The sequence below is a fragment of the Lepisma saccharinum genome, assembly GCF_977018435.1.
Source record: "Lepisma saccharinum chromosome 12 unlocalized genomic scaffold, izLepSacc3.1 SUPER_12_unloc_1, whole genome shotgun sequence".
NCBI lineage: Eukaryota > Metazoa > Arthropoda > Insecta > Zygentoma > Lepismatidae > Lepisma > Lepisma saccharinum.
Genome location: NW_028142891.1, coordinates 10558395 through 10630483, shown reverse-complemented (window position 1 = coordinate 10630483; position 72089 = coordinate 10558395).

Here is a 72089-nt window from a genome sequence, read left to right as displayed (position 1 = left end):
GAAAGCCGCGCCCATTCTTTCCTTTAACTGTATGACGTAATCCATCTGTCTCTCCGCCGTGACGTCCTCCCCGGTTCCATCTTCCCTCTGAAGCTCCATTTTCCGAGTGTCATGCGGCGTGTACAAATCACGTCCAAAGAACAAGAATGACGGCTTCAATCCAGTCATCGAATTCGTTGCATTATTAATGGCAAAACTTATCGCGTCCAAATTTTCAGCCCACGACGAGTGTTCCTTGCAGAACTTTCCAAGTGCTTGCTTGATTATCTTAATCGCTGCTTCTGATTTGTTTCCCTTCGGTCTGTACGGCGTAATATAGACAGGCTTGCAATTCACAGAACGCAACGTCTGTGAATACAGTTTGCTTCGAAATACACTCTGGTTGTCACTGACAACGTATTTCGGAAATCCTGATTGAAAACAGTACTTCAAGAATGCTTGCGAGATCGTCCTCGCCGTTGTAGTTCTAAGCGGTGTCAAACTAATGTGCCTTGAGAACTCATCTTGAATGACTAAACAGTACTTGTATCTCCCCTTCGTACTTGTAGCCAGTGGTCCAAAAATGTCCAGAAACACTTTGTATCCAGGCGCAGTAGCTTTCCTCGAGTTCATAAAGCCCATCTTTCTGCTGTTGTCAGGATTATACTGAAGACAAGTGATACAACTTTTGCAATAGTTACTGACATCTTTGACTACTCCGTCCCAAGTATAATTCTCTAGGACCTTAAACAATGTCTTTCCATGTCCTAAGTGCGCAGATAATAAATCATCATGCGAAGATTTAAGTACTTCACTCTTCAACTTCTCTGGTACCCACAGCTTCAATCTGGAGCTAAACGGTGGATAAAGTCCAGTGTTTTCGTCAACGAAACGGTAAAGCAGTCCATCATCGTCGAGACAGGAATGTTGCAGGTAAAAGTCAAATTTTCTCTTCTCTCGAGCATCCTTTATTTCAACTTCTTCCCCATTTAAACATCCAATTAATTTCGACAAATAAGGATCACTCTGTTGTTCTCCTTTCCACATATCTTTATCATTAAGATCTACGGGTGGCGAAGTTTCTTTCTGTCCGTCCGTCTGTCCTCCGTTTACAGTGTTGCCAGCTGCATCTGTAAACATCGCTTCCGTTTTCCTTTTATGCTTCCGGTCGAATTTCTGACACACTTTGCCTTCGACTTTAGGAATATCATGATGTTCCATTATCGTCCCATCAGGCATCTCTAATCTGAAATATCCTTCAGGCTTGATATCCTCTATCGGATAATTCTCTTCTGCATCCGAAGATCCAATGTAAGTCTCCCTCTCAGAGAATCCCGCTTCGATCCTCGACAAGTAGTCAACCGCTGTGTTATTTCTACCGGCAATGTATTTTACGGTAACTGGAAACCTGGTCACCCTGTTTATCATTCTGTTTATGTGGCTCGGAATCTGAGAAGATTTCAAGATATCCACGAGCGCAGAATGGTCAGTGTAAGCTATCACTTCCGTTGCTTGCAGAAAGTAATATTCAAATTTCTCCAGACCCATGGTCAACGCAAATAACTCTTTCGCTGTGACAGAATAAGAACGCTGAGTGTCAGACAGCTTCTTACTCCCAAATGCAACAGTCTGCAATTTTCTCGTTTTGTCGTCCTCCTGAGCGACGATATAGCCAAGCGCTATGTCAGAGCAGTCTACAAACAAGTGAAACGGTTTCGAAACGTCAGGAATCTTGAGATCAGGACTATTTACAATTGCATCCTTCAACTTCTGCAAACTCTCTTCTTGTTCTTTTCCCCAAGAAAATTTCCTATTTCCTTGTAACAAGTCCGTGATCGGTTTGGATATCTTTGCTTGGTCCTTTATGAAATCTGACAGAAAATTTAAGAAGCCTACTAGTCTCCTAACTTGCTTCATATTTCTCGGGCGCTGTAATTGCTCTGCTTGTTTCCTCTTACTTTCCGCACAAGATATCGTATTTTCTGAAATTGTAAACCCAAGAAATTCGATTTTCTTTCTGAAGAGACGCGACTTTCGATAACTAATCGTCAGTCCTTTGTCTTTCATCTTTCCCAGGACAGAATCCAACACTCTCAGTTGTTCTTCCTCGGTAGCGTTTGCAATCACTACGTCATCATAATAACATATTGCATCAGTTTGATAATGCTCTCCTACCGTCTTCTGCATCAGTTCCGCAAGGTGAAAAGGTCCACTACGACAGCCATAAAATAACCTTTTGTATTTAAACGTCCCCATTTCTGTCAAGAAACCTGCATATTTTCTTGTATCTTCAGAAATCTGCATATTTGCAAATGCAAACGGAATATCCAGAACTGTAAATATAGTTCCCCCAGAAAGCTTACATATTGTCGACCTAATATCAGGTATTTCTCTACGTCTAGCCTCCAATCTCTTATTCAAGCCTTTGCTGTCGATGATCACTTTACATGTGTTATCTCTCTTCACATGAAGGATAGGCGGTGAAAGGTAATCTGTGTCACCCCTTTCAATGATCCCGTCTTCAAGCATCTGCTCAACAGCCTGATTCATTAATTTCCTCTTTTGCTCAGAAAGTGGCCTAGGTTTCGCTCGGAACGGCTTCTCGTTATTCACATCCAAACGAACCTCGTAATCCTTTGCTAATCCCGGTTTATCTTGAAAAACATCAATATGCCGTCTCAGTATGGCAATCAATTTCGGCTTGTTTTCCTCTGAGATATCGGTACCCTCCATCAACATGGCAATCCTTCTCTCTTCGTCAATCCCCTCCTCTTTGATGTCGCTGCTACGTGTCTCCGCTCCGCAAGCAGAAACGTTCTCTCGGACCCCTTCGACTCCATCCGTGGTCGAACACAGTCCCCTTGAACCAACAGCATCAACGCTGTCACGTGTCGGCGGCGAATCAAAAGGCACGATTTTCGAAAGATCAGGCTCAATTGCCCACCCGTTACGATGAATCATGGGTATAAGTCCCAGCTTAGCCATTAATGTCCTTCCCATTAACATTTCATGATTAGCATTAGATAACACAAATATCTGATCCCGAGCCTTGTGTCCGTGAAACTTAATATTCACGTAAGCGCTCCCCAAAGATTCCACATTTCCTTCCGCAAGTATTACTTTTGTTTTGTAACCCTTCAATTTTACTCCATTTGTCTTCATTTTCTCGAAAACCTCCAAAGACACAAAGTTATTGGACGACGCCGTATCAATACATGCGTGTACTTCCACATTAGCCACGTTGCATAAAACGATAGGTTCCCTTACGTCTTTTACATTTACGTTGTGAGGTGAAAAATTTTCCTTCCGCGTAAAATTTGCAGTTTCCACGCCACGAACTTGACAAATTCGTGGCGACTCTACGAGTTTTTTGTTACTCCATTCCCACGTTCATTAATCTTGTTTTCCCTATGGTGATTTGAAGCTCTGCAACCTTTCTGTCCACAAGTGTAGCATAATTTATTTCTCTGGCAATCTTCCATCGAAAAGCGGTTCTGTTTGTTTTCATCCCTCACCGCAAGCCGCGAGGGTGGAGGGCGTGAAACCACATGTTCAGCCCTCAAGCGCTCGACTTTCGGGCGGTCAAAACCAATGCTCACAGGGTCCAAGAAAATATCAGATTTCTTTCTCCCCCTCTCCTCTTCGCATTCCTGGTTAAATGACTTTCTCAAAGACCAGCTGTAAATTTCGTCTTCCGAAACGAAAGATTTGAATCTCTGCCTTTCCAAAAACTCCGCTTGTAGCTCTAGGGCGTACTCGCTCAATTCTCTCATAGAAGTGAATGTCTTGTTGTACAAATAATCCCTAAATACCGGATTGCAGTGCGACTTCACAAAGTCAATTCTCTCCTGCGCAGAAGCCGAATTCCTTATCCTACTAAAATGCCTGTCAACTTTGCGAACGTATTCCGCCAATCCCTCGTTAGCAAGTTGAAACCTTTCAGACAAAAATAACTCTGCTTCTCTCTGATAATCCAATCCATGAAAAGTCTGCAAGAATTTATGCCTGAATTGTGAAAAATCACCGAACGGTTCCGTGAACAAAAACCACTCCCTCGCTTCATTTCGCAACGAAAGAGGAATAAACTGCTTCAGAAGATCATCTTCAGCAATTTTCAGCGTTCTCGCGTAATCTTGAATCCTATCCAGATACGAGAAAGCATCTTCCTTCCCTACATTTCCCTCAAATGTCGGAAGCGGCAAACGAATTTCCTCCATTGTCACTCTTGGAACGCACCTCTGTTCCTCAACAACAGAAAGCTCTGACTCGGTCGGGCTGGACCTGCTCGAGTTACCAAGCGACATTCTTGTAACTTCCCCTTTTCTGTTTCGCAAGATCATCGGTTCGATCCTCGTCCGTTTCTCTCCTTAACTTTCAAAGCAAAAATCTCGTTCAATATCCTGCGACAAGACCTCAATTAACTAAGTTCAATCCCGGACGAGCCCCCAAATAAATATGTTACTCGCCTCCCCCCCACACTTTACCTCCGCACTCTAGGTTCGGTGCACTTCGTACTCGGCTCAGATTTGTCTAGGGGTATCTTTCTTTGTACGACAATGCACGTGGGTTGCTACAAGTCAACATAATTATATAATTAACTACAAGAGACAACGGATAACTTTTGCGAAACCTTTTTTTGATCAGGGGGATAAATTACCTTGTCCAGCATGTGTGAAATTAAAAACGGAAATTTTGGATAATTTCTATAGTTTAATTAACGTAAAATTTGATGTATATACAAGTCGTATCCGAACGTTCATTTCTCTAATTATCGGGCCAAAACTCTAATTTTGATGTTGGAATCTCTATTGTTTGTACCTGGATGCTTTACATTTCATGAATTACATCTGAAGTACGCTTGTCACAAGGTAGACTCGCGTTACTCCAAGAAACGTCTTAACAGGCGCTAGGCCGCCCGACGTGTACATTTCTCAACATCCACGGTGACAAGGCACTAGGCTGCCCGGCGCACCGTAATTACTTCAAAATAACATCCAGTACAAACTACCTTTTTACCTGTAAATCGGACACCAAGGCACTAGCCTGCCCGGCAATCCAATCTCTTACAGCATCCGTTTCGGGAGATCTGTCATCCGGTCCTAGCTAACCGAAGCAAAAACAGCCTCTCCCTTCCAAGTCTCAGTTCCAACAGCCGACTTCCCCTACTCTCATCTGGGAGTTTATATACGTTTGGTTGGCGTCTGTTGCCAACCGCCCTTCTTTCAAAATTTTTAATCTTTAACAGCTAAACTGCCCGCCTTTCTTCTGAACGTTCGAAACACCAAGAAAGAACAGAGAGCTACATGGTATTTATACATGGAATAGTACGAACCTAAAAATGCATAATAAATTGAGGTACACTTATCACATATACATAATTTTTATACACGTAATTACCCAATTAATTAACATATTAATAAATATTTCAATAAGAGAAAAAAAACACTGTTGCCCTGACACGGGGGCAGGGTAACATAGTGCAGTTTGAATCCATCAGCACGCGCTTTGTCTGCAGACGATTCTCACGGAACAAACCAGCCTCCTGGCCCGTGCGTTTGGTGAATCTCGTTCTTGCACGAAACGCACGGAATGCGACTTTTGGGACAGCATAATGAAACTCACGAAACGCACGGAAGCACTTATGGGACAGCCAGTTACCATAACTCGTTTAACGCGTTAAACTCGTGCGACTTTCGGAACGGGTCAACTGTCACTTGCACCCCTCTGTTTTGGCACTCGATCATCGCCACTGGTTGGGGGAAACTGTACCTTTACCTTAGGTGAATTAAGGGGGTGGGGTTATCGTACCACTTGAAGTACATATTCATAATAAAATGTGTATTAACATAACAGTATTATCTTTTGACATCTAAAATTAATAATTAACGTTCAATAATGATAGTGGAAAGCTTTTCCCACTCAATCCCCCCAGAAAACAAAGATAATACGCTATTATTAGTTCTTCTGATTTTTTAAGCAGATCTGATTTTTCAGGGGACGATCTCCCGATGTTTGAAAATATGACCTGGCAACGCTGGTTGCGTTGTGTTGGGAATGTAATATTGGAATTCAGGTCAACTGCAGTGTTGCCACATGAAGGGAAATTTGGAGCTAATTTTAAGTGAAAAGGGAAAAGGGAAATTCGATTAAAAATAGCGAATTTTCAGGGAAATTTTAAGACAGACTAAACATTAATTATATTAAACATTATAACAGATTCCAGTTTTGAAAATGAGAAATTATTTTTATTTTATTTTGTCGTATACTTTGTTCTGAGAGAAAGGGTGGAATTTGGGTTGACCCACATCTGTCTACCGTTTGGGGCCGGAGGTCTTTGGCCATTCACCCTTATGGGAGTGGGAGTCCGAGGGTATTGTTTATTTAAGCTTTCCCCGGTTCTCTGAATTTTGCCACAAACACTACACGTGCAAACCATAAAGTTATCTTTGTCGCAAACCTTCATTGGACGCTGGGTGGGTTATTCGTCGTGTACGAGTGTTTGGTGGAAGGCTGTGCCCGTCTTGGACGACGCGAGAATAAGGGAAGCAAAGGAGACTATCTGCAACTCCAGAATATTTTAGAAAACGTTGTGGAGAATTATCGGATTAAAAAATTCCGTGCAGAGTGGCAAGAAGTGACCAACAATGGATTAAATTTTAATAAAAAACTTGCTGTGTTTTAGAAGTTTCCACCTAATATGTGAAATTTACCAGAATAGAACATTTGCTCAGGTATGTACTATATATATCATTTTTTAATAAAACGCGTATATCCATGCGCCGAACTTAACATTTTTATGGGGAGGCAAAAATGTGATTGGCCTTCCTAAATCCAACCTCTGTTTGTGTGTTTTGATTTTTACTGATGAAAATCTTCAGTTGCCAACTATAACATAGTTTTAGCTTTCATCTCAAAACAAAAAAATTAGCTTGGTTTAGAAATAAAATCTAAATCTTCCAAAAAAACATTTAAAGGTTATTGATTTTATTGTTTATTGATTTGGTTTATTTTACTTCGCTTTTCTGCCACTTTTGACTAATTGCAAAGATGGGGATGAGTAATGATATGATTAAATTTATGAATGGACACTCACAAACAGACATGCCCAGGCCGGGATTCGAACCCGGTACCCCTGGCGTCGTAGCATTTAAAAGTTAAATTGATTAACATTTTATACATACATACGAACATGGGTCAACGATAGTATTTAATTAATATTAATAATAATAATAATAATTCTTTAGATGAAGGGAAAAAATGGGCGAAAAAGGGAAATTTTACCCCTTGGAAAGGGAAATTGTGCTTACAGATTGTGGCAACACTGGTCAACTGTGAATAATTATTACTACAAAGAAATACCAAGAACTGTGGGAATTTGAAGTTGCATCTGCATTCTTCATAGTACATTAATTGTTTCATTCGGCCATATATTTTACATGATAAATGTTCATGTCAGATCAAAACAAATTTATATCCACCACTTATTGCAGTATCGTGTAGGGGGTGTTTGCACTCGTATTAACATCCTTTCAACTATACAAAATGTGGAAGCAGAACTACATGCTAGAGATGTGTCGTTCGTGAACGACCCGTTCGAAATGAACGAATCAGTCGCGTGAACGAAAAGATCCGGTTCAGTGTTTTCAAGCGAAGTCGTTCACGGATCCCAAGCGGGTCACTCCAAACACAAAGCCAGACACAACCCTGCCTCCACTACTCTGGCCTTGAACATTGGTCGAAGTAGCCTTGGGCGAAATTAAAAGAAAGCAGACGGGAGCGTTTTTGGAGGGAAGTTGAAAGCCAGCAGAAGGTCGGAAAGGGGGGGGGGTGAAATGGAAGAGAAGCTAAATATCACAAGACCACTCTCTCGAGTCTGGACCTCGACCTTTAATTCCGCGCATCAACCAAATTCATTCACTGCGCAGTGCAGATCTTTCGTTCACGGATCCCAGATGTCTGGCAGACCCGTTTTCTTTCACGGCTAATTCGTTCAAAGCGACCGGGAGAAAATCTCGGGATCCGGATCCTTGGGTCTCGGCGTCGGCTCGCCCACCCTCCTTGTGGCATGCAGAAATCGGACAAAATAGCATGCAGCCAAAGGAAAGGAAGTTGACCACTAGCACGTAGTGACAGGCTGCCTGGCGTTAGGATGGTGGCGGTGCATTATGTGGAGACGCCCCGCTAAGCTAGCCTCAACTATCTCACAGATTTATTTTTGTTTCTTTGAAGTCCACTTTATGCACATTAAGACTAATCGGGATTGGACCTACAGTTAAACGTGGGATCCGAACCACTATATGCGTCCACCGGGTATCGAACCCGGGACCCCTTTATTACATGGCGACGATGCTACCCCTGACATTTATTTATTTTATTCTCGCTGCAGATATATATGTAATATATATATTCACTTTGGAATTCTAATTTTGGAACGAAAATATTGATAGGTACATATCACAGGAATACATTAAATCTGAGCAAAATGAAGTTTTACTTAATTTACGTCAGTTTCCTGACTGTTTAAGCAGCATTATTAACTGGACACAACATTAAAAACTGTAGTGCAAATATATATGTTGATTCTCGCTGGCTGAATAAACTATTTCAAGACAATATGTGAATCTGTGTCGGGAAATGTAGTAGCGAACCGTCTATGTTGGAATAAAGCGCAAGCAAGACAAGGGAACAGGTGGGGAGGGGGGATTTGGGGAAAGGACGAGGGAGGTAGGGAAAAAATGGAAAACAAAAAAAGGGGGACAGAGAGAGAGAGAGAAGGGGGGAAAGAGGGGGGGACGAATTTGATTGTTGTAAAATATATATTATTATTATTATTCCTGACAGGTTGAAATCGCATATCACTTTAAAATATACATTAATTACTATAAATTGTGCTTATAGTATCTAAACAAAGTTTATGTAATATCTATATCAGATTATCCGTGACGGAAAAAGGCGAAAGCAGCTTTATTATATACCACACACGCAGTAGCGTGCCCAGGATTTTGAAAAAGGGGGATTACGTACACTTTTCTTGGGTAGTCGGTCCTCATTTTGCCATATTTTACTATTTTTGACGTTCTTGTTTTTAGGAATTCTGGGCCAAAGGGGGTTTATAACCCCCACCAACCCCCGACTTGGGCACGCCACTGCACACACGCTTGTTGAACATGTTTTTGAGAAGAAAGATGGAAACTTATTTTCAAAATACAGACTACCGTTTAATGCAGCATAATGAGTGTCATTCATAATTAACCAACACCAACGAAAGCACGTAAACTAACAAGCTGGTGTTTTCTCGTGCTACGGAATCCTCTCTCTCTCTCTTTCTCCCCCTCCCTCCCTCTACCCCTCTCCCAGTCTCAGCCCCATATACAAATAACCTCACCACGCGAATCAGCCAAACTGTGCGCAGTGAACGATGCGCGAGCGATATTTCGTTCACGATGACCGACTCGTTCACGGGTCCGAGATGACTGACAGATCCGTTTTGTTCCACGGGTCACTCGTTCAAAGCGACCGGCAGAATATCTTGGGGTCCGGATCTTTAAGATTCGGATCACTGCGCGCGCACCCTCCTCTCTGTGGAATGGAACGGGTCGACATAGCCCGCAGCCAAAAGGAAAGGAAGTTGTAGCGTAGCGACGAGAAGCTGAAACCAATTACAGGGGTGGGGGTGGGACTAACAGGCTGCCTGGCATTCAGAGGCAAAAAGAAAAGGGGATGGAAAAAGCAAACTATGACCTGACGGAGAACCAAGGCAAACCTGTTAACGTTATTCCACAAAAAAACTAATGTTTATGCTTGTCCGTGTTATTTGTTTTGGAAGAAAAGTTTTATTTTGTGCATGCCATTGGAATAAATTAAATTCGCGTAAAATAATGTTTTACCTACTTTACATCGGTTTTCTTGGCAATTGTGTTAATCATGACGTATATAGAATTTCAAACAATATGTGATTTTGATTGTTGTAGATTGTTGTGCACCACCAATTTCTACATTTCTCGCTTTTGCATAAACTGTGTATTGTTGGTTACCGGTGCTTCTTTAAATTCGTTTCAAAAAAGCCATTATTTTTCCATTAAAATTGTAAAAGTTTTCAGTTTATAAATTACTCTTAGATTGTACTGTACTCGTAGTCATTACAGAAAGGAAACAGAGTTCAGAAACTTTTAAGATGACGTTCAGCTGCTTTAAAACATTGTGAATCTTGAAGAAAATTAAGCCAAAAGGTGGATCTTGACTCGTTTTTTTTAATCTATATTATTATTTGTTTAGAATTTCAAGAACCTTGTTAATTACCAAAGAGAGAGCGAGAGAGGTTGTCAAACATATCATTAAGATGTGGGCAAGATATTTTGTTCTTTCCCATCTACAAAAAAGGACAATTTGCCGACCGAAAGTTTTAAAAATTCATTCACAAATAATAGCTCTTTATTGTAAACTATGAACGCACCGAAACACTGTCCCTTCTGCCCTTGAAAACAGCCAGCAGCTCATATTTACATTTAGTTTATAACAGTTCGTACCTTTTTGTGTTGGGATTACGAAAACCGAAGGTATAATATGACACGCGGGAGAGCCGGGCTCGATTCTCGGGAAAGGTGATATAACGGCTTAGATTTTTTCCCCGGCCACGTCCCTGCATAAAGTTGGGGCTCACCTAACCTCTGATATGCCTTGGGATAAGCGTGGAGCATAATGCTGATCACTTCACCTCACCGAGATCGAGAATGTGTGTGTGTGTGGGGGGGGGGGACGTCCACACCCTCTATATGAGTTCGTGGCACGGGAGTAGGTTCACGTTTTTATTTATAACAGAGGCCAAAAAATATTATTAACATGTTATAACTCTCGATTAAAGGCAAAAGGATGAATGTATTTCCATTGTAGTCACATCCACCAAAGCTGTTCCTTCATGTACTACTGCCTCGCCTCTTCTTTCCGAGAAACAAGCGAAGTGCGCGTGAAAGGTTTCTTTCGTTCGTTTTGCATTGCGGATCCTTCGTTCACGCTGACCGAGAGATCCGCTAAGCTCCAAAAACACACTCGTTCACGGATCTCTATGGCTCAGTCGTTCACAAGGGAACCGTGGGTCATTGAGACCCGTGAACGAAATGAACGAGTCGAATGAACGAATCAGTTTGGTGACCCGATCTGCGTGATCCGGATCAACTTACTGAACGATTCTGCCCATCACTACTACATGCAGCATACATGTATCGAGTTGCATACATATCACACACAATGCAAACGGAACAGGATGAAGAATAATTATAGGGTTAATGCTCTTTTTTTATTTTCTTTCATTAGTAATAGGCTGCGACTATTTTCACCAGCAAAAGTAATTGGTAACAGTTTCATACATCGGAGACACATTTTTTCAATTTTACACAAGAAACTACTTAAGGAATTTTTTCTTTCATTTTCTTTCATCGTGGAATGTATTTGACCGGGAAATCATGTATTTTTCAAGAGAAATATCTCACCGACGCACAATTGCCGTCGCTTTCATTTGCTTGCCCTACGACAACCAGAGGTACTACTTTACTATACCTGAGACACCTGGGAATCATTTCTTTCGCACTTTTTTACATTGCTAACGTACTATTCTGCATTCCGGAACACTTATTTAGGTGAAATAATTGAATTTATTAGGAAAGTAATGTATTTCTTACATTTACGAGTACTTACTGTTCTTGTTTATTTCCACACACAACATGGCGATAGCTTACCGTTGGTCGTTCCTTGAGCCAGAAAAACATTGACGTTAGCCCAAAAATTCACGAAAGCTCCACAAACCATCACGGGGACGAGGTATGCCTGTTAGGTTTGGTTCCATTAGCATAAATACAATGAAAGATTATTATTTAGGAATGTGGACTTATTCGATTAGGTACGTTTGGCAAAGGTGTAGTGCACGCTGATTTTTTCATTTTGGGAAAATGGCATCTTCGTGGACCTGCTGTTCTTCTGGTACGGTTACGTTAACGTTAGGAGAACATAGTTTATTTCGTTTTTCTCTACATTTTTATACTTGACTGCCAATTATTACATGCAGATTCGTGATTAGGAGGTATCAAATAATTAATAAGCGAAATGTCATAGCAATTTGAGAGTGGTCCGGTATTGTAAACTCGTTCCGTTTTTGGAATGGAAACCATTGATTTTTGTGAAGTTGTTTGTTTCACAAGGATACTACCACGACACCAGATTTTCACTATGTTTGCCTAACCTAACCGAAACTAACTTAACCACACGTCAATGGTTCGTGGGGCTAGTGTCAATGGTTTGCAATTATTTTGCAATTTCTAGATCCTGATACTACCACGACACCAAATTTTGGTAAATATGTAGTATCGCCTGAACGAATTTCTTCATTTTTACATAAAAACTACTTACTTTAATCAATTTCTCTGACGTTGTGGAAGTTCGTGACGGTGTTTTCTTTGATCGTTTAAGCTTTCTGACCCGGAATTCCTTTTCCTTTCCTGAGAAATATTTCCAACACGCAGAGGCGATTGCTGCCATTTCCATGCTATTTGCCTGCATTCGATGACGCAATCCCGTGTCAGTGTTTCCAAACACGCTTTTTGTTTCCTGAAATCGAAAACCATCTGTTCGACACGTAGTGGCTGTTTATGTTGTAAACCCTTTTTAATTTTTTTTAACTGTTTGCCTAATCTAACCTAACCTTATTGTGCATGGTTCGTGGAGGTAATCATACAAGAATCATGGAAACATGTCAAAAAAATTGCAATATTACGTAATTTTGGCTGTTTGTCATAAACTCTTTTTAATTTTGATAACAGTATGGTAGAGTGAAAACACATTTCTTCAAATTTACAGGAGAATCTACTTATGGAATTGAGTTTCTGTAGACTTTTGGAAGCTCGTGTAAGTGTTTTCACCCTTCGTTCAACTTATTCAGCCGGAAAATCATGTATCTATTTTTCGACATTAATGTATCTCCAATGCACGATAGCTCTTGCCACCATTATCGTCCACTATGTGAATGAAATGTTCCGTGCAGTCGATTATGTAACCCCTGTTAGTGTAGCAACCACGTGGTAGTTTTACAAGATGACGTGTGAGCAATTTTTTTTTTTTTTCAAATTTAATTTTCTATGTTTACCTAACCTGGTAAAACTGTCAAAGCCGGGAATCGGCTGTAACTCGTTTAATCTGTAATTGTTGACATTCGTACTTACTTATTCTGCATTCCGAAAGATTGTTTAACAAGGGATTTCGCTTTTATTTTTTTAAACAATATTAGTATATATTGTCGATATATCAAGTAATTATTGTTCGTTCTCTTCTCGCTTCCTGAACATGCAAAATGGCGGGCAAATCTTGACTAGCATTGTGTTTCAGATGGCAAAGCAATGTTTCAACCTTCAAGGTTAGGTTAGGTTGCTTTAGGTTAAGCAATATAGTGAAAAACCTGTGTGTTTGGAAACACTTACCGGGGATTACGTCATCAGATGCTTGCAACATCCGGTTCAAGTACATGGATGGAAATGCAAGCAACAGCTTTCATGCATCGGACGGACATTATTACAGAAAAGTACATGAATTAGCGGCCAAATACATTGAAAAATGCGAGAAAACACTTGTACGACCTTCTGAAATTACACAACTCAGTTCCATAAGTACTTTCTCCTGTAAATTTGAAGAAATCCGATTCCCGACAGTTTTACCCCTAACCTAACCTTCCATGAATGGTTTGTGGATCAATTTTCGCTTAAAACCTTCTGTGAATAGTTTGTGCGGCATTTTTTCGATTTATTAATCGAAAACACTGCATATCAGCTGATGATAGACAACGTGAGTCAAGATTTGCCCACGAATTAGCAACGAACAATAAATACTTGTAATGTGAAAAATTACGCTTTTTTCAGTGAAAAAAGCAAAATCCCATGTTCAAAAATGTTCCGCTATACATAACAGATAAGTACAAATGTAAATAATTAGGAAATAAACTAGTGAAATGTATTTTCACTATACCATACTGTTACCTTATTTTTTTTTAACTGTGTGTACCTAACATTATCGTTCATGGTTCCTGGAGGTAATCATGGAAGAATCATGGAAACATGTAAAAAAAATTGTAATATTATGTAATTTTGGCTGTTTATGTTTTAAACCCTTTAAATTATTTTTTAACTCTGTTTGCCTAACCTAACCTAACCTTAACGTGCATGGTTCGTGGAGGTAATCATGGAAGAATGATGGAAACATGTAAAAAAAATCGTAATAGTATGCAATTTTCGGTCATTAAGGTTTGAAACACTGCTTGCGCTCTGCAAATCGACAAAACAAGCATGACGCGCGATGATCCTTGACGAGTGCACACCATATTGTCTGTTACACAAGCGAAACAAGGATGATAAATAATGACTCATAATATGAAGAGTTGACACTATTTTATAGAAAAAGGCATAACTTCACCTTAAAGAATCTTCCGCATTGCAGAATAGGTGAGTATCAATGCTAAAATTAACAAAATTAATGAGTGAGAGGTGTTCGGGCAATACTACATAATTAATAAGAATCTATGTTTGCCTAACCTAACCATACGTCAGAGGTTCGTGGGGCTAGCGTCAATGGTTCGCAATTATTTTGCAATTTCTAGACGTTTCCGACAAATTAAATTAAGTTAAAATTTGCCGGAAGTGTTCCCTGGAGCATTACCCCCACACCCCCTATATGCCTTCATGGCGTAGTGCTAAGCACAGGGGATCACTTCCGAGAAATTTTAACTCTAGATTTGTCATTAGCAAGCCTCAATTAGTAAGTATGCCAAATATGAAAATCAGAGAGGGGTCCTGTCATCCTAAGTCATACCTGCTAAACTTACTACTAAGAAGTTATGGTACCAGTTTCATAGATCGGAGACACATTAAAATCGGATATTTTGTGTTTCGCATGGTTTGTACTTACCAATTGTGGGTATGACTGAAGATGACCGGACCCCTCTCCGATTTTCTTCATATTTGGTATACTTACTAATTGAGGCCTGCTAATGACAAATCTGAAGTTAAAATTTATCGGAAACATCTAGAAATTGCAAGATAATTGCAAACCATTGATGCTAGCCCCACGAACCATTGGTGTGTGGTTAGGTTAGGCAAACATAGTTAAAATTTGGTGTCGTGGTAGTATCACGATCTAGAAATTGCAAAATCATTGTGAACCATTGGCACTGGCCCCACGAATCATTGACGTTTGGTTAGGTTAGGGAAACATAGTTAAAATTTGGTGTCGTGGTAGTATCAGGAATATATATATATTTGCTTGTGAAACAAAAAATATCACGAAAATTGACTGTTTCCATTCCGAAAACTAACACCTTATTTTAGCTTATTTTGCAATTTCTAGGCGTTTCCGACAACTTTTAACTTAAGATTCATGATTAGGATACCTCAATTAGTGAGTATGCCAAATATGAAGAAAATCTGAGAGGGGTCCGGTCATCTTCAGTCATTCCCCAATTGTGTATTGCGGAACATAGTTCAAGGTGCCATTATGCTTTTTACACGAAAACAAACGTACACATTCTGAGTCCTTTTTTTTATTCTTCTCTTCGCTTCCGGAACAGACAATATGGTGGGCACATCTTGACTCATGTTGTGGGTATGCAGTGTTTCAACCTTCTTCACTGAAAAATACCTACTATCGTGTTCGTCACTGGTGTAAATTGTACATGATGCACAGGTTAACTGGTAGCCTGGGTAACTGACTGATAGCTCCACGAACCATTATGCACGGTAGCAGACCGATAGCCCCACGAAACATTTTCGATAAGGTTAGGTTAGGTTAAGTTAGGCAAGCATAATTAAAAAAGGGGGTTTGAAACACTGACAGGGTCTTACGTCGTCAAACATACACAGCATCCCATTGTCATAGGGCAAGCAAATGAAAGCAATGTCAATTGTGCGTTGGTGAGATATTTCTCTTGAAAAATACATGATTTCCCGGTCAAATATATTCCACGATGAAAGAAAATACCTCAACGAACGTTGTAAACCTTGCAGAAACTCATTTCCATAAGTAGTTTCTTGTGTAAAATTGAAGAAAAGTGTCTCCGATGTATAAAACTGTTACCGAAGTTATTTTAAACTAAAACTTCTACTGTCACCAGGCAGTGAGAATATCAGAAAATTCTTGGTTCTAGTTTACTATCCACAAACAGATTTCTTAATTTTTACAGAAGAAACTACTTACAGAAATAAGTTCCTGTAGCATTGTTGAACATCTGGAAGGTGTTTTCTGTCATGTGGAAATGTATCATAGCGGAAATTCATTATTTTTGTTGAAAATTAATTCTCCGATGCACAATAGCATTTGGCACGTACACCCTTCGCAGATTATCGCCCATCGTGCTTGTGTTTTGTCGATTTTCATTGGGGATGCAGTGTTTCAAACCACACCATTGTTTCCCGAAAAGATGACAAGTCGTGGATGCGTGTTGAAATTCATACCGGATGTGGAAAACCATTCACGCATAGTCCCATGAACCATTTCCGGCAAGGTTAGGTAAGGATAGTTAAAATTTTGTTCCTAAAACAATGTGCAAAATGTAAGAAAAAAATATTCAATTTGTTAGTAATTTTTGCATTTCGCAGGTTGAAAACCCTGAATGCCGAATGAGAATCTACAAAGACAAGCACGACGCGCGATGATCTACAATGATGCTAGTAAATTTTTACCAAATACTTAAGATCAGGAATTACATGATCAGGCTATGAGAAGTATTGACAAGTAATTTTAATGCTGATAGCCATAAACCTAACCTGCCTAACCTAACAATGAAAGCATTTAGGAACGTAATAATCGTTCATATTAGCACCACATATCAGAACACTTGCGGTATTTTTCCAACTCCATGGCCTGAAGAAGAAGAAAGGGTACCCATCTCCTGCACAAAAATAAATTCACACCGACGTAAGCTTCATACACATCAACAAGTAAAGAATACACACATCCATGGAGCAGGCCAGGTCAGATTGTACATGCACATTTTAAAATCTGGTGAAAGTAGCTCAAAAGCTAGCTTCAACACCTGGTGAAGATAGTCACTCGGTTGATAATAATTTCTGATATGGTTCAAACAGGTTCCATAGCCAATCAGTTTTGAAATATACTATATATGGAATAGTTACCGTCATTTACATTTGTCTAATTCATGTAGGAAAGGTTTTTTTTCTTCTTTGAAAGGTCCCATAATAAATGTTCTGTACACTGTTTTATACCCTGCCCCAAATTACCCCAGGGTTGGGGGAATGTGAGGCTATTCTCATTTTTTGTACTTTTCACCTCTGTAGTTTAGTCCCTGCACAAAATTACCCCATCTTGAGGGTGTTGTGGGCAAAAAGACAGTAATATACGTCAATTCATATTATTCAATGTCATTTACTTGCTTACAGTGAGATAATAAAAAAATATTTCCGTAACAAGGGTTTTCTTCCATGAATTTTTGATGACAAGGGAAATTGTTGAGAAGTGTGTAATAACCTAACATATGAAATAATAATTTCAGACTTTTAACAACATTGTGGTGTAAACAGCTTACAAACTAGACATCAAACATTCTAAAATGTTAGAAAATGGACGTTAGGCCTAATAGCAATTCAGGAACGATAAACATATAGGTACTAAGCCTATATGAAAAAGGAATGTGGCACATTTTACAGCTCTATTTTCTTAACTAAACTTCAAATTTAAGTACAAAAAGACAAACAGATTTACACTTCTAACTTTAGAAAACCAAATTAAGCACAAGAGTTCATGTTTTCTTCCAGCAGTTTCCACTTTACTAACCATCAAACATGTTTGTTATTAACACAGAAAATATTTATGATCATGAGCTAATAACATAGGTATAAATGAAAATATTAGTTGGCCATGAACTAATGGCATTTGACAAAAACTGTTTCATTAACACAACCTTTCAAACTAATCATCAAACTTGTAAAAATGCCCATTGTAAGTTGGAACAGGAAACACCTTAGCGATACCGTCTGTAAGAACCCATTCTTTATCCTCAGTCGCAGGGAAAATATAGCGATTTCCCTCACCACTGCATTTAACCAGAAACTTTAGACACCAATTGTTTTTGTCTCGGGCATTTTGTGCAGTTATCTGGCCTTGGAATTCTTTCACCATTCTCCCACATTCACTCTGATTGTTTACTGCAGTCCATGCACCTACTGATGGCATAATTTCCATATCGGGTTCATCTTCAGAGCTGCTTTGTTTTTCAGACATTTCTACTTCACTACCTTCTGAGCTTGTCTTTTCATTCTTTTGGGTTTTTCCTTTCTTTGACCTTGGCTTCCCCTTTGTAGCAGGGTCTGGTTTCTTTTGTAAAATTTGTTTTTGCTTTCATCTTCTTCTCTTAATCTTTCCACAACTTGCTGTGAGGTTAACCCTTCACCAGCACTGCCTTCTACTCTGCGTCTCTTGCTTCTTGAATTCTTGAGGCCGTTTTCAGTACTCTTCCTTACTGGTGGAGAAATAGTGTTCAGAATTGCATCACGCAGTTTTTTCATTGGACTTAACTGAGTTGCCCCAGTAGAAGATGGATTAGCAGTTGTACTTGTAGATGCTCCGTCATCAATTCTGCCGCTTGGTTCATTAGGTATATCTGCGGGATTGCTGGAATTGCTCTCTGAAGTATCCATTGTAGCTTCATTAGCAGGAGGATCATCTTCAAGAAGGGCTAACACGTCAGTTGGAGGAACTGTTGCTGGGTTCTGGGTTATGAACTTTGGGTTGACACAGTTTTCTCAATGGGAAATAATCCACTTCCACGGAATCCATTCACAATGTTGGCGTGATTCAAATCTTTCATAAGCTTTGCCACAAGGTATGGAAATGAAGTTTTATCAACATTTTATGTCTGCTTTCACGATACCAGTTTTTAAGGATCTTTCTCCATTTTTCTTCATGGGTCCAAATACACCCACATCAAGTTGTTGCAGAGCATGTGAAATATGGGATGGTAAGCACAAAAGAACAATGTTATTTTCTCTTGCTGTGCAAACAGTATTGTATGTTAGGTGACTGCTGTGGCCATCACAAACAACCGAAATGGACTTCTCCAGATCTTCTACTTGAGTAACAAATTTGGTAAACCATTTTTAAAATAAAAAGTCATGCATCCAACCTGTTGTGACTCCATACAATGTTCCTGGTGGTCTGCCTTTTGTCCAAGTATCCTGAAGATCACCTGATGCTCCCTTTTAAACAATGCATGGGGGATAAAAATGCCCAGAAGCAGAAGCAGCAAAAAGAACACTTTCCAGCATCACCTGATTTGTAGTAAGCAGTCTTTGCACTCTTGGGTACGAACACTTTTGAAGAAACTGGATTAGTTCCGAGTCTGGTTTCATCCAAGTTGATGAACCTTTCTGGTTCATTTTGCAAACCAAGGTCTTCAAAACATTTTGAGTACATTTGAAGAAACTGATCATTAAATTCTTTTGATAGCCCTTCTGCTCTAGCCTTTGTGAGCAGCTCCGGTTTAAGCTTTGTTAAATCATTTTTCCACCTCTTTTCAAATCCTTTAATGAAGTCATAGCCAGGTTTATCATCCTTGAATGGTGTTGAACGTCCAATGGATTTAATGTAGTTGGACACCATTTCCACTAAATCAGCTCTGTCCATTGGATAGCCACAGTTTGATGAGAAAAGGAGTGCTTCTACGATGTTCCTTCTGTAGATAGTACCGTAGATCTTCCTGTACCCGCCTTACGCTCTGGTTCATTAATGCTACGTCCTAGTGTCTCAGGACGAATGTTATACTTCGCAGCTGCAGAACGCACTGATATGCCATCATTTGTAACAGCATTCTTTGCTGCTTCAGTAGAGTTCTCATTCACTTTTTCCACATACGTTTGCGGCATGATGACACCACCAAATTATCCAAGTTTTTAACTTTTCTTCACCGCACAAAATGTAATGGGCCTAGCACAGGGAAACAAACACTATCTTGAAGGTTAACCCTCAAATGTAAAAATGTGTAAGTTAAACTGTTGTGGGTGTTGTCTGTATCGTTGTGAGGACAGTTAAACACTGACCCTTGAAACTGCACTGTCCACTTTTAGTACCTGCAAGAAAAAATATTTTAGGTTCGATGGGTTAGCCTAGAAAATAGTTTACAAGTGAGGTCTTCAAAATATTAGAACCAACAAACTGTAAAAATTTTATTACATTCTGCAAAGTAGGTTTTGTATAATTCAAACTTTTCTAAAAAATCCCCCAAATTACCCTGACCTACCCTACTATGATAAATAAAATATGATACTGCATGCATGTTGATAATTCATATTTCAATTACTAATGAAATGTGACTCACACTTATCCTTCTGATTAAGTAATATGGCCCAAGTTCTGATTTCTTCATGATTCAGTTTTTTTATGTCTGTTAACACATACTTCGGAGGTTTATTGATTACTTGAAGCATGTTTCCTTGGGAATGTTTTTTTCATTTCTGTATACTCCTATGTGATTCGTAACCATCTATTTGTATCGTCTTAGTTATGGGCTGCTTGTGCCATCTGGGTCACTTGTGTGGTGGAAACTGTTTCCATAGTTATGCTAGCTTTAGGGCTCTTAGTTTTCAAATAGGGTCCTTCCACATGAAATCACCCAATAGAAGGACAAGAAGTTGCTTTGTAGTCAAGTATTTGGTTGATTCTTTTCTACTGATAGATATTTGGTCCAATATGACAAATATATAATATTAGACTTTTCCAACAAATATTAGTTTTTCTTGTATGTACGCATTGCTTGCATTGTATTGTTGTTTTGGACATTATAAATCTAAATCAAAAAACAGGTTTGTCACCTCACATCATCGAAGAGAAGCATTTGATTGATAGAGAAGGGTTTTAAAAAGATTGACGGGAAACATAGAGCTGAATGTCTGACAAGCTTTGTTCATTGCAGAAGAACACTGGAATAAATTAAATAATGAAAATGGTAACATAGATCCAGTACAGAGTTTTCTATTTCACAAATGGAGTAAGTCACCATCTTTAAAATTTAATGTAACAGAAAACAGAAAAGTCAAGAGACTTTGTGAAAACAATGATGACTTTGAATTACTTGATGATGTTTGGGATTCATAATTTTAAATAAAAAATAATGTGATCAATTTTTTTTATCTGAAATAAAAATAAAACACTGCTTGTTGCTATATTACAACAATGTAACATTGACAACATCCATTATATAAGGGATTCTTTTTGTTTAAAAAATTGCTAACCATTCTTATTACTGTATCTTTAGTCAAAATGAAAATAAATGTCTGATGAAAAGAGCGTGTGTTCTCCTGAAACAGCAGAATGAAAAACTGTTTTCTTATGCTTGTAATAACCGTAAACTACAGGCAAATAATCCAACAAATAGCTATGTTGAAAGTTACAAATTTTTGAAATTCACAGTTATTGTATTTGTTATTAACTTTTGCATACATCATTTGCGAAAAGGCTGTAAAAGGTAAAGTGTTCCCCTCTGCTTAGCACCATGCCATGAATGCGTATAGGGGGTGTGGGGGTAACGCCCCACACTTTCTTGATCCGGTCGTGAGTGTGGGTGATGTGATCAGCATCACGCCCCTGACTGCCTTTACCCCCCAGGGTTTCCCCCAGGTACCCATATTATTCGATGCTGGGTGGGCATCGGGGCCGCTTTCATCGTTAGAAAAGTTCCCGGATTTGAACCGGCCAGGGATCGAACCCGGGACCTTGAGCATGGTAGTCAGACGCGTTACCGACTGAGCCACCGTGGCCACAAGGCAGGGGAAAATTTTACTCATAAGGTTTATGTTGTGACCTCTCCCATAAAACAATATTCTTCGAATATTATTTATTTATTGGATTAAATTGTAGAACATGCAGATACAACTTGGTTATTTTCCTTTAATTTTCTTTGATCTAACACACTTTCTACTGTTGCTATATTCTGTTCAAATACTAACTAAATGATCTTTATTTCCCCTATTAACAATAAAAATAACAAGCTTTCTTCTCTTTTTTTTTTTTTTACTTGAAATGAACGATGCCAATTTCCAAAGGGGGAGTCTGACTCCCCTTCTTTCGGCGTCCATGGTTCCAACAGAAAAATCAGTAAAAAAATGTGTGATTTCGAAAAAGATGAGTGTAAAATGCAGGAACCATATTTTTATTATTTAATCCAAGGAATAATAGGTGGTTCAAGTTTTCAAAATTCCAAAAATTAGATTTCTTATATGAGAGGTCGCACTGTATGGCCAAAATTTACTCCTAACTTATTTTTTTCTGAACAAGGCATGTGAATGTAAATAACAAAATATAGTACTTTGCATTTCAGTACACTTACTGTATTTGAAATGTAAAGAAAAAAATAGTTGTGCTGCATATTTGCTCATCTGGTGGACCAAATAGAATAGCCTGCCCAAGGAAGGATGCAATAAAATTATTATAGAAATAAAAACTTTTATTTTATTAGTTTATAATAGTTATTGTTGTGCAATAACAATCAACCATTATTATTATTATTATTATTATTAATGTTTTAACTTTTATCAGAGCCTGAACCCGTTCCTCCGTAGGAACATTTCTGACTATGCCTATGGTAATGCACTAAAACGTAATGAAATAGAACAATATTATTAGTAACTTTTGTACTTTTACATAGCTTTCACAGACCAATTTCATTGTTCTTGTAGCTTATCATTCTTGTGGCCTCACCATGTAAATCGCACACAAACAAGTAGTCTGTTTTTTTGTGTTTTTTTTTCATTCGTGGGTACATTGAGAATATCATATTGGAGCATCTGGTACTTGTATTTGCACATAATGGTGAAATCTTTATTTTCCACTGTGATATCCACAACACTGACCAGTGACCAACTATAAAATTTGGGCTGCTCTGCTCTTGTAACTCACAAGATGAATACTTGTTTCGGGAACAAGAAATCTTATTTGTAATATTAACTCAGCAGAGAAAACTGTGGTAAAGCACTGACTTACTGCTTGTTTAGTGGTATTGACCATTTCCTGTTCTAGTAGTTACGTATCTTTCCAATCCATTATCTCGTAGCAAACACAGACACGTCCTAACACCAAATGCAGCCAACGTGAAGTTTAGACGACAGGACGAGCCGAACGGCGATGTCACAACATGGTGCACGCAACGCTCGGCTCGAAAATTAGAAACTCAATTTTTAACTAAAAATGAATGCACATGAACGTGGGAAATTGCAGGGGTTATTTCTGGTTGGTGTAGATTTTAAAAACAATCTTTTTTTAAAAAAAGTAGTAGAAATGTCCATTATGCGTGAATTCTGCTTGAATTTTTTGCCGTAGACATTAAAAATTGCAACTTTTATTAATCGAAATCCTATTGAATATTGGATATTGATAAATGCCCTGAGGTGAGATTTTCACAGTTAAGTTTTTATTTTTATCAAGGAAGGAAAATAATGTTGTGTGAAAAATAGAACAGAACTCTCTCGATCTGTTTACTTTGTTACTGTCCTTTGTAGATCGATCTGATAGATGGAAGATTATTGCAAGATAAGATTTCTCGAAGATGATTAGGTAGATTTGAGTTTGAAATTATTACACAATTAACAATTTTTCGCAGGTTAGGATACATACCATAACATTTGTGTGACTTGTGTTTGTAGATGTATTTCGAGTCTGAGTATGTGAAATGGCAAATGTAAACTAAGGACCTCAAATTAAATGTTTTTTTTAAATATACCGTTTAATTAAATTAAATTAGAATTTTTGAATATATTGGAATCACACAGACACTTCATATTGTTACTATATTTGTGTGTGCATATCAGGGGCACAGGGGGTCATTGCCCCCCCCCCCAACCTTGAATGGAAATCAGTTCTAAGGAGGGCAAGGGGGCAAACATAGATGGCCAAGGGCACCAGCAGAGGGCACAGAGGGGCAATTATCCCCCTCGATTTCAAATTTTATGCAAGTAAAAATACATTTCATAAAATGTTCTCACTCGTTTCGCTCGCAGTACCTACTTTTCTTAGTCTTGTCAAGTTCAGAGCCATAGCTAAGGAGCGGCGGGAGTCGACCCTGGCTGCTGAACAATCTAAATGATAAAAGTTGTAAAAGAGAGAATGCTATTGCACCTCGTGAATATATTTGCGGCCCTATTAAATCAATATTATTTTCAGTTTGCGAAAAAAATTGATTAAAAATTTCCTTGTTCGCTTCACTCGCGATATGATTGTTTTCTGTAATGCACTGTAAATTATCAGATTTTAGATTATAGATTTTGTGTTAAATGCATGAACAATTGTTGGGAGGAAAAGGAGCGTGCATATTAGAGAGAGAATTTATATGATCTTTGCTTTTGGTTTATTATGAGGTGGATGAATTGATAATGTAATAAATATAAATAACAGACCTATATGCTGTGTGTATGTATATATAGATATATGTATGTATGTATTAAAGAAACTTTGAATACATACACAATTTATTGTTGACATGTATTTTCTTATTTTACATCACTCCATTTTGAATATGTGTAAGACATATATTGTACATGAAATTTATATATATGTTATATGTATAAAAATAATAATATTTGGAATGCATTTATCATGCATTTTCTGCCATTCAAAAATACAGTTTGGGTACTTGTTTTCCATTATTAATGTAAAATTGAACGTTTTTTTTTTAAAAAAAATGTTTAAAATCGTTTGTTCCAACACAAATGCTTTAATACCGACTTCTACTCCCTTTTTGTGTAATTTAAGAGGATGATAACGTCTTTGATACTACCACTACTACTACTAATCATAATAGTCATATTATTATTATTATATCTATCCTGGTACTTGCCCCCCCCCCCCAGACAAAAGTTCGTGGTTGAATCTCTAATGCATGAGTGTGGGTGTTGAGAGGCGGTAATACGCAAGGTTGAAATAGACAAAAGATCTGCTTGTGGCCTTGATTTTTTGAAAATTTGCCTTGAAAACTAGTAATTATACTTTAATTTCATCATGGTTCTAGAGAAGCCATCCTGATGAAATGGACTTAAAACATGCTTTTACATGTGTGTGTCTCAATTTAATTGTTGATATCATAAAATATGAAGTAAATGTTAATAACAAAATATTTGATGTTTCGGGACAATTAAAAATCTTTACTCTTCACAACACGTACACAGAAGGATACTTATTACGTGATGTGTGTATATATCCTGTTTAGCGGGCCTTTGAGACTGAAGCAACACGTTACTCTTGGAAACCACTCTTAGAAGTAAATGCAACCTTTTGAACCGAAGCAACATAAGCTGCAAGTGTTTCTTGTCACTTCTTCTGTAACGTTTTCTCAGGGAACTTTCAGACCGAAGCAACAAGTGACATGTGTCACTTGGACGCAGAACATCAGCAATCTATTCAACTTTTAGAACCAAAGTGCGACAACAAGTTAGACATCTCACTTGCATGTTGCTCGGACTTTACTGTTTTCTCAATGGTATGCATCATGCCGCTTTGGTTCGTTGTTGTTGCATGCAAGGTAAATGTGTTACTTTATACTGAAGGATACTGTGTCGCTTGTCATTTCTGAGTTTTCAGTCTGTAAGCTCCTTCAATGGTGCGCATCATGTCACCTCGGTCTTGCTTGTGCATGTGTGGTGGATGCTTGCTTGCAGACTAAAGTGGTCCATGTCATTTGTCACTTCAATGTGACAACCCCAACTGCCATGTGTTGCTTCGGTCTGAATGTTCTCTATACTTTACAAGATTTTTAGCTACTTCATCAGAGATTAAGATTTAATTTAGCGTGCAAATCACGGAGAACAAATTGCAAGTACTGCTGTTGGAAAAAAGGCCGTCTTTCTGATAGAATGTCGTTTTATAATCATGAATGGGCCTCTGGGGTGGCATAAAGTACTGCTGTTGCCTTGTAATAAGAAGGGGTCTGAGGTTCAATCCTCAGTGGTCAGAGTGCTTCGGATCTCGTTTCAAACTGTAGGTTCAGTCCTTTTTTTTTTTGCCAGTCCAATTTACTTCTGCTTCAGTTTTAGTGGGAGTTTTTGTTTTTTTTCAACTGCTGGGATAGAAAAAGTCCATTGCACCCAGGGGTTGACGACTAATTTAAATCTAATTTTATATTTGACTCTACTCATAAGTAATTGGCTACAACATACTGTAGATACGAGCAGCAGTATTGAGGAAAGCCTTGGAAACGTTGTCTCTTCATGTTGATTGCACTCCCACCCACATTTTGCCAAGTTCCCAAAGTTCTTTCACATGGTAGTTCTGCTGTAGTTTCACACTACAAATGAAGTGTGAGTCTCATGTAAAGTTTCCAGGAGTGGTGGGCTGTATAAAGGTACAAGTTTTAAAGTGGGGGGAGGATTATTTGTTTACAGAGATTAAGGGCCAAAGTGCTTGAAGTGGAAATCCCTAGTAAGGGGACTGCCAGGCCAGCTTTCTATAGTGGGGGGGGGGGGGCATGCTTGTGTGGCTAAACTTGCAGAGAATGCAATGTGTGAACACAACTTATACATAACTGAGGGATAACATTCTCACTACAAGCACTGCATATTGTGCAATGGTGGGAAAGAAAGAAACTAAGAACAGCTCATTCGGTAATTGAAAGAAGTTTTCCCCCAATCACTGCCTTGAGAAAAGAGAATCTTCGATTTCAACATCAAACCACCAAACCTGAGCAATAACCACGGCATCCTATCTTGTCTTGTGAATCATCGCTCAAAAGAAGCTGCCACACAAGGACAGCGAAATGATAAAAAGAAGCCTTTGCACCTGTGGTGCAGAGTAAAATAATTTCCGCCATATTCAGGTTTGTGCCATGAGATTATGCACGGTGTTTCACAACCAGGCTTGCTACGCATCTGGAAAACCTGGAAAACGGGGAAATGTCAGAGGAAGATGAGGGCAATGTCAGGGAATTTTGGGGATCATCTGGAATGTACGTGCATTTTGGTTGGCAAAGAACTGGTCTCTTCCTTCGTCTGTGAGGAAGCTTTTTATAAATTGTAACCTTTTAAAGTGTTGTGCAGGTCTTTTCACAACCTTGCACTTTTAATTTCTCCCAAGGGGCTTTTTACATCCCTTATTTTAATTTTTCAGTCAGAATTTTAGTTTAGGGGATATTTCCCCATATACATGGAAGGGTGCAAAATATCCTTAAGTGCTGACTCACCCAAAAATTTTAATTCAATCAATCGCTCAATTACATTGTTCTTTGAGTTTTCATGTTTTTTTTTGTTCTTTTTTTAAAGGTGTGTAGAATGAAATTTGCTTTTGAAAAAGTGATGAAAGTGAATAATTAATGGACTTATATTTTTCAGAAGCAGATGAGCATTAGGACAACTTCATCCACTAACAAGGTGTCGTGGGCTTGATACCTGGTGGATCCCACTTTAAACTTTAGGTGGGGTGTAGGGGTGACCTTCCAGGTAGTACACCCAAATGTCAACCTCACTTCCACATTAGTGCACCCTGGACTGAATACTAACGAGGCTCTGGCGACTGGCCCCATGGCCAGTATAATGTTGTTTGTGTTGTCCTGTGTTTTGTCCTTATTCGTGCCGAGTGCTCCTTTACAGCCTCAGCTTTTAACAAAAGTCAGAAGATTTTAATATTTTATGATTTTAGTTCTGCAACGTTAGAGTTGTTATTTGTAACGATAGGGGAATGGACCCCGTATAATGTGACGGGTGCAAAATAGCCTTTGTGCTGACGCACCCAAAATTTTAAATTCAAATTCAAATTTAAACTTTAGGTCCAGTCACGGTTAGCCTTACTGTGCATAAAGTTGACTTAAAACACCAACTCAAACACAAACTCAAACAAACAAGAACCATTCACTGTAACACCTATCCTAACAAAAATTGTGAATGAAAATTTTGTCCATCTCGTTAACCCTTTCAGGACCAAACAATGATTGTATTTGTGAAAAAATATTTTTTTGAATTTTCATTATACTTTGGGTCCCCTTAATGCAAAATAACATTTTTTCCTCCAAAATCTCAAAAGGTGGGGGTGTGATGTAATGTTGTTCCTGAACAACATTGGACCTTAAGGTACATTTTGTCAATAATTTACTTCTTGTTCAGAAACAACTTCACGATTTAATGTTCTGTTTTGAGCAAATTGTTTCTTTATTACAAAATGAAGTACAAATCATGTATAAATATTATTGTGGCACTAATAATGATTCACAATTTGGTTGCATTTAACATAACATGTAAACATAATCACAATCTTAATATTTCATTAGTTTCATTCAATTATTTCATATGAAAGTTGAGAAAGCAGTTCTTCTTCGCTGTCAAACACAATTTAACTTTACATTTTCTACAGATTATGTGAGCATAACCATTTGGACAGAATTTACATCTTTCCTGCTTTTCATCATATTCGGGCCAATGACCAATGTTATCATGTCTCACTTCAGGCACTGGAGACTGTGTTACCTTCACTCTTTTCTTCTGGACATTCTCCTCTTCACTTGGGCGGCCTCTCTTCCTTTCTGCTTTACCTACTTTCACTAAGACACTTGCAATCTCTGACTGAAATTGACACAGTGAGTATTCGCTCTTTTGACCTAATTGTGCAGGTTGTTGCCTATAGAGGAGCCAACCATTCACCACAGCTACACTAATGCACCAATACACAATCCTCATGTACCATTTTCTTGACCGTAGATCAATTCTGTAGAGCTCAAGCAACATATCCGCTTTGTCCACTCCTCCCATCAATTTGTTATACTCTTTGACGACAAACGGTTGACTTACTTCCACATGTGCTCTTTCAGATTTCCACCACCTCTTAGCTTTACCTTCTGGTTCAATAGCTGCATAGGTGGAAATAAAGTTGATCGCCTTCCTATCATACCACCGCACCAAAGCAATATTGTTTTCCAGTCTTGACTTGCACGGCCCCTCTTCTTCAAAGTTTCTTCACTGTCCAAAGGGCATTTTCCAATTCTATCTGCTTGAACAGTTCCAACGCAAAATATCTGTATTTTCTTGAGAGCCACTGCCAATTGAAGTGATGAAAACCAGTTGTCAAAGTAAACTTTGAAATTCTGACCCGACGGAAGTGTATCACATAAAGCCATCACTATGTCCCCTGACATTCCTAGACCGGTCTCCTCGCAAGTGTCTTTTCCAGTATATATTTTGAAATTGTACATGATTCCAGAAGCTCCTGCTCGCATAAATACTTTGTAACCCCAACCTTTGTGGTTTGTTTTTCACATATTGCTTTAGGTGACTGCGTCCTTTGAAAGGTATCATCTGTTCATCCACAGACTGATATTCTTCAGGTGGAAGAGAATGCATGGCAGTCAAAATTGCATTCAGAAGGGGACGGACTTGAAAAGTTTGTCATGGGTTGGATCACTTGCTGGTTTATGTTGGCTGTTGTCACTAATATGAAAATACCTCATTAGTTGCTCAAATCTTTGTCTGCTCATTACTTCAGCGACAGGTGGGTACCTGCATTGAGAAGACCAATACATCCTAAGGTTTGACATCTTTACTATGCCAGTTTGTAACCATATTCCAAGTAACTGTTCGATCTCATCTTTCGAACATTTCAACAGGATGCCATCTTTTTGATGTGCATACAAATTTGTTTGTTCCGATATTTCTTTCAAAATACAGTCAGTAATAAATTTCTTAAAATACTGATATGGTGTAAAATAATTATCAGAAGAAGTAGGCATACAGCCTTTCCAACTTACATCAGGCGACTCGAAGTCCAACTTCCTGAACCTCCACTTGTTCATTCTGGAGTCTTTTTGTGATCATACTTTGTCTGAGGAAGATTGGTTACATCCAACTATTGGAGAATCTTGTAACGAACTAGCCTCAGTACTGGGTTGAGGAGAATCTGGACTACAAGGCACAATATGTCCAGAAATATTTTCCAAGTCAACCATAATCTTCAGTACCTTGCACTTCATCCGTTGGAAACGTTTCCTCAAGTAATCTATCAAGTTCGTCGTCGTCAATGTCAGAACCAATGTCACCCACTTCCGACAGGTTACCATCTGCTATAATTATCACTATATCTTCTACAGATAATCCAACAGGTTTCATCTTGCTATATTGCCAGTATAGGGAATGATTCTCTCAAAGTTGCAGAGATTCACTCACTGCACATTGATCGCTGACAAAGAACTGTGCTGTTCGGAATCGCACAGAAACGTAACCATTATAACCCAATGTTGTGTGTGAACAACAACAAATTTGGCAACAGCACAGCAAAATAAAAATGAAACAATGACAAACATACTTCAACATCACAGTCCAGCGAGTCTTCGTTTTGTAAGAATATATGTTTCTCGACAATAAATGGAAAGGTGAACCCAACAATGCCACAAATTTTAGTCAACCTGCAAGGCCATTTTTAACACGAGAAACACACAACCAAGAAACATCGTAAAAAATTGGCAAAATGAAGACACAGGCTGTTTTTCTTGCAAGAGACCAATTTCCATTCTTCTCTTATGAAAACAAAATCAGAATAAATGGCGGCATAATCTTATTTTACAAAGAATACATTTTTAAACATCTCGTTGTTCACGAACAACACCAGGGCTGAAAGGGTTAACATGGTAAGAGCCAAGGTCATAATGATTAAGTGGTAACTTTAGTGATGTACATACTTTTCTCGAAAAACACAGTAACATGTTTTAAACTCTCTTTGACATAAAAATACGTTGTGGGAAATTACCTCTAATAATTTGATTACACACATTAAAGCTTTTATTAGCCAAGAAATAATAAAAATATCAGGGGTGTAAGGGGTACCTTCCACGTAGGCGCCCAAAAGTCAACCTCACTTCCACATAGTGCACCCTGGACTAAAGACTAACGAGGCTCTGGCGACTGGCTCCATGGCCAGTATAATTTTGTTTGTGTTGTCCTGTGTTTTGTCCTTATTTGTGCTGAGTGTTCTTTGCAGCCTCGGCTTTTAACAACAGTCAGAACATTTTAATATTTTATGATTTTAATTAAGCAACGTTAGAGTTGTTACGTGTAACGGTAAGGGGCTGGACCCCGTATAGTGTGACGGGTGCAAAATAGCCTTAGTGCTGACGCACCCAAAAATGTTAAAATCTAATCCAAAAAAAAAAAAATAAAAAAATATCAATACACCCTTGGTAGCTCACCATGCATTTTCAAATGTGGGAAGTAGCAATTGGCTTGGGGGGGGGGGGGGGTTGGGAGAACTATGTTCTAAGGTAAGATCAGTGAAGTGTAACAATTGAATTCTCGTCTCGCAAGTATACTTTGGGAGAGAGTGATATTAGAACATAGAAGGCTGTGTTGTTTCCCATGTGTTAGTGATAATGAATGCAATGTGGGGTGTAGGGAGTGTCTATTTGAACACTCAAATGCCAACCTCTCTTCCGTCTTAGTCTACCCTGGAAACTGCAACATGCAGGCTCTGGCGTCGGGACCCACAGCCAGTATAACCCTCTGTGGGGTTTGCTTTCTGTCTCCCCTCACGTGTATTTGTCCCTTCATTCATCCTCCTTAAAGCACTAACCAAAAAGTCATGTAGTGCACCCTGGACTGAAAACTAACGAGACTCTGGCGACTGGCCCCATGGCCAGTATAATTTTGTTTGTATTGTCCCTATGTGTGCTGAGTGTTCTTTGCAGCCTCAGCTTTTAACGAAAGTCAGAACATTTTAATATTTTATGATTTTAATTAAGCAACGTTAGAGTTGTTATGTGTAAAGATAAGGGGCTGGACCCCATATAGTGTGACGGGTGCAAAATAGCCTTAGTGCTGACGCACCCAAAATTTTAAAATCAAAATCAAATTTATGTTCAATTCGAGCATTTCATTATGACTTTTGGAACACACTCCTTCTAATCTTACCACAATGATGTGTTGATGTAATCTCCTTAATTTCTCCTTGCAAGCAATAACAGAGCATTGTTTTTGGGTTCTTTTTTTTCCTTGCCTCAAGCTTCCCTTGTGGGCATGTATTCAAATGAACTTGCATCTTCCTATTCTACATATTGTGCCATTGCATACCGAGTGATTTGGCTTTTCGGCAGCGGATGCACACCTTTCTTCACATGCCAAAAGCACTTTCTCAAGACACTCAAATGCCAACCTCACTTCCACATAGTACAGCCTGGACTGCAATTCGCAGAGTAACAAGGCTCTGGTGTCTGGACCCATGGCCAGTATAATCCTCTATGGGACTTTGTTGTGTGTTGTCTGTATGTTGGCTCTTGGGGTGTAAGGGGTGCCCTTCCACGTAGTACACCCAAATGCCAACCTCACTTCCACATTAGTGCACCCTGGACTGAAGACTAACGAGGCTCTGGCGACTGGCCCCATAGCCAGTATAATTTTGTTTGTATTGTCCTGTTCTTTTGTCCTTATGTGTGCTGAGTGCTCCTTTACAGCCTCAGCTTTTAACAGAAGTCAGAACATTTTAAATTTTTTAGTTATGCAACGTTAGAGTTGTTATTTATAATGGTAAGGGGCTGGTCCCCGTATCATGTGACGGGAGCAAAATAGCCTAAGTGCTGACACTCCCAAAATTTTAAATTCAAATCAAATCAAATCTGTATGTTGGCTCTTCATCTCTTTCATCTCTTTCATCTTATCACCATTCATCGTGATCTTAGTAATTAGCCAAAAATGGTAGAAAATCTAAGTAAATGAAACAAAATCAATCAACCTATACAGCAGATGGCTGCAGTTACCTCATTTAGAAATAAATTGGGGTTGACATGTTTTTGTACACAGTCTCAATTCACCCAAAAATGGAAGAGCAGTGATGTAAGAGAACCTAATTCAATTGATCATTTATTTACTTTTATCCCATTCCTTCTCATCTTCCCAATTTGCCAAAAGTGGCAGAAAAGCAAACTAAAATGAATTAATCAGTCATTGATATGTATGAAATGCACTTCACTTCCCAAACATAGGATAGGTGACTTTCGAAGGAATTGCATTGGAGTTCGTCATTTTGTTATATTTGTGTTTCATTTGTGCCAGGTTGATGGAATCATAATTAATTTTGCCACCAGAGGTCAATAGAATTTGTTACACAATGACGTAATAAGGAAGCCTCGGTGCGACCTCCCAGCCCTTCAGGCAGTGCATTTTGTATTCTTACATAAGGAGAGGAAGTTGTTTTTCTCAAGGTAGACACTTTGTGAAGGTGTCCGAGAAATCACGACATGGAGGAGAAGGAGAAGTACTTTCTGTAATGTTTTAAGTTCCGATCTTGGATGCACTCACTCAATTATATTTTGTTCATGATCTTTCTCTTCTATACTACGTGAAGAAGTGATTTGGCAGTCAATGGACAGATTTAGTTCATCATTATTTATTAGTTAAACGAATATCCATCAAACTGGCCTAAGTGACAAGACAATATTTTTCTCAGCGAGTTTATCGTCAAACAAACTTTATTTATGTAGCCTAATTGTGCTTGTACATTATGTAAATAAACTCGTATAATCTGGAACAGTGTTGTATATGTACATTCGAATAGCATAGCTGCCCCATAGCAAATAAATAGACCTTTAAGGCGGAAATCTTCCACTGTGCGCTTACTTCGAGGTTCGTATGCATTAAACAAGCCAGTTTAACGTGCATACGGATGCAGAGCATGTTTCTCTGTCGAATTGTATGGGGCAGTTAAAACTTCGGTATAATGGCGCACTATCAGTCAAACCCATTTGCAACTGTAGACGAAATGGGTATACTATATACTTCACAAGGAATTATTTCAACCAGAATGTCTTCAACCAGAAGATCTGCTTTACATAATGAACTAAATCCTTTATCTACAATGGAGTTAATGTGTGTAAACACGTTATATTGTGAAATATAGATGTTCCTCAAGGATCAATACTTGGCCCAATATTATTCATCCTTTAGATCAATGACGAAACCAAAGAACAACACCACTCAAACGATCGCCTATGCAAGTTACACTAATATAATATGTAGAGCAAAATCAAAGAAATAGAAATTCCAACATGCATATCAGTTAATCAAACAAGCCAGTTCTTACACTTCATTAGCTTAAAGTATGTATAATAAAGTAAACTTCATGATTGTTAACCATAGCAACAAGAAAAACTTCTGTAATGTTCATGTGAACAGTCTGTTGAGAAAAAGCTGCTTTGCTACCTCAGCAAGCACATACAAACCATGCACATGTGTTGGCTCTACCTCCAGAGCCATGTCAGGGTGTAAGGGGTGACCTTCTACTAAGGTGCCAAAAGTCAACCTCACCTCCACATAGCACACCCTGGACTGCATTTCATAAACGAAGCTCTGGCGACTGGCACTATTGCCAGGATAATTCTGTGTGTTGTCCTGTGTTTTGTCGCTATATGTGCTGAGTGCCTCTTTACAGCCTCAGCTTGTAACCAAGGTAAGGATATTTTAGTTTTCGGACACAATTTCATTTTTGTTATGATAAGGGGTTGGACCCCGCATAGTGTGACGGGGGCACGATAGCCTTAGTGCTGACGCACCCAAAATTTTAATTTCAAATTCAAATTCCAGAGGCATGTCATCTGCCTGAGGTTCAAGGAACATTTCGGTATCGCCACCACATACAATGCTAATATTTTAGAGAACTGCACATGAAATGATAATGTCCTGAACTGTTTGTAGTTTGTTACCAAGTCCTCTGAACAAACGTAGAAAACACAGCTTCCAACACCCTCTGCCAAGCATGGACATGGTTGTACCTCTTCTCGTGATCTGTCTGGGGGTCGTGGAGACACAGTTGGGCTCCATATCCCTTGTCACATCGAAGTGCACCTTACAGTTCACCATGTGTGTATCGCAGGTTAACCCACGAATTCTGAAATATATATTTCCATGAGTACTACCTGCCTGCGTAGCAACATCAAGGAACTCCTTTTGGGGACCTGCCACTACGTAAAAAATATCCTTAAGATAGTACAAACATTAATACAATCATAGTTAATAAAACTGTAGTGTGGCATAAATATTTAAGGGTTTACTTTAGGCTCTTGGTAGGACTGCACACTTCACGCCTTTCCAACCACCAAGTGAGAGGATTCCCTGCCCTCGGAAGTAGTGGTTCCTCGAGGAATTTTTGTACTTCTACGATACCAGCTGCTGTTGGGTTTGTGTTTCTTACTAGCGAAATTATGCCCTGTCGAAGTCTTCCCAGATGCTTGAATTTTGTTCTTGTGAGGAAGAAACTACAGGTACTGGTGCCACATCTTCAGCTTGCTTATATTTCTCACGCACTTGGGAAATTATGGACTGCTTAGCTCTTTCGAAATTCTGCTGGTCTGTAAAACCATGGCGTTTAAATCTTGAGGCCAAGCAGTGTTGCTTCTGAAAATACTTTGTTTTCTTCAATGGACCTGAAGTGCTTATTTAATGCATCCAGCAGATTGGTTGCCATGTCTTTCACTACGGTTAGTACATCAGGTTGATTAATAAATGTAGTACACACCCTGGACTGCATTCTGCAGACGAACGAGGCTCTGGCGACTGGCACTCTGGCCAGTATAATTTTGTGTGTGTTGTCCTGTTTTTTGTCCTTGTGTGTGCTGAGTGCCCCTTTACAACCTCAGCTTTTAACGAGTCAGAACATTTTAAGATTTTACTTATGGAACGTTAGAGTTGTTCTTTGTTAAGATAAGGGGCTGGACCCTGTATAATGTGACGGGTGCAAAATAGCCTAAGTGCTGACGCACCCAAAATTTTAAAATCAAATCAAATCAAATCAAATAAATGTAGTACACCACTTTATCAATGCCTGACTTAAAAGTATGATTTTAGAAGCACTAACTTGTTTTTCACTGCTGACTTCTTGGGTGCAATCTTTGAAAACCTTCAATAGTTCGCACACCTGGCTTATCATGGCAATGTCCTAATTTGTGATATTTTGTAGAGTAGGATAGTTTATCGCTATAGTTGACATCACAGAGTTCTTGATTTCTAGGATGCGTTGTAGCATATCGTAAGTCGAGTTCCATCTTGTAATCATGTCTTGCTTTAGGGTAGGAACTGGCTCTCCTAATTGCTCCTGCAATGCCTTTAGTTTGTTACTGGCCTGGGGACTTCTTAAAAGCTGAACCACATTCTTGACTTTCGTTTGAAGTTCTTTAATGCTTTGTAAGCCATGTTGAACGATGAGGTTTAGATTGTGCGCAAAACATGGTACACGTTTCCATTCTGTCAGTCTTACTGCAGCAACAATATTAGCTGCATTGTCACTAACAACAACCACAACCTTCCCTTAAATACCACACTTGCGAGTAGCTCATTTAAGTTCTTCAGATAAATTTACAGCAGTGTGGCCCCTTTCATACTTGAAACATTCAGTTCCATCGAACTATTTATATAGTGGGCTGTGAGGGACAAATTACTTTCATTGGTAGTAGAAGTCCAACCGTCTGTCATAATGGTTACCGTCTCTGCAGCTTCCAGGTCAGTTTTCACTTTTTCCTTTGACATGATGTGTAATTGGTATAAGAGCACATTGGATAAAGTTTTACGAGTTGGTAATGTGTAATTATTATTTAGTTTTTGTACAATTTTTTGAAAATGAGGACTCGCAACAATCTGAAGAGGCAAGTAATTTTTAACAATAGTTTCGACTAGCAAGAAATCAATTTCGTGTTTCTATCACACAAAGGTGCACAGAAGTATGATGACACGGTGCTTTGACTAGATGGTGGAAGACTTTTCTTCCTTTCTGGAGGCACTGCTGCAGCTTCATTACATTGTGTAGCAGCTTCATCTCTGCTAGCCATTGGTAAATTTTCAGTATCAGCGTCATTAATTTCACTATCCAGGGGGTTCTGTGCAGGTCTCAAACGTTCAATGGATGGAGAAACTGGTGGGTGCACTCTTCTTAAATGCTGGGTCAGATTAAGTGTATTTCCTCCTTTGAAAGAGATGTTCTTCGCAGAGAAGTTACATTTTGCTGAACTGTTGGCTGGTTCGGCAAGAAAAAGACACCATATTTCACTTTTCCGCGGTTTAGATTTTGTAGCCATTACTGGATCAAAATCAGCTACGAAGATGTGCGTACATGCACCAATGTCCGAGCTACAAAACACACAACTTAATTTTGTGGAAGGTCGTATACTTTCACTACAAATGCAAGCTACGCCTTTCCTTCTGTAATTACGTAACAAATGCAACGTGAGTCATGACGAGCCCTCTCGATGAGAATATTTACAATTATTTTCCCCCCTCTTATCACCAGACGCTGCACTGCAACAATAAGGGGGTAGGAATTCATTTCTGGAAAGGTATACGGGAGGGGAGAATATAACTTGTCCAACTTTTCCTTTATTAACGGCATCGCTTTGTCCAGGCTTGCCTTCGACTTTCTGATGAGGACTTTTTGTCCGCTAAGGTTCGATTAAACTAACTAACTCCCTAGCCTTCTTAAACCTGAAGGTTCATGGCTGCAGCAACACAGGTGTTCCATCTGTCCCTATCTTGACTAAGTTCTATATATTCTTTTCCATCCCTACCGATTTCCTTTAGGTCCATCTCAACGTGTCCCTCCATCTTCGTCTTGGCCTTCCTACAGGTCTCTTACCATCAGGTTTCCCAACAAGAATCCTGTAAACTCCTCTTTCCTCTCCAATTCGTGCCACATGGCCTGCCCACCTAAGTCTTCTTGATTTAATTATTCTAATAATATCTGGACATGAATACAAATTATGTAGTTCTAAATTATGTAACCTTCTCCATTCACCTGTCTCCTCATCCCTTTTAGGTCCAAAGATTTTCCTAAGGATCTTATTTTCAAATACTCAATTTATGTTCCTCTTTCAATGTAAGGGACCAAGTTTCACATCCATATAATACTACAGGCAAAATTACTGTTTTGTATATTTTAACTTTTAGTTTCTTAGATATTAAACAAGAAGACAAAAGTTTATGAAGAGAGAAGTAACATGCATTTCCTGAATTAAGCCTACTTTTTATTTCCTCTTTAATATAAATTTCATTTGTTAATATTACTCCTAAGTATTTGAATTTGGAAACTGGTTCAAACGAGTTGTTATCAATAATTAGATTTTGATTATTATCTAACACTTGGTTTCGGCCTGTAAGCATATATTTAGTTTTCTCTTTGTTAACTTCCAAACCTATCTCTTTAGCAGTTTTGAAAAATATTTTAGCATTATTCTTAATTGTATTCACATCATCCCCCAGTAAGTCTACATCATCTGCATATGCTAACAACTGAGTTACACCATTTAATGTTAGTCCTTCTTTAGTTTCTTTTACCTTCCTAACAGCATATTCTAAGGCAAAATTAAAGAGCAATGGAGATAATGCATCTCCTTGTTTTAACCCAGTGGTTTCCAACTTCAAAAGGTTCTAGGGCCAAAATTATATCCAGCAGTTGATAGGCGGGCCGCATTTTTTTTGGGGGGGGGGGATTAAAAATTACAAAATTAGTAAGTACTGAACTGAAAATGTAGTACTTTCGCTTGACCTAAATTTCGAAAATGAGGCAATAAAACAATGGAATTACAAATCAAAATTGTATAATTACAATTTATTTCACAAAAACCCAATACTTATTGATGAATTGAAAGAAATTAAAGACACACCATACAAATAAGAATACTTCATAGTAAGTGTTCAATGTGAAAATTGAGCCCGATCTGCTTCTTTTATTTATTATTTCTGTATTTGAAAGTCTCAGAAGGTGAAGGAGTGAAGAATCTGCCAGTCTGCTTCTGTAGCGGTTCTTAATAAACTTCATTGAAGAAAAAACACTTTCACACGTGTATGTGCTGCCGAACATTGATGTCATTCTTTGCCCAAAACTACGAAGGTTTGGAAAGCGTTCCTTTGAAAGGTATTTGAAAAACTCTGGCCCCTTTTCTTGCCTAGTTTGAAGGAACAGATCGCCTTGCAAATCACGCAATTCAGGTTCGAGAGAAGATATTTTCATTTTCAATCTTACGTTTTTTGGAGATATTGCTCATTTCGATATTTGCTTTAACAATCAGTCACAGTACAATCCGAGTTGGAACACTGGGAATCTCTTCGTACTTCGTGCGTAGTGAAACAGATCTCTATAGCGCCGCAGTTTCTTTCTAAAACAGTGAAGCCTTCTCGGAAGCGGGCGAGTTCATTCCACATAGCGAAGGGGTGGAATGCATGGTGTGAAGAGAAAGTTACTTCACTTTAGATTCTTCTGATGATCATTATCGACTGCAAAATCAATTCTACCTGTGATCTGGTCTTTCTTCACAGAGCTTCCGTTCCTTCAGTAAAAATATAACGTATTTTAATAAAAATAAATAAAATTAACGTATTTTGCAAACTGGCTTCGCGGGCCGCAGAAAAAGGCAACGGGGGCCGCATGCGGCCCCCGTGCCGCCAGTTGGAAACCCCTGTTTTAACCCATCATGAATTGTAAATTTGTCATATATTAATACCCACACGAATTTTAATTTCAGTTTCACTGGTGCATATTTTTATCATACTAACAAGCTTCTTAGGTATTCCAAACTCTACTAATATATTATATAATTTATCTCTTTTGACCAAATCATATGCTTTTTTGAAATCAATGAATAGCTGATGCACATTTTGATTATATTCCCACTTTTTTTCAAGTGTCTGTCGGATGTGAAAAATTTGATCTGTAGTTGATCTGTTACGTTTAAATCCACATTGATAATCACCTATAATATCATTAGCATATGGCGTCAGTCTTGTTAAAAGAATGTTAGACAATATTTTATATGTTGTTGAGAGTAGAGAAATTCCACGGTAATTATTGCAGTTCATTTTATCACCTTTTTTAAACACAGGAACAATTATGGATTCTTTCCACTGTTGAGGGATTTCTTCTTTATTCCATATTAAACAAATTAATTTATGAATTTGACATATTAATGAATTTCCACCATATTTAATTAATTCAGCTGGTATTAAATCAATGCCAGGTGCTTTGTTATTATTTAGCCTTTTAATAGCATCTTTAACTTCAGTCAAGTTAGGTTCTCGAACTAAAGGTTCTGCTGCATGGACTTCATTTATTTCTGATTTATCTCCTACATGGACATTTGAAAGGTCATTAAAGTAGTTCTTCCATCTATTTAGAATATCGCTTGGGTCAGCTAGAAAATCACCGTTTTTATCTTTTATCAAGTTTACTTTAGGTTGCCACCCCCTTCTAAACTCATTTACACCTTTATATAAATCTCTGATATTTTTATTTTTGCTGTTTCAATTTCGTTAATTTTGCTTTTCAAGTAATCTCTTTTTTTACTTCTAAACGTGCGGTTAACTTCTCGCTTTATTCTATTATAATTGTTTAGATTTGTATCATCAGAGTTATTTAACCACCTAAGTCTAGCCTGATTTCTTATTTCTATTAGATTATGACATTCATTATCAAACCATGGCTTACTTTTTCTCGGTTTATGGTATCCTATACTTTCTTTAGCTGCTGATTCTATTGCATTATGTATGTGCTCCCAATTCTTATTTACATCTGTTTCATTTATATTTTCATCATCATTTAAATCCTGCAAAACATCAAATCCATTTGACAGTTTAATTTCGTAATCTTTCTTAATTCTTTCATCAGTAAACTTTCCTGTATCAAATTTTAGAACTTTTAGATTTTGTTGCTTATGATTTATCACTGAGAGTCTTTCTCTTAATTTAGCAATTACTAAATATTGGTCACTGGCACAGTCAGCACCTCTATGTGTACGAACGTCAATTATACTAGTATGCCTTCTCTTATCAATGAGAATATGATCTATCTGATTATGAGTTTTACCATGTGGAGAAGACCAGGTATATTTATGGATATCTTTATGTTTAAAAGTGGTACTTTTCACAATTAAATTCTTTGAGGTTGCAAAAGTAATCAATCTTATACCGTTATCATTACTTAATTCATGAAGACTTTCTTTACCAATCGTGGGTTTAAATGTCTCTTCCTTTCCAATCTGTGCATTACAGACACCTAACAGAATTTTTATATCATACTGACAAAATTTATCAAAGACCTGTTCTAACTCTATATAAAAATCATCTTTAGTATTATCATCTTTATCTTCCATTGGTGCATGTATGTTTATTAAAATAATTTTACACCACCTACCCTGCAAAACTGCATATGATATCCTATCATTAATAAATTCTACTGTTTTAAGAGCCGAGATAATTCTATTATTTATGAAGAAGCCTGTTCTAAAATTATGATTTTCAGTACCATAGAAAAAAGTATAATTTTTAGTTTTACAATTCCCTTCTCCTGGCCACCTAACTTCCTGGACAGCTACTACATCTAATTTATACTTAACTATCTCATTAATTGTACACTGAAATGCCCCAAGCCGGTATAGGCTCAGAACATTCCAGGTGGCTAATTTAATATTCTTACTCCTAATGTGTACACCCAAATGTCAACCTCACTTCCACATTAGTACACCCTGGACTGAAGACTAACGAGGCTCTGGCGACTGGCCCCATGGCCAGTATAATTTTGTTTGTGTTGTCCTGTTCTTTTGTTGTTATGTGTGCTGAGTGCCCCTGTACAGCCTCAGCTTTTAACGAAAGTCAGAACATTTTAATATTTTATGATTTTAGTTCTGCAACGATAGAGTTGCTATTTGTAACGATAAGGGGCTGGCCCCCGTATAATGTGACGGGTGCAAAATAGCCTTAGTGCTGATGCACCCAAAATTTTAAATTCAATTCACTTCAATTCAATCTTACTCCTAATGTAGATCTTATCCTTAGTCCAGGGACCTCCCAAAGTGTCCCCACCCGGAGATCCGAACGGGGGACTATTTTACCTCCGGAATATTTTACCTTGGGAACATCCATGGCCTTATATTGCTGTTTCTTGACATTTTTTTTACAGTGCAGAGTTGTCAGCTCTACGCCTAACCCCCAATATGAATGGAGGAACTGCTACACAAGACAAACACAAACACATTAGACAGCACAACTACTACACAAGACGAACACAAACACATCACCCCTTGTTGTTATATTTTGTGCATTATTATTGGCAGTGGTACGCATACATTTTGTCAGGTTCTGACAATGCAAAGTTGTATATTCACATTCTAATTCTTACCTGTATGTGAATTCTGAGGAAATAGAGTTGAGTGGTGGTCTCCGATGATTCACCATTCAGCCCCCAGCCTTACACTAGACGTGCCTAATCTCAAAGTATTTGCTGTCTACTTGCAGCCACAATGACATGAAAGGTGCAATGGAATTCATCGATTTATTATACATGTTGTATATCCTATTGGTCTTATAAGCCACTTCAAGGTTTGCACTCAGCTTGCTTACCATATAATCAACTACAGGCAACTTGTCATCTTCATTTTCTAAGGTTCGATTATCTATTAAAATATATTTTCATTCACCCCCCACCCCCACCCTGAAAGCAGCTCCCGAATCTTGGTCGGTGAGTAAATACATTGTTTCCTTTAGCTCTTTATGTGCTCTTCCATTCTTGCGTGAAGGCGGATTCCTCCCCTCTAATTCTTTTCACCCACCCCAGAAGCAGTCTCCCACATCCCCTCCCCGCCCAACGAAACAAACTTCGAGCTGTGTTATTATGGTAGCTCCTCCTGTGAAGGATTCCTTCAACGAGCAAGTTCCAGTGAACTGCCTCATCAGAGAGCATGCTCCGTGGCTTCGTAGTTCCTTTGAATGTCTTTCGGTGAGCGGACTCCGGCAAACTGCTTCCCAAAAAGGAACTGCCATGACCCATCACTAGTTGCTTGAGTGTTCAAGAAAATAAGCTGTTTATTAAAATACTACTTAAAATTCACTTCAGTAGCAAATTTCTGACTTCGTTGATATTATCTTTCATTTCAGTGCCTGAAATTTCCCAGCGGAGGGAAAATTTACTTCCTTCAAAATATTCTCTGAAAAGGAATTCGGCAAAACCGGAGTAAACTTTCGCAAGTTAACTTCACTTTCTTCAAAGCCATTCACCTTAGAGTAAGTTATGAGTTTGATGTATTTAGATAAGAGAACTGGTTAAGTTAAAAAATAACATTTTTACATGGAACTCTGACTCTTTCTTTAATTCCCCATGTTGCACATGGAGTCTTGTATTGAATGATCCAGGAGCATACAATTCATAGTCCTCTTTATACTATCCGTAGCCCCTGTTCTTGTCATCATTGAGTGGTTAATAATACAGGGTGACACAGGGAAGTGTACACATTTTTCAATTAACAGTAAACAGTTAATGTGTACTGAGTGCCCCTTTACAGCCTCAACTTTTAACGAAAGTAAGAATATTTTAATAATTTTAGTAACACGGCACTGCAATTATGATATTTTAATTATGGTAAGAGGCTGAACCCCGCATAATGTGAGGGGTGCAAAATAGCCTTTAAGTGCTGACACACCCAAATATTCAAATTCAAAATTCAAGTTTTTCCAATGAACAGTGTTTGTCGAATTAAACTCTCTTCTTTAAATACCCCCACAGAAAGAAGTCGCACATACTCAGGTCGGGAGGCCAAGACACATCTCCGAACCTGGAAATCAAATGACCAGGAAACAATTCCCGTAGGATGTTCATGAAATATCAACTTGTTCACATCATAAATGGCAATAGATTACACACATTATACAACAAGAATAATACAGTTTGTTGTACAATTAAATGTGTAATGTTCATTCAAAAATGAGTACACTTCCCTGTGTCACCCTGTATAAGCATTGTTAAATTAATTCTACCTTGATTTGCAGCCGAAGTCTTGTCTGTTGTATCTGATTCTGAAATGTTTCTGTTGGAGTCTGCACATTGATTGAAAGTACCACAATATTTTCTCTATGGTCCTGGTGCATCTTGATTGCTAAAAGTAGCTGCTTCAAGAAAGTTTTTGGACGACAAAGTTACGGTAAATAGAATTGGATTATAATAATTTTGTTCATGTCCATGAGGTGCTGATAGTATTGTTCCAATTCATCATTTTGTGAAGGTGCGCATCCACTTCCAATTCACGTGGCAATAATTCTACTTTAACATTTTGTAGCTCCGTAGAGTCATAAGTCTTCTCTGTAGACGTGATTAGCTCCATAGCATCATTCAATGTTGTATCATCTACATCTGCACTATCTTCAGACTTGTCTATGAATTCATCCGTATTATGGGCTACATCTCCGTCAATGAAAATATCCTGTTCAGTTTCAAATTTTAACGTTACATAATGAGTGCTGTATTCCTGTTTTAACTGTCCCAACTGTAATTATACTAGAGATTTCTTCGGTGACAAAATAATCCTGTAAACATTCATTCTCATCATTCAATGTTGCAACATCACCAAAGCTGCCAATTCAGGGAATGCTTCTCCATCACCAAACACACATCCTCAGATTCACTCTCATCAATCAATACTGTAACGAACTGCTGCTCATTAGGATCTTACCAGAATCCTAACCATTATGTTTGGGTGATGTAGCTTTGTCATTCATTCATCCTCACTGGTGAGCACTCGCCCTTTGGCAGATAACTTGATGGTAATAGGCGAGAGGTTACTTTTCACACTTGAAATGGCACAACACTAAGAATTTGGGTTTATATCTCCTAGTTTAGATCAACATGGTTAGAGAAGGATATTACGTGTCTATTCGATGATGAAGAGTTCCTCGGAGAAGACTCTTAGAATTGCGCTATACAGGCTCGCTCAAACTCCCCAATGTTTCTCGTTCCTCGATCCAAAGCAAAAGACCCCAAGTTGCCCGTTACACTCTAACTTATCCTTTCTTCCACCACCTGGTTATTGCTCCCAAATACCCGTTGATCAGCAACTTACTTTCAATCAACCAGGAAGATAGATTTGATACTGACTTAGCATTCTTTGAATGCTTGAGAGAGTAACGGCCGACGAAGGAGGTTATTGCTTTTGGCTTGCTACTTTTCTCTAATCAGGGGAACCTGTTACGATACTAACTATGTGGTCTAGATAGTATTTCGATGTAACTGCTACAAATTCAATTTCTGTGTGGATTGCTTCACAACCAGCAAATGAATCCTGTACAGTTCCATTCACATCTTTTTCTTGCAATTTTAACCTACTTTTGTACTCAGCTTTAACTTGAAACTGGAAAAGTGTGTGTCATCTGTAGGTGAGGTGCTGACCCCATTTGGCGACACAAAATCATCACCTATATCGATCTGATTGTTTTCCATTCTGCATTACCCCAATAAAAAAGTGAAGGTAAAGTGTTCCCCTGTGCTTAGCACCACGCCATGAAGGCGTATAGGGGGTGTGGGGGTAACGCCCCACACTTTCTTGATCCGGTCGTGAGTGGGGGTGATGTGATCAGCACCACGCCCCTGACCGCCTTTACCCCCCAGGGTTTCCCCCAGGTACCCATGTTATTCGACGCTGGGTGGGCGCCGGGGCCGCTTCCAACGTTAGAAAAGTTCCCGGATTTGAACCGGCCGGGGATCGAACCCGGGACCTTTAGCATGGTAGACGCATTACCGACTTTTTTTTATATTTTTTTTATTTACAATTTTTCTTTCATACAGTAATATTACAGGTTTTGGATAAGAATAGTTCTTTTAACATTCCATCAGCACCTTTAAAAAATGTGCAAATAATATTTTTCTTTTATCTTGAGACACTTTATGATATTCCTGTTTAACATATATTAAAAATTGATCATGAAAATCTATACCTTTATATATGCAGACAAACAATATATAATGTCCAACCAACCATTGTACACTACGCAATTTAGTACATGGAAAATACGAAAACGTAGGTAACATTATGTTATGCACAGTAAACGCATTGGGATGGGTGCAACAAATTTTTCCTAATAACACACATAGATATTTCCATGTTTCACGTGTCCATATGCATTCACTTAGCCAGTGTAAAATCGAACCATTTTTTTACACCTACCGCATAGTGGGTCTTGTAACAATTTTAATTTATGTAATTTCTCTTCCGTCACCACTATATCCTGTACCACACAGTACCACGCAGATTTTACCAAGGGCGATAAATGTGGTGCGTGAACATTGTTCCATATTTTATGCCAGGGATGGGTTGGTTGATTAATCATTATCTTGCGGGGTGTAAGGGGGTGACCTTCCACGTAGTACACCCAAATGTCAACCTCACTTCCACGTTAGTGCACCCTGGACTGAAGACTAACGAGGCTCTGGCGACTGGCCCCATAACCAGTATAATTTTGTTTGTATTGTCCTGTTCTTTTGTCCTTACGTGTGCTGAGTGCCTCTTTCCAGCCTCAGCTTTTGACAGAAGTCAGAACATTTTAAGATTTTTAATTATGCAACGTTAGAGTTGTTCTTTGTAATGATAAGGGGCTGCCCCGTATAATGTGACGGGAGCAAAATAGCCTAAGTGCTGACGCTCCCACAATTTTAAAATCAAATTCAAATTCATTATCTTGCAGCTAGGCAATGTTGCCAAACAACGTGACTGGTATAATTGAGATACTTTTGGTATTTCAAGAGGTTTCGCTGAAAGTAGTATATAACAAATTTCTAGCACTGATTCTTGTAAATATTTATACTGCGGTGGCACCGTTGCTATAGCTATCGGAGACTGCAATGGTATGGTGTCCAAAATCTGCTTAAGTATCACACCCGTTAAACTGTCTGGGAAGTTTACTAACATTGACATATCTGCTTGTACTCTGAGAGCCCGGCTTTTTAAATCCACGTGAATCAAGCCAAGCCCCCCACACCGTACCGGCAGACATACATTCTCGTGACTCACCTGCAACATTTGCTGTGCCCAAACAAACCAGTTTATCGCACTCCTTATCTGTACCAAATCCAATTTCCTCATTGGAAGCACTCATGCCACAAACCAGAGCTTTGAACTCGCATAAATGTTTACAAAAGCTACCCTGGCAACCAAGCTAAGGGCACGAAGTTTGTTTTGTTTAAGGACACTTTTCAGGCCAGCAATACATATTGAATAATTTTGAGCAATCATTTCTTGTAAAGAGTGGGTAAAAATTATTCCAAGTATTTTCATTGCATTTACTTTACTTTTTGAATTTTATCATTTTGATACAAGTGGTTTGTAGCATCTAAGTGCATCCAATGAGTTTTATTATAGTTAATCTTTAGTTCAGCCACCGAGCTGTACTTTTCTATCACATTTTCAAGTATTTCCATATCTGTTGGCAAATTCACAAACACCGTGATATCATCAGCATAACCTAATAATTTTATCGTTGTTGAATGAATATTTAACCCCTGCAATTGCATTTCAAGTACCTTTAAAAATGGCATTAACACTACACAAAAACTTATCATAGACATGGGATCACCTTGTCTGACACCCCTTTGTATAGGAAATGTCTTAGTTAAAAAACCATTGATTTTTACACACGATTTGGCGTCAGTATATAAACTCTTAATCGCATTTACAAATTTTGGACTACAACCCATCCTTAAAAATACAGCATATAAAAATTCGTGCTGTACAGTATCAAAAGCATTTTGAAAATCCAATGCCACTATACCATGGTGACCTTGTATGGTCGTATGTCTATAACTAGTTATAACATCACAAATTGTCTGTAAAACAGTAAATATCGATCTATTATTATCATAACAGTATTGATGGACACCGATCATTCTTTCCATATAAGGCAAAAGACGACGAAGTAAACATCGTGCAAAAATTTTATAATCCGTGCACAACAAAGATATAGGTCTATAGTGTTTTACTACCGTAGGGTTAGGAACTTTGGGAACCAGGACGATTACACCTGTATTGCTCGTCCTACCCAAGCAGTGTTGGTTATATACTTCATTTATCCAGTCTGTCACAATATTACCTACAAGTAACCAAAATCTTTTATAAAATTCTATGGGAATAACATCTATTCCTGGCGATGAGTTATTCTTCATTCCTAGAATCACTTCGTACACCTCAGCAGCTGTAAAAGACTTTTCCATCCGCAAGTTGTCATTAACAGAAAAAATTTCCGGAACTTGTTATAAAAATATTTGTTCCTGAGCTGGATCATAACTTGTTCCTTGAAATCTAGAGTGATATGTGCGGTAAAAGATTTCCTTTATGTCAGTCACATTACTATACTCCGAATTATCTTCGTCTATTATCTTATGAATCGTTAGGCGTTTTCCACGATTACGTTCTTGTAGAACATGACTAATATTTGCCATTTCAAGAGGGTCAAAAGGTAAAAGTTTACTACGAATTTTGCACCCACTTCTTTTTTGCGCGTGTAATTGCAACAATATTGCCTGTACTTGTTTAATGTTCTGTTGCACTTTTCCCCCCTCTTACCCCTTCATCAGTTAGCTCTCTCAACACTTTATAATAAAAATTGTATTTATTATTCCAATCCTGGTTCCGTTCCCTACTATATTGTCTACAAAACCGTTTGATAGCTGGCTTTAGATATTCATCCCACCACTTAATTATATTTATTTGTTTCGCTCTTAATCGTTCCCAATATTTGGAATTTGTCAGCAATAAGTGAATCACCAAATAACGATATATTCATTTTCCAATATCCATACCCATATTGTATATTTGGCAGTTGCATATTTACCGCCATTATAATTGCACTATGATCTGAGAAGCAAGTTGGCACCATATTAACATTAGTGATATTAGGGATAATTGATGGTGAAACATAAAATCTATCTAACCGTGACGCTCCCCCATCCTTTACGTATGTGAAGCCTGCACTAGTTGGGTGCAAAGTGTCCCATGCATCTTTCCATTGAAACCCAGTTACCAACTGTTGCAGCGCATTGGATGTATTAAATCCAGGGCGCTGGTCTTTTGGCAACAACACACAATTAAAATCGCCTCCACAAATAATATGTTGCTCATTACCTTGAAGTTCCGTCGCTACTTCAGTTGCGAAAAATTCATTGCGTAGCTGCCTTTGATTACTACCAGAAGGCGCATACAGATTACATATCCACAGGTTTTCCACTTGTACAGTTGTAATTCTACCACTCGGATGGTATTCTACATTTAATACAGGTATATTATCTCGAACTAATACAGCTGTCTCTTGCGCTGAATATGTGGGGATTATTATAAACAATATAACTAGAGGGTAACTCATAATTAGTTATTGCTACTTCTTGAATGAGAGCAATATCTATAGCGGACTGAATTAGAAAGTCCCCCAATGCACTTTGTTTTGTTTTTTGTAGTTTGTTTATGTTTATACTAGCAAGTCTAATGGTGGTAAGCATCACTATGGATATGTAAACACTTGATTTTACAATACTGTTAAATATATACATTGTTTTACTGTTTTTAGGTCTACCTTACACACCAAGATTCTTAAATTGTCCTTTACTATTATGGCTTATTCCTTGTGTCTTGTAAGTAGCATTATTATATGCACGAAGGGAATATGGTAAGTCAAATTGGAGAACCAACGCTTCTTGAACCAATGCAATATCAATAGATGATTGCAAGATAAAATCACCCAGGCCATGTTGCTTACCTTGGTTCTGCATTCTACAACAAAATTAATATTATCACTTACCAAGAATACCGCATGTCGCACATCATCCTGGAACAACCTATTGCACCACACAAAAACACACCATATACTAACTCGAAAAACTAACCAGCACAAATTTATCATATTGAAAAAATCTAATTTTTCTCACTTTCAGTTGCGAAAACATTAGTATTTGGATTACTCTGGGATCTGGTGATACGTGCCGGATATTCTTTGCCTGGCCTTTCTTCCTTTTGTGTTTGCCCACCTGTTTCTTACTTATGTTTGAATTGGAGCAATCGGGGATGTTTTCAGGCAATGGGTTTTGTAATTGCTCTGTACTGGATAATTTCATAACACCAGTCGGATCAAACACCATACAAGAACTATCACTTCCGTTCAGCTGCAACGAGGAGGGCACCTTCTCCGCGTTTGTCTCTGTATTATCAGACATCAGACTTGAACCCATTTCACTATCTTCAACTTCCTTTATCCACGAAGAACTACTCGTCGTGAATTTCTCATCCTGCCGGATTTCGGCGATCTTTTCCTCTTGTAGCGAATTTGTTTGTACACTTTGCAACATCTTATTTGACCGCCCCGAAAGAATTCTAAGTCCCGAAATCGTAAACTTAGCAACATTGCACTTGAGCTCGCAGGTGAGAGTAGCCAACTTTGAGTAAGTCCTTCCACTAGACGAAAAACGCTGCGGTGATAGGTTTTCAATTTAACACTTTCCATGAACTTAGAAACTATAAACCGCTATTATAATGCACAATCAAACAGAAATAATAAATTGCAAAAAGAACCTTGAAGGATATTTACGATTCTGCTTGCTCGACTTGAAATTTGGGGGGTTTGAAATACTGAATAGAGTTTTTCTCCACCTGGAGGAAATTGCCAAGTTTGTGAAGAAAGAAGCAAATTTGTGAGGAGTTTATGCGACATTTTGTTTACAATACCTTGCATAATATCGAACAGTTCTCAAAAACATATATTTTACACGACTTGTCGAGAAAATGTGCTGGAAACACAGGAAGGTGGGAGTCTTCATAAACGTCAACATGTTTTTAAAGGTATAATGCCATTGAGTTAACGTAGAGCAGTTGGTCAGGCGCTGTTATCCTTTTTTTTCATCAAGCATGAAAGGTCGCGGGTTCAAATCCCACCCTCTCCTCTTTCTTTTTTTTCTTTTTGTTGTTTGCTGAACAGATACCGTTGATATTAGAATATTTAAAAAATGAATCCGATGCACACTGAGGGACGTCCCTTCTGCGCATATTTCCCCTTAGAAGTTGGAGATTTCCAGGATTTAAAACTTTTCTTTTTAGTTATTGTTCATATGTTGTGTTAACACACACACATCATGATTAATTCACAAATCGCATTTATGTATTCAGAATGCAAAATGTAATGTTATTTAAGTTATGTATTGTTTGTTCTTCACTGACACCTAAAATATTGATTATTTGATTTCGATATACTAAAAAGAGATATACAGTTATGTTAAGTAGTGATGTAGTGCAGTACTGTAACGTAGGAGAGCGTTTAATAAGTTCAAATTGCTAAGATTGGTAATTTTATGTCCGTTCCTTCGTAATGACTGTTGTCAATCCCCTCACCACCATCTTACCATGCGTCTAAAACTAATAGCAAATCGCTAATTAACATAAATAAATTGTTATTGCGACGAAGGCCGATTTGATAGGAAACTACTAATAAGTATTTATATAGTGAGTGACAAACAAAAAATTCAAAACCTCATAATGATCGTTAATTCCTCACTGCTTTGTATCTAAAATGTTTGACTTCTTTAAACAGAAAGTACGAGTATCAGATATAACAAACTTTCCTGCTCTAACATTGCAATATTCGAAACCACCATTACAGACTTAGCTCTATGTAACTTGATTCTGCGCATTCCATGTGGCTTCCTCCTATCATCGAAATAACTTCCTCTTACTCTTTCCTTTCCTCTCGTGAAATACAGAGACCAATGTTAACTTCTTAGCACGGTGGATAAACTTCACACCCAACGATATACTCCTGAAAACAATCCTGCCTAGGTGAAGAATCGAACCTACGACCTCCCTCGTAAGAATCAAGCACGCTACCTCTTCTCCAGGTAGCTCATGTTAAAATTTGCTACCAGTTTGAAGAAACCAATTCACACATATTGTCATATCTATAATTTCCTCATGGCAATTTTTATGAGGAAACGAATTCAGATAAAATCGAGAAACGCTGAAAGGGAAAAATGATGAACATGTCTATTGGCGTTTTGCCATATTTTGTAAATTGTGTAAACATTCCATGTTTTGAACAAGCAATCGTTTAGTTACGAAGTATTTTGTTGTTTGTTTAAAGTAGGAACAGGAGAGCGAAAAGGAGTCATTTGAACCAGACCCCGTTTGACAAGAAACTTCAGCTGTTTTCCAAAGACTGTATGAAAAGAGAGAGGAACGTATGAAATATAAAATATGTGTGAAATTAAAACAATGGAAACCTTGAAAGATAGTACTAACGAACTTCAAACTATGAAAATCATATTCTCGTGCTGGAAAACTGCAAGTCATTTTCGAAATATGAACTTGATGTTTTTCTTTATTATGAAGTGGAGATATGGGACGATACGATCCCTCAGCAAGAAAATTTTAAGTAAGCTACCTCCAACTTTTTCAATGGTCACAATTACTAATTAGGGTCCGGAAGTTGATGAAAAATCAACTTTTTTTCTGACCCTTAAAAACAATGCTAAACCTGATATCATGTCCGTTTCCCTTCAGTTAGAGCCGGAAAACACTTTCTATTTTACATTTTTATTTTGCATTTTTCGGCCATTTTGGCGTTTAGTTTATTTGTCAGCATTTTTAACAGTTTTTGTTGCATTTTTACTTATTTTTGAGGTTTATTTTTCTCCTCCCCTGTTGTTTCGTGCATTTTAAATGCATTTACTAGTAAAACTTACATATTTAGATTTCTTGACATGGTCCTTTTAGCAAATTCACCATGAATCGAAAATACGGTCAATGGAAAAGCATAATATTATTCTTAACTGAAATGTTTGGCAATGGATTAAAATACTTTGTGTGAAGATCTACTTTGAGGTTCTTTTTCTGGACACTATTATCGCTTTAATCTGTAGTTTTAAAGTAAAATTAGTCACAATATTAAATGCAATTACACTCTGGTATACGCGAAGCAGAACTGTATTTTCGGATGCTGGCCGACTACAGTATCATAGAAGGCCCACTCTGAAAGGAGATGAATTGGTTGATTTGGTGTTTTAAGTCAATTTTATGCATAGTAAGGCTAATCGGGACTGGACCTACAGTTTAAAGTGGATCCGAACCGAGTCATAAAATAACGTGAACCGTATATGATGTAGGGGGATCGTTTGCTTATGGAATGGAAGGTCATGGGTTCAAACCTACTTCTTTGCAAAATCTTTTTCGGGAAGTAAACGGCTTTGGACGAGAATGCTTATCTACGTTTCTTGGATTTTTCCGTTGATATTTATGCGATTTATGCCCAGCATTTCCGGATGCAGAAAGTTGACATGTAAGTTCTTAATATGTGTTAACTTATAACAGCTGAATGAAAGGAAAAGTATTTCCTAAAATCCTGCCAATCACTGAAAGATTAAAAAACATTAGCATTACTTGAGGCATGCACAGTGGCGACGATTATGGAGTGTGGAGGGGCAGATGACCCAGCACTATGCTAAACATTATCTACCAAGGGAAAGAAACAGTCCTTCCCTCCCCCTCCTCCCACCTTGCCCCATCAGTTTTGAAACCCAATCGCCGCCACTGAGCATGCATAGCATAAATATTTACAGTAATATTATATTACGTTATTAGAACACTTCGTACTCGGTAAATAAAAAGGAAAAAAATAATAAGGAAAGGGTGGGATTTGAACCTACGATGTTTCGAACTTGACGAAAACAGTAAAAAACGAAAGTGCTGTTATCTAACCAACTACTCCAGATGATTGCTAACAGAAAGCTCAGTAAAACACGTTAATCTCAGTTGAAGCAACATTGTGCCGGAGTTTCGAACAATTTTTCCCCAAGAACCAAGGAAAATACACTTTTTGAAGAATCGTTTGGTGTTGTGCAAGGTATCTTTACTAAACATTTCGCATGAAATCATCACAAATTTGCCTTCTTGCATTCAAACGTGACCGCAATTCTTTCCAGGTGGATGAGAACCTGTTCAGTGTTTCACAACACACATACATTTTTTCTATTTTCAAATTCAGAACGAAGAATCTTGAAATATTTTCAACATTCGTATTTCTACTTAACATTTTTTTGTCTACTCATATATTTTATTACTGCTTTAGGGTATTTTTACTTTATGGAATGTGAAAGAATGAAAAAAAATCACAAGAGCGTTTTCATTCAGGAAGAAGAAATGTTGCAAAGTTGGCTACTCTTAGTTGGCTCTGAAGCGCTATGCTGCCAAATTTACGAATTCCGGACTTTGAAATTTTTCAGGGCGGTCAAATAAGATGTTGCGAAGTGTACACACACTGGTTCATCCTTATGTATCACTGGCTCTTTCCGCACTTCTCCTATCGTGGTGTGAACTGAAGATTGTAATTCAGTCGGTAGAAATTCCATTGTGTCCTCCGCAAGGGGCAGCTGGATCGGAGAGCGAAGCACACTTTGTGCATAAGTCACTGTTGAATGGGAAACACTGTCAAAAATCGTTGCGGGCTGGCGAGCTCCCCCAACTACTGAACGGGTATATGAACGTCTTTTCGGGCACATTATAGCTGTATGTGACACTTCCCCACACAGTCGACAAGTAGGCTGTTGACCCGGATAAGTTGTCCAATAACGAAGACCTAGAATTGTCACATAAGACGGTATTGGTTTCTTGAGTGACATTTCAACTATCTTCCTTCCAGTACGAACAGGGTATATATGTTCACCTGAATAAACTTCATCATTGAGAGATTTGATTTCACCATAGGATGTCAACACAGCCCGAATCGCGTCGTCCGAAAGTTCCATAGGCACTACATGTAATCGAACCAGCACAGTGTTTTTATCCGCCCAGTTAATTTTCACATCATGAGAACCCTCTTCGTCACTATATTTCAGAGTGGCACCGCATTTAGCTATTAACTGTTCACCCAGAACTCGCGAAATCAGTTTAACATACACACTTTTCCGAAAGAAATCTATCTCAATACTTAGCACTTGATCCGGGGTTAATAACAGCTTTTCACTAATGTACCGATGAATGTTCATAGATGCTGGTACACGAGATACAGTCTGAAAACACAATTTCAAAGTATTTACTCGCTTAAGTTCCATGGTGCTTCACAATCTATTCGATTTCTTGCGTCACGCTAGCGTTGCCGATCACCAGTCCACTCAACACACAGGAGCTCACACGCGATGTTTCTTCTTCGAATGCTGACCTTCGACTATGGCTGAGCCACCGCATTACTCCAATCCTTCCTGTAAAGTTAGAATGTTTTCACAAGTTTATATTTTCATAGTCAGGAAGTGTAGTGCAATAATTATTGTCAACGATTTATACATGTGCAGGTTCAGGAGAAAAAAAAACAACATGTAAGTACTGGGGTAGTGATAAAGTAGTGGTGTCATGTCCTGCCATGTGGATGCTGTACTGGACTTTACAAGATGCTTTATTTTGACACTTCCATACATCAAAACATGTCTTTTTTGTACCTCTTCATTTTCATGTTCATGTATGGAAACAGTGACTGTTCCACTTAGTACACCCAATTGTCAACCTCACTTTCACTTAGTACACCCTGGACTGCATTTACAGATTAACGATGCTCTGGCATCAGGACCACCTATGGTTAGTATATTCTTCGTATGACTTGTGTGTGTGTGTTGTCCTTGTTTGTTCTGAGTGTCCTTTTACAGCGTCAACTTTTAAGTAAACTTAGAATATTTTATTCTCCGACATTGCAGTTGTGTTACTAGTTATAGATAAGGTAAGTGGCTGGACCCCGTGTCATGTAGCCCAAGTGCTGACGCATCGAAAATTGTAAATTCAATCAAACAATTGGGGCGATCCTTCCACGTAGTACACCCAATTGTCAACTTCACTTCCTCGTAGTACACGCTGAAGTGCATTTTCCAGACTAATGAAGCTCTGGTGTCTGGTCTTACATCCAGTATAATCTTCTTAAGACTATTTGTGTTGTCCTGTGTTTTGTCCTTCTGTGTGCTAAGTGCCTCTATACAGTCTCAGCTTTTAACTGAAGTCAGAATATTTTAGTTCTGCTAAGGGGCTGGATCCCGTATAAAGTGATGAGTGCAAAATAAATCAATCTAACAAAATACCAGTTCTTGACCAGAGAAATACTGCAAGGAAGCAAGTGCAGTGTTTGAGCACAATCTGTTGATTGAGATTGTAGAAATCAGGAAGCACTGTGCGTAATTAATACAAAACCTGTAAATTGGAACAGGTGGACAGTGTCATCAACACACCTAATGATTTACATAGTAGAACTTTTAATCAAAGTTATTGGTGTTTCTGCAAGAACATAACATTCTTCTTTGAAATATATGATGGGTAGTTTCGTGATGACATGTGTGACTTATGTACAAAGAATCTGAAAGTCATTTGTTTCTAATTCATATATTTGTGAATAAAATGACTTGCTTTTTCCCCTAAATTATTTTGGAGTAAGGGCCATATGCTGACCATGGACTGTTCCAGCTGTTCTTTGTAGAACGTGATTGTTGAGTAGAAATCAGTGTGTGACGCTTTTGTGCAGTGGAGAAACGTCTTGGGAGTCATTGACAAGCAAACTCTGTGACTGTTAGTATGTTCCCCATATTTTTGTCGAATGTACCATACAAGTACAGTTTCGATTCCATGCAAGTACACTTTGATACACTTTCTTCTTTTCTTGTGACAAAATTATGCATTGCGTGACGTGTGTGATTTTAAAATTTTGCCAAATCTTATCAGACAGAATAATTGAAATACAGCATGTTCACCACAAAAAGTTTTATTGATGCACTTGAAAACATCAATAGGCATTTGCTGCGCTCCGTGCCAGAGTGGTTAGCACATCGTGCTATGGTGCCAGGGATCCTGGGTTCGAATCCCAACCTGGACATGGCTGTTATTTTGTGGGTGTCCCGTCATCAATTTCACAATATCACCAATCATCCTCATGGTTGCGATTAGCTAAAAGTAGCAGAGAAGCGAAGTAAAATAAATAAATCAACAAATAAATGAGGTACCAACTTATACGTCTAAGAAAATAATTTTGGTGGGAAATAATACCTAAATTTTTAATTAAACATAACACTTTCGCAATGTTTGTTTACTTAAATTTAATGTAATTTAAATTGGCTATGGTAACTTCAACATTAAGAGGACTTTTTGCAGGCGAACGAGGCTCTGGCGACTGTCCCTATGGCCAGTATAATTCTGTATGTTGTCCTGCTTTTTGTCCTTGTGTGTGCTGACTACCTCTTTACAGCTTCAGCTTTTAACCTAAGAATATTTTAAGATTTTAGGGTCACTCCATAGTGACTAACGTAACATTCAGAGCAAGAAATGGAGACTGGAAGAGGCCCTGCAAGTTTAATTTTCATTATTTAACAATGACTAAGAGTTTAAATTATAAACCTAAGTGCAACTCATAATTTGTGACAAAAACATTTGCAACATAACACAAATCCAACCTGTGAATATAACTTTCTTTTTCAACAGCCGTTTTCTCTGAAAGTAGCTGCATTTCAAATTCAATATTTTGATATGCCATACACTGATGTATGTTAAAGTTTGGCAAGAACTTACACTTTTTAAAATTAAATGTTTTAAAAAAAATTGCATGTTACTCACGTAACCTCTGATTTTGTCGATGTTACATTAAACAGCTGTTGTGATTTTGTGATACAAGTCTTCACACCCTATAGACTTTGACCCAAGCTGTTTCTCCTTCTTTGTCAATATTTAAATTCTGACAAATGTAAGTTTGCAGCTTCTCTATACATACAGAGCACGTTTGTCGCACATAAGCAGCAGAGTTGCTGTCGCAAACCACTGTTAGTAAGATCCCGTATTGACGCTGGTTTATTTTTCCAGTTGCAGGCTTCTTTTTAATACAATATCTAGGTTTTCGCAATAAATGCAGCAGCAAACCTGTTGATCTTTAGATGTAATTAGCAAAACTTCGGGAGGTCTATTCTCGCAGAATTTAGAATGGCCAATTGTGAGATGCATATGTTCTTCCTTAAACATACTGCATGCCTCTTTAAGCCTGTACATCATAAGACATTTCTGCATTTTTTTCTCCAGGTGACTTTATCCCAAAGCTAACAACATCCTTCTTTCCTGTAAGTTGCCATGAAATATGATCTTGTAAGAAGAACCCCTTGACAACTCCAATAGTCTCTTCGTGTATCCCTCCCAATCTCTTAGTTACTTAACAATTGGAACAGTAGCTACACCTGCATTTTTTGCAATATCGTGAATAAGAACCAGTCTCTTTTGAGGACTGTGTGGGAGCGCAGACATAGCTCTTTTAAGTTGCTTTCCATAGCTCTGCCTGCTAGTGAATGGTGATTTCTGAGGAAGTGGTACTGTAGCTCCTTGAGCTGCCAACTTTTTTACTTCTGTTTGTCTCGCTTGCATGGCCCTCATTCTGTTCTTTGAGGCTTCACGTTCCTTGTCTTGTACTGCAGGGTCTCCTTTCCGATGTTCTCTAACTTTCCGTACACCTTCATCGGCTTTTCTTTTATCTTCTTCTTTCTTCACTTCGCTTGGCTCTGCTATCCCACTTCTTCTCTGCTGCTGTTTTTACCATGTTGTCGATTTTACCTATAAACAATAAAAGAGCCTACTTTACAATTTAAAACAATTGTACAACACTACATATTACATAAGCCCTAATTCAGAATTTCAAGTTGCTTTCAAAATACATGAGACCACTCCAGTATAAATGTTTGCGTAAATTCTTCCCGTGAAATGTGTTCATGACTAACATAACACCAGACTGTTATGTTACGTTAGTCACGTATTTTTGTGGTTCCTTAATTGACAAATGCGAAATGTTATTTATTCATTCTAGTTTGTGTACAAACTGTTAAGAACATTTCGCAAACATTTGTTGAATTCGTGCCAACCAAAAAAGTTATGACAAAAATATGATGTTTTTGTGACTAACGTAACATTTTTGAAGCACTTACCAAACTAGACTTAACTCAAAATCTATACAAAATTTTCACTAGCTGATTCTTGAAATTGTTAACCAAAATAACAAAGTTTTTAATACATTATATTGTTTTTGCACAAATTTATTTGTATACAAGCTATAACCCCATAAATATTGCCTGTATATGAGAAAAAAACTGACAAAATATTGTTCAGCTTCTTACACCATGTGCTCTTCACCACATTGTTCTATGTTAACAGTGTTGCCAGAATATTAAAATTCATTTCATTTCCTTCTGGGTGTCAGGGGTACCTTTCACGTAGGTGAACAAAACTCAACCTCACTTCCACGCAGTACACCCCGAGCTACATTTTGCAGACGAACGAGGTTCTGGCGACTGGCAATATGGCCAGTATAATTTTGTGTGTGTTGTCCTGTTTTTTGTCCTAGTGAGTTCTGAGTGCACCTTTACAGCCTCGGACAGAAGTCACAATATTTTAAGATTTTAGTTTTGCAACGTTAGAGTTGTTATTTGTAATAGTAAGGGGCTGGACCCCGTATAATGTGACGGGTGCAAAATAGCCTAAGTGCTGACACACCCATTTTTAAATTATTTTTTTTTACAATGTTAGTGACTCTACACGCAATTTTATCCTCAGCGTTGGTCATTTCCAATAGTTTACAGATGGAATCACGGTGGGTGGATACCAATATCTCTTGCAGATCAGTGTCGATAGCTGTCACTTCACCTGGGTAAACACCCAATAGTCAACCTCACTTCCACATAGTACACCCTGGACTGCAGACTAACGAGGTTCCGACGACTGGCCCCATGGCCAGTATAATTCTGTGTCGTCCTGTGTTTTGTCCTTATTTGTGCGGAGTGCCCTTTTTAGCCTCAGCTTTTAACCAAGGTAAGGCAATTTTAGTTTTCAGACATGCTTTTATTTTTTTTGTTATGGTAAGGGACGAACCCCGTATAATGTGAAGTGTGCAAAGTACCCTGAGTGCTGACGCACCCAAACTTTGAAATTAAAAATATAATTTAAAAGGGCTGTACAAATCCATCTCATGAGCTTGAAACAACATGATTTTTTTTTTTGTATTTCCAGGTAAACTGTTATGTTACCTTTCCATGAATGGACAATGGACATGAAGAGGTCTATCTTCGACTGAGAAACATGCATCAGAACCTTTTTTTCATTATGTTATTAGCTGCACATGCAAAATCCACAGAAGACTGAACGATAACATCAGTATTTTTGCTTATGGCTGCCTGTCTCAGCAGAGATCTTGCTCTTGCAGCAACCCTGTCTACTGCTCCTTTTCTATGGGATGTATCCGAATATTTTGAGATAAGTGGTTCTTAAATTTACTTAATTTTACCATGAACTTATTTTAAAATTCTGGGAAAGGATCATCACTCCAGATTATATTTCATTCTGTGTTTCACTGTGTACATTTGGACTTTAACACAGGAAAATTACTTGAAATCAACATGAACAGGAAACAAAAGCCAATTTACAGTGAAGGTATTCAACCTTCACCTTCCATTGGTTTTTAATGAAAGAAAATACATGTAAGCTAAAAACTCAATTAACTGCATACACTAGCTAGCAGTAGGATTCCTAGAGCGTTGTGTGTACTAATAGTTGATGGAATTTCATGAACTGAGTTACACTGTACTGATGTGCCTTAAGAATTCCTAAAACAGTTGTTTTCACAACTTCCAGGAACGGGTAGAAATTGTTTGTGGTATGACGAGACTATGCTGACGAGGCTTCCCGTCCCTATATGTCCACATACACTTGCTCTATAATGTTCCCAACCCTAAAACTCTAACTCAAAAATGTTGAAGCCCTGTACTCTGGACACACTTGTCAGGCAACGCAAGGTCACGCAGCATTGCAATTGCTCTTGCGAACTTATTCCATTTAAGCTTTAAGTTAAAAAAAAATCAACGTCGAACACTAAAAAAAAATATTGACCCCAACCGGTAAGAATAAACAGCCCTGTGATGGAATTTTAGATCGCCCCTTGCCTGAACATTTAATTCAAATTCCCGCAAGGTCGAGGAAAAACTAATCTTTACTGATAAATGAAATTCGAATAATTTAAGGCCAAATATTTTACTTAAAAGGGGGGGGGGGAGGGTGCTAGCTTACAGTATGCCCCAACCCAGAACAGCAGCCTCGAACATGAGCTTCCCTTGCTGAAAAGGAAGTTCAGATTATTGCACATGAATTAGGTGAACCATGTCACTAATTACACCAGAGATCTAGGTAACAAACGAAATCGTAACACTGTGGCGTTTATGAGATATGAATTTATTCAGATAAAACGAAAGTGAAAAGCTTAATTATACCACAAATGGTCTTATCTTTACACTTCTGAACTTAATGATAAATTGACACAAAATTAACGAGCAGAAAATTTACTTGTTGTTATTCATCCTTCATTACCATTAACAAACATAATCACGAATTCAAGAATATTTTGCAAACAAGTGACCCCCCCCCTCTTTTTACTTTCAGATATAACCCTTCTACGCTATTAATTTAAATACCAATTGGGCCCAGTAACCAAATTTCAATATTTAGATATACTTATATAACCGGGGTGTAAGGTGTGCTCTTTCCACGTAGTGCACCTAATAGTCAACCTCACTTCCACATACTACACCTTGGACTGCAGATGAACGAGACTTTGGCGACTGGCCCCACGGCCAGTATAATTCTGTGTATATCAGATCTCCTTCGGTAGAAAAGTATTCTTACAACTTCTTCTGACGGCCACGATAGAATGACACCTTCACATTACTAGCCAGAAAATTCCATTGTAGAAGTCTGGAGGCTAATAGCTCTGCGTTGGCTTTTGAAAGTTCAAGATCTCTCACTAATCATTCATTTTACTCTGGCTAACCTTGTGCTGTTCTGAAAGTTTAACATCACCTGCAAAGTCTGGATCTGTAGATGTGGAAGGTTGTGGATCGTACGGTTCGTCTTGTGAGACTACGGAATAGGATTCAGGAGGCGTTGGAACAGGTAGTTCATTACTATGTGCCACAGGACGAGTAGCAGAACGAATATTTGGAAACACAATTGTCTTCTTTTTAGTATTAGACATACGTTGTATTGGTGGGACCATACCAAAAAAAAAAAACAATCGTCTGTATGATTAGTGGGCTCCAACCAAATCATGGGAATAGTAAATGGCATCGATGGTCTTCTGTGATTCAACCAGTCCAGCAGATTCGTGTAGCAGGTCTTACAACAGAAATGTGGAGTCCAAGTCTTATCTTCATCTCCGAATTTGCAGTATTTACCGAAATACAAATTGTAGGCTGTTCTTACAGGAGGGGAAACACAATTTGAGCACAAACATAACAAAGTTGTTAGCATTGTTAATGCATTTACGTGGCATTTTTTTTACCAAATCACTCAGAATTATAATTAAATGCCAACCTTGCCATAAACGAAAGTTTTATAAAGCCACAATCATGTCTGCACAAATGGACACCTCACAAAACAATGAATAAAGATATTTTGTGGCTGGTCTTGAACATTTCCCCCTTTCCTTACAACAAATAAACAAAGATAAGAAAAACTCAACATTTAACAGCTATGCAATATCATATAATAGGAAATTCTTCAAATTAACAATGCCCTGTAACTCAATTATATTTAGTCAATTACGATTTTTAACGACAGTTTCGCATTTAGGGGACCAATATGGACTAGAAATTGTATATATCACTCATGTCGCATTTTGGCTGTTTTGAATTTGAATTTGATTTTAAAATTGTGGGAACGTCAGCACTTAGGCTATTTTGCTCCCGTCACATTATACGGGGACCAGCCCCTTATCATTACAAAGAACAACTCTAACGTTGCATAATTAAAAATCTTAAAATGTTCTGACTTTCGTTAAAAGCTGAGGCTGTAAAGGGGCACTCAGCACACACAAGGACAAAAGAACAAGACAATACAAACAAAATTATACTGGCCATGGGGTCAGTCGCCAGAGCCTCGTTAGTCTTCAGTCCAGGATGTACTAACGTGGAAGTGAGGTTGACATTTGGGTGTACTACGTGGACGGTCACCCCGCATTTTGGCTGTTGACCAGTGTAATCATTCCATAGATGTCTCAATGCCATTCTTGATAATTAATACGTAATAACTGTATTTATACTCAAGATTGTATGATTAATATGTTTTCTTTATTTTATTTATAAACTGTTCTGTATGTCTTATGTAATCGATGCAATTTGTGACTGGATTGCATATGTATCTATTGCAATTGTAGTTGTATTGTCATTCTGTAATTTTGTAATTATCATACATGACAAGTCAAACGCTTGGGAGTGCGAAAGGCACAACTAAAACTAAACAGCTTAACAATTAGAAAAGACAATGGTCACTCATTTGGTTTTATGAATCTTCGATCCTGAATCATGGCTGGGTTAGAATAATTACCTGTCTATCTGAAGAGTGATGATTGATACAAGGTAACGTCGAATAAAATAAACGTAGTCCTCTATAGGCTTCGTTGCAGGTTGACCAAGACTAGCCTCACTCTCCTTCAAGTCCTTTCTCCAAGCTCCTCTCTCTCTCCTCAATCCAAATCAAAAGTCAGTCCCTTCTCAGTCTGTATCGCCTCTATATCACCCAGGCCATGGAGACCTTCCTCCATGCCGAATCGTGATTTTTACTACCTTTATTGCAAACAGCTGACTCCATAAGCTGATAGAACTTCCTATTTCCTGAATACATCAGGAAGTTTGTATAGCACAACACTGTCCATTATTTACATACCACAGAGGTTGAGACAACTGAAGTAAACAAGTGAATGCAATGGCCAACATGAAGCATCCAGAGAGAGTTAAATAAAATATAATCTTATGGATTAATACGTTATTATGTACGCCTTCTGTCATTGGAAAGGCCGAAATAGTCTACAAGCATACCAGAATGCTGCATCTAGAAATTGTGAATACTCTAACCATTTGAACCTTTTAAACCAGTCACTTTGCAAATATCGTCCATGAGCATTTCGGGGTAATGTTTCAGTTTTAGTTGTTTAATTTCCTCACCTGGTTTGGAAATGACCTTTACTTCTGTATGCAAAGATGTTTCTTTTGCGAATTATAAATTTATCCATGGTGCTGGGGAATCGTTAAAATCTCGCCACACCAAGGGCGAAACATTATTATATTACTCCCTCTGTCCCATAATTATAGCCCGGTATGCCAAAATGGTGACTTTTTATTTATGTTCTTTTGGATACTTGATCGGCCAATTTGTACTGATCCTTGAGTAATAACGTTGTATGACTCATTCCCGTGTTTAATTTCTTCTTCTGTATACACCAATGTCACAGTTTGCCTATCAGACAATTATTATGGGACAACAAGCAAAATTGTACCGGACAATAATTATGGGACAGAGGGATTATTCGCCAATAAAACCACTCACAATCACACGAATCACTTTTACAAAGATATGAAATACAGCAACACACGCTCAAACAAGAAACCTTCTTCACACGAATGAAGAACTTCTCACAGTGTCTTTGTCAATGTTTTTTTTTTTCGTTCGAACAGGGCATGGGCGAGCTCTTGCATTCCACCCCCAGTCAGGCAATAAAAACTCCCCTTCCCAAATTTGGGAGCGCTTACCTTTGATGCAGAAGGGAAGGGTCTGTTACAAGGAAAAGCCGAAACAGGGAGAACCAAGGGTGCATATATTGCTCGGGGAAGAACCTTATAAATTAGAGGTGTTCAACCCATGGCCCTAGAGTCAGAGGTAGCCCACAGAGCCCTTTGGAGTGACCCGTGCCCGTTTGAAAAAATAAGTACTTAACATAAAAACAGGATTAAGTAAATGGTATATGGCAGCATCTTACAGTTCTCAATAGCGTAGTGTAGCTCCTTGGCCCGCGAGCTTCATTGAAATTGCTATAACACCATTAAGCCTTGTTTCCATGATACGAAATGCTCAACATGCTGACCAAGGCAGAAATTTATTTTATTCTAAAACATAAACTAAACGTAACGTTTAAACTTTCTAGCAAGGTCTTCATCAGACGCTGTACCAAGTACATTTTTTTTTTGTGTACTTGGTACAGAGTCTGATGAAGACCTTGCTAGAAGGTTGAAACGTTGTTTAGTTTATGTAATACTAAAATAAAATAAATTTCTGTCTTTATCAGCATATTGAGTTTTGAAATTGTTATTGTGACCTGCACAGTTTGACGAGTTTAAGACCCCTGTTATAAATACTTCCCGCTAGTTAGACTTCGGTTCATAAGCAAGATGAACAATGTGATAGCTGCTCTTCGTGTTCTGTGAATTTATCCTCCTATCAAGTTATGAGCAAATAATATCCACTTGTCTACATTCCAATACACTGTGTGCCATCTAACACCGACCATGCAATCCTGAATAACATTTAGGCTTAACATTAATTCTAAAATTTAGATTTCATATTTTTCCTTTAGTATTGCTTTTCCACCATTTTTGGCTAATTGTGACGATAGAATGAGTGATGATATGTTGAAACTGATGATGGGGCACTCGCAAAGAACCCGTATTCGAAACCGTGATCATAGGATCATAGGATGCTGTGCTAACTACTCTACCACGCAGGTTGGTTTCTATACTTGATATGTATACAACTTTGCACAGTGAAATTTTAAGGGTGTATGTGGTGACGCTTCCCGAAAAGTTGGGAAGTTCTTGAATTCTTATAGCATCTGGTGACCTCCAAATCAAAGTTCTTCTGTTACAGTTGAAACACCTAAGTCCTTCACGCACACTGCCACGGCTTCCAAAGTACAGAGATAGTATGTTGCTCACGTTGTAGTGTGGGCCCTCTTTATTGGACTCGGGAAGATTTAAGGTTTCTTGACATTTTCTTCTTCATCTTCTTCCACCATCCACTTTGAGTTTGTATCCTGCAGAGTGGTCTTCTTGTTTCCAGATCAGACATCACGTCCTCCACACTTGAACTCATGTTTCAATATCGAGACATTTTAACACTTTCTCTACGCTAAGAAATTACTTCACTTGTGATAAACATTAGGCTAGTATGATTTCGAAAGCATTAGAGGGCATGCATCATCAGGAGCCAGCTACAATAAGATTCACAAAAAAAGCACTAAGTTGATCCATCCGTTAGTGCACCCTGGACTGAAGACTAACAAGGCTCTGGCGACTGACCCCATGGCCAGTATAATTTTGTTTGTATTGTCCTGTTGTCCTTCTGTGAGCTGAGTGTCCGTTAACAGCCTCAGCTTTTAACAGAAGTCAGAACATTTTAAGATTTTTAATTATGCAACGTTAGAGTTGTTCTTTGTAATGATAAGGGGCTGGCCCCCGTATAATGTGACGGAAGCAAAATAGCCTAAGTGCTGACGCTCCCACAATTTTAAACTCAAATTCAAAATTCAGTTGATCCATCAAGCGTAGGGGCCAATTAGTCCGGTAGCCACCTAATTGTAATTGCATCTACTTGAAGTAATACAAAATTTGCGTTTATTTATGCAAGTAGAACAAGTGGGCCGATTCTCCGCCATCAAATGGTGAATTTTCGTCAAATGGTGAGGGGTCCTCAGCGTAGCCTTCTACGATGTATTTTTGAGGGCCCATGGCCTTTTACGATGTGTTAAGACGCGTCCAAGGGCCCACAGACTCTTGGCTTAGCATCGAATAGTCCCTCGGCGTACCCTTCCACGATGTGTTTTTGAGGAAAGACGTAGCCGTTGGCGATGTGTTTAAATAAAACCTCGTGGGCCCTTCCTTCTCGTAGCCTTGTGGGCACCTTTGGGCGTAGCTTTTTACAATGTTGAGTTCGAGGGTCCGTAAGAGGGGCCTTTTGGACTCAACCTTTCACGATGCGTTTTTTTTAGAAGCCCATATGCTTTTTACAATGTGTTCTCAAAGGAGGTCCTGGCGAGGCACAGTGGGGCTCTTTGGGCGTAGCTTTCAGTTGGCAACACTTACTCGATCATGTACAATCTATTACGAACTAAACTAACCTCACCCACTCACCCACATATAGCCTTACAGAGTAAGACAGCTGTAGTTAAGGTATAGCCATAAATAGTTGACATGTTGCAATAACAACCAAATCAGTGTTGCCAACTGATGTTACCATAGCAACCGAAAGAACCACGATCGATGCCTAAATGGCATCCGGCGGTACTGTTTTTTGAACTTGTGAAACATCTATCTCCAAAGCGCTTAGGCTTAGTCAAAACTAGTTTTTGAATTCTCGTTGTATGACTCGATGTACTTATAACCTGCATGCAGTCAATGTTCGGAATTCCAAAATGGCTTCCGCATGAAGGGGTTAGACGAAATCTGGTTTCAGATTTGTAATGTACACTCGCATGTGAGTAAAAATCTCAACGCAACAATTTCTAATACCTTCCGAACGAATGCTCGGAGAGAGCTAGGATTTATTGTTGTTATTATTGTACTCAGCGTATAGCCCATGTGTTTACATCTGTATATTAGAATTGTTCGGTCACCCTCTCGTTCTACGAAAGTTTTATCTGCGATGAGGATGACGCTGCACAAGGTGTCGAGGGGCAGGGCATCGTATCGTGGAACTCGCCCACAATCTTGATGTTTGGTGCAATGATTGACCACCACCTGCTTCCTCTTCGACGTGTTGATGACGAACATGGGCCTGCGAGCTAGGAACTCGTTGGGGGTGTAGTACGCGTCCACATTATCGGCTGTCGCTCTCTTACAGGCTGTGTACGCATCCTAGTTTCGCCCCCTCCATGTAGGACTGCCTTGACGGGGCGAGGGGGCTTAGTAGGGAGGCCATTTTCATCTCATCATTTCACCCATTCTTCACATCCATATCTCACGTTTTCACCATTCCATCACGTCATTCATCTCCATATTTTTGACCTCCCTATAAGTAAGGTAGGGAGGCCATTTTCATATCATTTCACTCATTCCTCACATCCATATTTCATGTTTTCACCATTTCATCACGTCATTCATCTCCATATCTTTGACCTCCCTATAACTAAGGGTCCTGCGAGAGGAATGAATGAATGAATGAATTAAAATTTCTGGGTGCGTCGGCACGTAAGGCCATTTCGCACCCTTCTATGTATACGGGGAAATGTCCCCTTATCTAAAATTCTGACTTAAAATTGAAAAAAGGGGTGTAGATTGCCCCTTAAGAAAAAATAAAAGTGCAAGGTTGTAAAGAGACCTGCACGACACAAACACGACACATTAAAAAGCCAGAAGAAAAAAACTAAAAAACCTCCTTACAGACGGTGGAAGAGTCCAGCTCTTTGCAAAAAACTAAAAACATTTGTTAAAATACTACTGTCATCACCCAAGAGCGATGACAAACAGCCAGAAAGGTTAAAAGTCTACCGGAGGTAAGCAAGATCGACACATTCAACGAGAATGTGTCGAATGCTTAATAAAACATTGCAAACACGACACAACGGAGGGTCCAGCCCTTGGAGCAGGTGACCATACGTAAGACGGCTGTGTCCTAGACGCATGCGGGTAAGAATAACTTCTTCTCGCCGAGAGGGACGGGACGAGGAACGCCAAGCACCTATGGTGGGCTTAACAGCGTGAAGCTTGTTCCCCGTTTCCGCATCCCACTCGGCCTGCCAAGAAGGCAAACACGAAACACATTCCGCAGGTCGCTAGCTGGCAATATGTGGACGAGAACGTCGCCATCTGCATCAGCAGACTTGGCGGCAGCATCAGCTGCTTCGTTCCCCTGGATGCCAACGTGGCTAGGGACCCAACAGAAGTGTACATCCGCGCTGGCAGATAAGGACACAAGCCGTCTAAATATGCGTTGCACTACCGGATGCCGGGAATACGGCGAATCCAGAGACTGCAACACGCTGGTCGAATCGCAGCACACAAGGACTTTCTTCAGCCCATTCACGTCTGCAAAGTCCAGTGCCTTTAGAATGGCGTACAACTCTGCCGTGTAGATGGAACAGGCAGGATGTAGCGAGTAACTGGAACTTTGAGAGTCTAGGACGAAGGCGCAACCAACAGATTCCACTGTCTTGGACCCATCCGTGTAAAACACATTAAAATTGGGGTGCTTCGCACGAAGTTCTAAAAACCGTTGCTGGTATACAACCATTGGTGCTTCTGACTTTGGAAGGGCAGTCAGAGCGAAATCGATTGAGGGTGCAGGAAATTCCCAGGTCTGGAGAGGCGGAATGAGTGGAGAGACGCCAGGAAGATCACTGTCAACACCAAGTGCTGACAGGATCTCGTCTGCACGAACACCAAATGGTCTAGTGACACTAGAGTGGAGCCGATACCTTGCCAGCCTACTCTCGTCGGAGATGGTGTCAAATGAAGGATGTGAAGGCATCAGCGAAGATGGAGGAAGTAGTTCACTAAAAGCCGCTGTCTTCGCAGAGACAGCGACGGCTCAGATGTCTCTACGTACAAACTGGCGACTGGACTGGTCCGGAAGGCACCAGAGCACACACGTATACCAGCATGGTGGACGGTGTCTAGGATGCGAAGTCTAGATGGGCGGGCAGAAGAATACACAACACATCCATAATCAAGCTTCGACCTTATAAGTGCACGGTACATGCGAAGCAGTACCGTGCTATCAGCACCCCAAGAAGTATGAGATGAAACGCGTAAAAGGTTGAGAACTCGAAGACAAGAGAACTTTAACTGGCGAAGGTGAGGTAGCAGTGTTAATTTCTTATCGAAAATGAGGCCCAGGAAGCGAACCTCATTCACGAAGCACACGGGAGATTTCCCCATGTACAGGTCAGGATCTAAATGACATGTACGCTGACGACAAAAGTGAACACACACGGATTTCTCGGATGAGAAGGTGAAACCTGTTTGGGAGGACCACTCAACCAAACGGTTTATCGTCAGTTGGAGTTGACGAGAAGCTGACGCGAGATTCCGTGAGCGACAAAAGATCGTGAGGTCGTCTACATAGAGGAGGCCATGTATAGGGGAAAGAATGTTTGCCATAACACTGTTCACTGCTATGGCAAACAGAGTCACACCTAATACGCTGCCCTGCGGAACACCGTTTTCTAGGTCGTGACGATCTGAAAAAGAGTTCCCAACACGTACGCGGAAAAAGCGATCTGATAAAAAGTTTTGAATAAAATACGCCATATGACCACGGACGCCTCAAGAATGGAGCTGCTTTAGGATTCCTAAGCGCCACGTTGTGTCATATGCCTTTTGGAGGTCCAAGAAAACTGCAATTAAATGTTCCTTGTTGAGGAATGCATCCTGGATATGTGTCTCTAGCTGAACCAGATGGTCCAGTGTGGAACGGTTGGAGCGCAAGTCACATTGAAAATTACTTATCAATGAGTTTTCCTCCAAAAACCAGGTGAGAGGCTTGTTGATCATACGTTCCATCAACTTGCACACACAGCTAGTTAAGGCAATAGGCCTATAACTAAAGGCTGCGGTGCGTTGTTTACCTGGCATCAGGATGGGAACAATAATAACTTCTTTCCAGGAAGGGGGGAAAGAGTCCTCCAACAAAAGCCTGTTGAATACCGCCAGAAGGAAATTTCTTTCTCCAATGGGCAGATGACGAAGCATCTCATAGTGGATCTTGTGCACTCCAGGAGCTGTATTCTTAGAATCTCAAAGTGCCTGATCGAACTCCCGTTCAGTGAATGGAGAGTTGTATGGCTCGGTGTTATGACTTCGAAAAACGAGAGGGCGTCGTTCCTGACGGTCCTTCTCACGGAAACGTGGTTCATAATTTACAGAGCTAGACGCACCAGAAAACTGTGTGACCAAGATATTAGCTATGTCTCCGGAATCGGTGTACAACGTCCCGTCGTGCTCCAGAACGCTCAGAGGAGTAGATGCACCCCCTGGATGCGACGTACTTTGATCCAAACGGCTTTCGACGAAGCCTGCTTCGTCAGAGAAGACACGTATTGGACCCAGCACGCCTTCTTACTGGCTCGATTGAGCCGACTGGCACGTTTAATGCGGAACTGCTCGAGGTTTGCGGCAGTGTGGTTCCTATTAAATCGATCTAGGGCATGATTGCGGTCCTTAATGGCTGCACTGATCTCCGCAGTCCACCATGGGACTAGGCGTCGCCTCGCAGGTCCACTGGGATGTGGAATGGAGGTGCGTGCAGCATCATGCACTCTTGTCACAAATATATCTAAGGCGTCGATTGGTGGTAAAGTCGACGCAAGATCGACTTCAAGGTCTACTGCACGCTCGAATGCAACCCAGTCTGAGATGCCAGGGAGGGTGTTTTTCACGTGAGTGCTAAAGATGTTCCAGAGTAAGAAAGAGTGGGAAGTGATCACTCCCACAGAGATCAGGGTGAACGCTCCAAGATGTGGTAGGAGCAAGGCTGGGACTGCAGAAGGACAAGTCCAACGCAGAGTGTGTGCCTGAGGAAGGACTGAAATATGTGGGAGTCCCATCATTCAGCAACGTTAAACCTGATGCCTCACGGAATTGATCTACAATTTGACCCCGGGGCTCTGTACGAACGGAGCCCCACAAACGATGGTAGGAATTAAAATCGCCCAAAAGAACTACAGGAAACGGATGTTGCTCGAATATGGAAAGGAGGCCCTCAAGAGAGAATCGCTCCTCCCTTGTGATGTAGACACTGCAAACGGATATAGGCTGTGGTAGATGTACCCGCACGGCGACAGCTTGGAGGGGGGTGGTGAGAAAGATTGGCGTTGAGTGTATATCTCGAACACCGATTGCAACACCACCGTGTGCACGACGACCCTCAGAAAGCTTGTCGGTGCGGTAAAGCGTGTATCCGTTCAAAATCACGGATTTAGTTGGACGAAAATGTGTCTCTTGGAGACATATAATGGCAGGGTCAAATTGAGATATAAGACTTTGCAGTTCCTCGAGATGCGTTCGGAAACCGTTAAGGTTCCATTGGAGACAATAAGCCATATCTGTAGGTAAGATTGTTACCTTTTAAGGCGTACTCTATTTTTAGGCCCTGTCACGTTGATAAATTCTTCATCCGCGGCTTCGTCCTGTATCATGTCCTTGGGCAATTACACAGAGGGCGAAGGGGATGAAGAAGGGGGAGTGGGGGCGGGTGCTTTGACCGCCCGCCGGGCAGCTTTCAGCTGTGCCTTAAGTTTCAGGGTGGTAGCTGCCACCCTGACTGGAGAGCTAGTAGACTTCAGAAAATATTCCTTTGTATGCACCTGCTTGATCTTCCTCTCTGTGGTGCGAGGAGTGGTTTCGGGTTTCCTCGAAGCAGGGAATCGTTGGTGTTTGAGTTGACACGTCGCTGGTTTGTACCCCTACACTGCGAAGGGTAAGAGCAGCTGCAGCAACTGTAGCGAATGGCACAGGTAAAGTGGTGCGTATACTTTTCCGGAGACGTTGTTTTGCTT